The sequence below is a fragment of the Nicotiana sylvestris genome, chromosome 3, assembly GCF_000393655.2.
Source record: "Nicotiana sylvestris chromosome 3, ASM39365v2, whole genome shotgun sequence".
Lineage (NCBI taxonomy): Eukaryota > Viridiplantae > Streptophyta > Magnoliopsida > Solanales > Solanaceae > Nicotiana > Nicotiana sylvestris.
In genome coordinates this window covers 138,093,469-138,165,557 of record NC_091059.1, presented here as the reverse complement: position 1 = coordinate 138,165,557, position 72,089 = coordinate 138,093,469, and the positions used below count along the sequence as shown (strand labels likewise).

Sequence of the window (72,089 nt, the reverse complement as noted above, 5' to 3'; positions counted from 1 at the left end):
TGGCGACTCTGAAAAGTCCTTTTGAACACAATTTTTGTCACTTTCTAATTGAATATCCTTTTGAGCTTCAAATCTTTTTATTTATTTTAAGCGAGGAGGTTAAAAAAGAGGTGTGACAGAAAATATGACATTCATAGCCTGCCGTTATACATTCTTCAGTGGCCCTCATAATTGTCACTGAAAAGGGGCTTGATCCTAGGACCATGTTCTCTAGGTGCAACTATAAATAGTAAGTCTAAAATCTATTGTAAGGGAACGAATTTTCTGATAAACTTATGTTATATACTATTTAAAATCTCAATCATATTTATTTTTTGCTTATTAAAATTGCTATTACCGTCTTTGGAAGATCCGCTCCGGAATTAGGCTATTTACCGTCTTATCTCGATTTCAATGCTAAGTCTTGTATTTTTATTTAATTTATTTATCATTTTCGAATCAAATCGATTCTCTTGTCTATAAACTATGTATAAATTCAACTGTATTATTTTACGGGTAAACAGATTCACTGAAAACTTATTTTGGATCACCGATTTAAATTGGTGAGTTATTTTATTATCATACCAACTTCCGATTATTTAACGTATATAATTAAAATTAAACATTTTAAAATCACGTTCACTCAATTATTTGTGTTTCTCTTCAATATTAATACAATATAATTAATTTTAATTTATTTCACCTAAGAAGCGGATTGCATTAGAATGTCTCGTATATTATGTAAAATAATAATAAGATTTAATAACACATAAAGAATAGATTATATGTATTATATATTCTATGAGTGTGATTTTTATTACAAGAGCTTGTATATATGCAATTCTTTTTTAAACTTTAATTACATACGGGGTAGGAGAAAGGAAAAATGGGAGAGGAGACTACAAGTTGGGGAATCAAATCTTTACTAACAAGGTAAAAGTTAAGATAGCTAACCAACTAAGCTAATAAGATTTTCATATACAGTCAAACCTCTTTATAACAACATCGTTTGTTCCAATATTTTTTTTCTTTTATAGTGAATGGTTGTTGTACACCTATAACAACATTTTATTAAATATTGTTTTTGCTGTTATAGAAAAAATTATTCAAAATTTAAATTTTTTTAATATTACATATTAAAGACAAAAAAAAATTCAAATTAAAATCTCAAAAGATATACATATTGCACTAATTAAATATTTAAAAAAGTTAATATATTATTAATAAATTCATAACGAAACGTACAAAGATTTAAACTCCAAGACACACATTTTAAAGCTACTAAAATAATGAATTCTTTTAAGATTGATGGAGGAACTTTGTTGTACTAGCTTGTTTCGTAGATTTCATTCTTTTACTAACGATATAACGATTGAAATAGCAAAGAAATAGTCGATAGCTTTCCCTTGAAGGTAATCTAAGAACCTAACTGTTGAGTCTTCTATCAAAATATTTGTTGACATTTGTCCAATAGAAAAGATATCATGTGCAAAATCTTTAAATCTTATGTATTATGCAAGATGGAAACTTTGTTCAATAGAAAATATTTGGTGCAGATTTTTAGAATTATTATTAGTTATCTTAAAGATTTTATATGGCTGTTATATAGGAGTAATTTTACAATGATTGTTCTGATGTAGCTATGGTTGTTGCTTTTATAGGTAAAAAGCTGTTATAGAGAGGTAAAATATAACTTAAAAATTCGGTTCCATACAAAAATTAACTTTTATAGTGAATGACTGTTATATGAGTATGTTGTTATAGAGAGTTCTGACTTACCGTTCTCAAACAAGAACTTAGATTTAAATGGAAAAAGAAACAATAACACAAGTTGTACTCCTAACATGCTCTTTACCAAAAATAGTACTCCTCTTCGAACGGTTGCTAAATTGTTAATAAAAAATTTGTTGTTCACTAGTTGGAAAAATAACAGGTAGCATCACTAGACGTTTTGAAAAAGAAAAAATACAGCCTTTTAGGAAGAATTTCATAAGTTTGGGTTTAAGTGCATTTCAGTGTTATTAATGTCTGTTTGGGATTCCGAGTCTGGGAATAGCTTTGTATGGTAATTCTGGTGTTGGGAGCGCGATCGGAAGTAAATTCGGAGGTCAGTAGGTCATTCTGGAGTCATTTGGCTTAAGCTAGGAATTTGAAGGTTTTTGAGAAGTTTGACCGAAGGTGGACTTTTTGATATCAGGGTTGGATTCTGATTCCGGAAGTTGGAGTAGGTCTGTAATGAAAAATATGACTGTGTGAAAAATTTGAGGTCCACCGAAAGTGATTTGATAGTTTTCGGCATCGAATGAAGAAGTTTGAAGTTAGAAAGTTCATCGAATTTGAATTGGAATGTGATTCGTGATTTTTGTGTTGCTTGATGTGATTTGAGGCCTCGAGCAACCCCGTAATGTATTTTGGGACATATTGGTATAATTGGCTGAGGTCCTGAGGGCCTCGGGTGGATTACGGATGGCTAACAGATAGATTTGGACTTGAAGGAGGAGCTGAAGGGGGGTTGCTGGGGTAACCGCTTCTGCGAAAGATTCACCGCAGAAGCGAGAAGGTGAACCGCAAAAGCGGTTGGAAATGAAGGGGTTAGTGGCTACAGGTGCGAAGGAATTCCCGCACCTGCATGATCGCAGATGCGGTCTGGGCGGTGCAAAAGCAGACTGGGGCAGCTGGAGGCTTTCCGCAGAAGTGGAATTGGGAACTGTACCTGCAAAACTGTAGAAGAGGTCAAGTGATCGCAGGTGCGAGAATTGGGCTGCGCAGTGTGTTCTTTTAAAAGTGAGGGTTTGGCTCATTTTCACCATATTTCCTCTATGGGGGTCGATTTTGGAGTAACTTAGGAGTGTCATTTTCACCACCAAGCTTGAGGTAAGTGATTTATGCTAGTTTTGAGTTAAATACATGATTATATATGGATTTGATCATGGAAATTAGTAGAAATTTGGGATTTTGAGGAAGACCTAGAAATTTGGTATTCTTGGATTTTGATCACGATTTTAGGCATGAAATTGAGAGTAAATTATATATTTGAGTTCGTAAAGCTGTGGGTAAACTTTATCTTCGAAAATTTTTGGAATCCGGGCAAGTGGGCACGAGGGCAATTTTGTCAACTTTTCGATCGGGGTTAAAAATTGTTATAAATTGGATTATAATGAGTGTTTGAGCATATACTAATGGGTTTGCATAATTATTGGCTAGTTTTGGAGCGTTGTGCATCGATTTGAGAGTTCGAAAGGGTGTGGAATGCCGATTATGGAACTTCGGAGCGAGGTGAGTCTCCTTTCTAACCTTGTAAGAGGGAATTATCTCCATAGGTGAAATAATTAACTATGTGCTACTATTGTGGGGGCTACATATGCACGAGATGACGAGAGTCCGTGCATAGCTACTATTATGCTTAATTTAGGGTAGTCTAAGAACCAAGCATGCCTTACTTGTAAATATTTGCATTCACATTTTGCGGTCCACATTGCAGATATGTGATCGCATTTCGTATTGCATTTTCAACCTTCAGCAACTTTCATAACAAGTTTGCGGTCCATTATGCAGCCCGCAAACCTATTATGCGATTGCAGACTGGACCGCATTTCTTGCACTGGACTTTGGCCAACAAACTGTTGCGGTTTGCGATCCCTTTGAGTATTATGCGGACCGCATGTTGGATTTGTGGTCCGCATCTCCATATTTGTGATGCATTTTGCTATTTTATTATCTTTTTGTGGCTTTTTGATTTCATTTCCATGCTCTTAAGTCCTTAAACCTCATACACTGCAAAAACACTAAAATTATATAAGTATAAAAGGTAATTGCATTTAAAACAAGCTAAAATCTAAGCAATTTGTATTAAATGTGCCGAAATTCTCCGGCACATCACCAATGTAGTGGCCGATGCTTTGAGCAGGAAGGAAGTGAGTATGGGCAGTCTTGCATTTATTCCTGTTGAGGAGAGACCTCTTATAGTTGATGTTCAGGCCTTGGCCAATCGATTTGTGAGGTTGGATATTTCGGAGCCCAGTCTAGCATTGGCTTGTGTGATTTATTGGTCTTCTTTATTTGATCGCATAAGGGAGCGCCAGTATGATGATCCTCATTTGCTTGTCCTTAAGGATAGAGTTCATCAAGACGATGCCAGAGATGTGACTATTGGTGATGATGGGATGTTGAGGATGCAGGACCGGATATGTGTGCCCAATATGGATAGGCTTCGGTAGTTGATTCTAGAGGAGGCCCATAGCTCGCGGTATTCCATTCATCCAGGTGTTGTAAAGATGTATCAGGATCTAAGACAACATTATTGGTGGAGGAAAATGAAAAAGGACATTGTGGGATTTGTAGCTCGGTGTCTCAATTGTCAGCAAGTGAAATATGAGCATCAGAGACCGGGTGGCTTGCTTCAATAGATGGATATTCCAGAGTGAAAGTGGGAGCGGATCACTATGGATTTTGTAGTTGGACTCCCACGGACTTTGAAGAAGTTCAATGCTATTTGGGTTATTGTGGATCTGCTGACCAATTCCGCGCACTTTATTCCTGTGTGTACTACCTATTTTTCAGAGCGGTTGGCAGAGATCTATATCAGGGAGATTGTTCTCTTGCATGGTGTCCCAGTTTCCATCATTTCAAATAGAGGTACTCAGTTTACTTTGTAGTTTTGGAGAGCCGTGCAGAGAGAGTTTGGTACTCAGGTTGAGTTGAGCATAGCTTTTCCCCCTCAGACGGATGGGCAGTCCGAGCGCACTATTCATATATTAGAGGACATGTTGCGTGTTTGTGTCATTGATTTTGGAGGGTCATGGGATCAGTTTCTACTACTCGCGGAGTTTGCTTATAATAACAGTTATTAGTCGAGTATTCAGATGGCTCTATATGAGGCTTTGTATGGGAGATGGTGTAGATCTCCAGTTGATTGGTTTGAGCTAGGTGAGCTAGGCTATTGGGTAGGACTTGGTGCAGGATGCTTTAGACAAGGTGAAGGTGATTCAGGAGCGGCTTCATACAGCGCAGTCGAGACAAAAGATTTATGCTGATAGGAAGGTCCGTGATGTGTCGTACAGGGTTGGGGGAGAAGGTTATACTGAAGGTTTCACCCATGAAGGGTGTTATGAGATTTGGGAAGAAGGGTAAATTGAGCCATCGGTTCATTAGGCCTTTTGAGGTGCTTCGGAGGATTGGGGAGGTGGCTTATGAGCTTGCTTTACCACCCAGCTTATCGAGTATGCATCCGGTATTTCATGTTTCTATGCTCCGAAATTATATTGGTGATCCGTCTCATGTTTTGGATTTCAGCATGGTTCAGATAGATGAAGATTTGACTTATGATGTGGAACCAGTAGCTATTTTGGAGCGTCAGATTCGAAAGTTGAGGTCAAAGGATATAGCTTCAGTGAAAGTGTAGTAGAGAGGTCGGCCAGTGGAGGAGGCTAAATGGGAGATCGATCGGGAGATGCGGAGCAGATATCCTCACCTATTTGAGGCTTCAGTTATGTTTCTTGACCTGTTCGAGGACAAACGTTTGTTTAAGAGGGGGAGGATGTAACGAGGTGGCCGGTCGTTTCATGAGTTACCGCTGTGTTTCACCCATTTCTGCTTCTTTATATGTTGTTCAGTTGTATTTCATCGCATCGTGTTGGTTAGTTTGGGTTTGGAGTGGTTTTGTAGAGAAATTAGACACTTAGTCTCTTAAGTTAGCCTTTTAGTTGGAAAAGTCAACCAGTAGTTGACTTGTGAGTGAATGATCTCAGAATTTGGTTTTTATGATTCGGATAGCTTCGGGAGTTGATTTGGGATTTAAGAGCATGATCGGAATGCATTTTGGAGGTCCGGGGTAGATATAGGCTTGAATTGGTGAAATTGGAATTTTAACGTTTTCCGATTGGTAGTGGAGATTTTGATATCGGGGTCGGAATGGAATTTTATAAGTTGGAGTAGGTCTGTTGTGTCATTTTTTACGTGTGTGCAAAATTTCAGTTCATTCGGACGGGGTTTGATAGACATTTTGATCGAAAGTGGAATTTGGAAGTTTTGGAATTTCTTAGGCTTGAATCCGAGGGTGATTTGGTGTTCCGGCATTGTTTTGAGTGTTCCGATGGTTGGAACAAGTTTGAATGATGTTATGGGATGTGTTGGCATGTTTGGTTGAGGTCCTGAGGGCCTCGGGTGAGTTTCGGGTGGTTAAACGGATAAAAAAATCCTTGTTTTGAAAGTTGCAGATTTTCTGCTGTTTATGTTGCAGAGTTTTGGCCTTCACGTTCGCGAGAAGGCTCTCGTGTTCGCGAAGGGATGTGAAGTGAGGCAGGAGATTTACCTTTCACATTTGTGATGTTGGTCCCGCGTTCGTGAAGGGTGAGGCTGAGTGTGCATCGCGAACACGATGTGGGTCCTGCGTTCACGTAGAGTAATTGGAGCAGTTGGGGCCCCTGGTCGTTTGTTCTTCGCGTTCGCGTTGTGTGTGTCGCATTTGAGATGGTCTGGGAAGCTGAAGATTCACGTTCGCGTTAAGGAGGTCGCGTTCCCATAAGAGGATTTTTGGTCAATGAGTTTTTGTGCTTTGCGAACGCGAGGCTTTGACCGCGTTCGCGAAGAAGGAAGTTTCACCTTGGCAGAATGTTTAAATAGCCATGTTCGCGATTTTTGGTCTAATTTCCACCATTTTTAGTGATTTTGGAGCTTTTTGAGAAGGATTGAAGAGGGAATCAAAGAGAAACACTTGGAGGTAAGATTTTTGGACTCAATACTCGATCCTATTGTGATTTCTACCTAATTAGACATGAAATTTATGGAATCTAAAGCCTAAAATTGGGGAGTTTGGGATTGAAATTAGAGACTTTGATTTGAGAATTTGAGGGGTCGTTTGTGGTCGGATTTTGATGTATTTGATAAGTATGAACTCGTGAGAGTGTAAGGATTCTAGTTTTGTGATTTTTATCAGAATCCGAGACGTGGGATCGGGGGTCGGGTTTGGCTAATTTTGGAATTTTTTATGTAAATTGGTTATTTTCGAGTGGGCTTTGATCCCTTAGTATAGTTTGATAGTATAAATCTATTTTTGGTTAGATTTGGAGCATACGGAGGCCGAGTTGAGAGGCAAAGACATTGCGGGCTAGAGTTTGGACCGGATTGAGGTAAGTAATGATTGTAAATGTTGTCCTGAGAGTATGAAACATCGGATTTCACATCGTTGTGCTATTTTGAGGTGACACACACGCTAGATGAAGAGCATGGGCTCATGCACCGTTTGGGATCGTGACTTAGTCCATCCCGTATGACTGTTAAGTCGCGTATTTGATTTAAAACTGCTTGATATCATTGTGTTTTGGAAAGTATTATCATGTTTTAGGCTGAATGCCATATTTGGGCCTCGTGCCCACTGTTTTGGACCCTTAGGGGCTTTTTTTACTGCTATTCCTCACTGTTTTTGACTTCATAATTGTACTCAGTCATGTTGTATTCTACTATTTTCATAACTCAGCCATATTTACTCCATTTTTGATATTTTAAATGATATTTTAGGCTGAGCATCATGTTTTACTGTTGCGCGAGGGGCTTGAGAGATTTCTGACTGAGTGAGGCCGAGGGCCTGTATTGTGAGGATATCATGGGATCGGGCTGTGCGCCGCAGCATGTGTACTGATTTTGATATATGATGTTACAACCCATATCCACACGCGTTAGTTTATGCCATATATTAGTTAATATAAATTCAAGAAGGAATTACCTTTGAGATGATAAGAAGTTAATCCTATTGGTCTTAAGTGATACAAGGGTGTATAAGGGTGATTAACACGTATTAGAAGTTAAACGAATCAAGGATGTTGTAACTCGTATTTTCAGGTAAACCTAGAGGTTCTTAATACACTCAAGGTCATGTATTAAGGTGTTTGAATCATATAATATCCGTATCATAAGTCTTGAAGTCAAACAAGTTATGAAACAAAAGTCGACAAACGTTGTCGCAACTTAGGTTCATAAGTTTACTTAAACATTAGGTTAAATGTTTCTAAGCATTTGTCCTAATTTACAAAAAATTACGGGGTGATCTACCCACCAAATTAAAGACCTACGAGTCTAGTTTCCAACGCATTAAACCATTTGTCAATACGATCTCGGAGTATAGAGATATTCATATTTTCGCAAGCCTGCGCAGATTGGTAGATGACAAGTAGGTGCATCACCTACTTGCCAAAATGATAGGACAAAATTAAAAGACCTAAGTCGGCCAAGAGAGGACTTTTAAGGGGTTATGAACTCAGTTATTTCATCCATATTTCAGACCCTCAAAACCAAAGTTAACCCCTGCAACTCCTCCCCAAAAATCCCACACAAACCCTAATCGATTTTCCCTCTCTTTCAAGTTCTATTTGAAGGTAAAACCTAGAGTTTGAAGAACCAAGGGAAGGGCTGAGTTATCCAACAAGTAAGGTAAGTTACTGCCATCTTTCATACATTTTTCTCTGCTGTGAATTCATGGTAATTCGTTCTATACATGTAAGAACTCACGGGACGGTGATCGGAAGCCGTGAGTTCGAGTTATTCACTTGTAGCGGACTGTTTTGTGGACTGTTTTGTGTTGCTATTGGGCTGCGTGTTTTACTACTATTTTGTAGAGTTTTGGAGGTGGAAGGGTGTGGAGGAACACCATATATATGTAGGGTTGTGGGCTGATAGTGATTCATAATATTTCCGGGTCGTTTGACATGACTACGGTGGTCGTCGTATGTATGATGTAATTAGGTTGTGTGTGGACTGTTTTGGGAGGCTCAATATATTTATTATTGATGTTGTTTGGGATGTTTGGTGATTGTTTTGAATGGTGTGAAGTCATATATATAGGGGAGGTACTGTCCATTTCAACGTAAAATAGGTTGTGATCGATACATAATAGTTATGACGCTTAAATGATAACGATAGTATCGTTTCTCTTATTGTAGACTAAGGAGTTGTGACAATTGCATAGCTTTTGATTGGGGAAGTATATACAAGGTATGTGAGGCTATCCCTTTTCTTCTTTTGCACGACTCCGATTGTACATAATGTAATGAACGAGCTTCCAAAGATACTCTACTCTTAGAAGCTAGCAGTACTTACATTGCTTTCCCTCTTATGGAACGATTGATGTTAATGTTGCTTCTCTTATTCTTATGTTATCAATGTTGTTGGTACTTCCTGATTCTTATAAGGTTCGTAATGAAGAGTTGGTCCTAATAACGTGTACAGAGGATACCGACCTTACGTCACTCCGAAAGGTTTAGAATGTGATTCCATGAGTCGAGCATGCATTATATATATGTATCTATTTTACTCTACCGAGCCGCGCTATAGTCGGCTGGGTACGGCATATATTGTGCAACCACTGATCAGTTGGGTTTTGCCGAGCTCCACGTGGCCGGGTACGATTCTACCGAGCCTTACAACGGCCGGGGTATGTTTTTACCAAGCCTACTATGGCTGGGTACGATATGATGATGATGATGCCCACAGAGGCGTATGTTTTAAAAGTTTATGTATACATACATATGTATCATGCATTTCATGTCAGTAGCCCTCAAAGGTATTCAGATGTTCCAGGTTGTATATTCTCTATCCCTGCTTACATTACTGTTCGTATTTATGGTTCCCTGCCTTACATACTCAGTACTTTATTCGTACTGACGTCCTTTTGTTTGTGGACATTGCATGTCGTGCTACAAGCCCTAATAGATAGGCAGGTGCAGCTCCCCCACCACAGTAGGTTTTCCAGTTCAGCAGTGATTGGCGAGATCCCTTCTCCGGACTTGTCGTGGTCTTGGTATGCATTTTTGTTATAGACATTATGGGTATGTCGGGGCCCTGTTCCGGCTATGTTGCAGCAGTTATGTTCATTTATAGCTCATAGACAAGTGTCGATTCATGTATAGTTTGGTATGCCTTGTCGGCTGGTTTTTGTTGTATAGTCTTTCATGGTAGTGTGGTAGCTCATACCTTATATGTAGTTTCTTGATTGTCTGGTCATCCCCTGCTATGTATGTTTATGTCATCATATTTTATTGCTGGTTGTCCATGATCCAGGTCTACCATTTATATTGATCTCGTCAACCCTAAAAGATAATAAAAAAAAGGTTAGATAAAATGTATGTTGGTGCTCGGCAACTATGGTCGGGTGCTAGTCATGGCCCTCCAATTTGGGTCGTGACAAACTTGGTATCAGAGCAAGTCTATTCTAGGGATTGTCTATGAGCCATATCTAATAGAGTTTTGATTATAGATGTGTAGCGCGCCATATTTATAATCAGGAGGCTACATGACATCTAGGGTTGTTACCTTCTTCCTGAATCTAGATCGTGCGAAGAGTTGAGTCGTAAGTGTTTGTCTCTAATATTCACCTTTTTTTTTCAGCGATGCCTTCGACTAGGAAGCAAACAATTAGTAGACGGCTTGATACAGCTACGGGAGAAGGTACCAGTCGGGTGCCCCAGCAGGCCAAAGTGAGGCTCAGAGTGAGATGTCGTCTCACACCTCATCTACCCCGTCTCCTCCAGAGGATATTAGGAGGCACCCAGCACCTCCAGTTCCTTCGTCTGGCACTACAGACCAGAATATGCAGAGTGCTTTGCAGTTATTGACTAACTTGGTAGCTGCTCAGGCTCAGAGGCAGAATACAGGTGCTGCTGAGAAACTAGTTAGTACGAGAGTTCGTGATTTTATTAATTTAGACCCTTCAGTGTTTACCGGATCAGACGCCAAGAAGGACCCACAGACTTTTATTGGCCAGGTTCATCGTACACTTCAGTTTATGCATGTTAGTGATACAGAGGCAGTAGAGTTGGCTTCTTATAGGCTACGGGATTTAGCGGTTCTCTGGTGTGATAGTTGGGAGAGATCCAGGGGTTCGAACGCTCCTCCAGCTGTGTGGAAGGAATTTTCTGAGGCCTTTCTTCGTCACTACTTGCCAGTTGAGATACGACGAGCTAGAGCTGATAAGTTCTTGAACCTTAGACAAGGTAATATGAGTGTGCGAGAGTACAGTATGCAGTTCGATTCTTTAGCAAGGTATGCTCCCCATATAGTGGCCGAGATGAGTGATAGAGTGCATTTGTTCGTGAACGAATTGGGACCACATCTAATAAATGAGTGCACGACAGCCTCCTTGGTGGAGGGCATGGATATTTCCCATATTCAGGCTTATGCCCAGACCCTAGAGGATCGTAAGCGCCAGCAGAGGGCATATAGGGAGCAGAATAGGGGCCAGCATAAGAGGGCTAGATTTGCAAGGTATTCTAATGACTTCAGAGGCAGCGTCAGGCCCCAGTCTTCGAGGAGTTTGGCGCCACCTGTAGCTAGTGATCCCCCACAGTTTCAGAGGCCTCAATATGATCGATTTACCCATTCTGGTCCAGGTCAGAGTTCGCAGGCATCAGGCTCACAACATCAAAGGGATACTAGTCAGACGAGACCCACAACACCACGTTATGATCATTGCGGCAAGGCCCACTTTGGACTGTGTCGTCGAGGTTCTGATGCATGCTATTCGTGCGGGCAGCCTGGCCATATGATGCGGGATTGTCCTAATAGAGGAGGTGATGGTATGGCTCAGCCGACTGGATCTGTGTCTGGTTCTTCCTCATCAGTTCGACCTCCAGCACGGGGTTTTCAGCAGTCGACAGGTCGTGGTAGGGGTAGAGGTGCAGTGCCGAGTTCGAGTGGTGCTCAAAATCGAACCTATGCTCTAGTAGGTCGACAGGATCTCGAGTCGTCTCCAGATGTTGTTACAGGTATTATATCTGTGTTTTCTTATGATGTATATGCGCTGATTGATCCGGGATCTACATTATCATATGTTACACCCTTTGTGGCTAATAAGTTTGGCATTGAACCTGAATTGATAAGTAAACCCCTTGCGGTATCTACTCCGATAGGAGATTCTGTGATTGCTAGAAGGGTATATAGAGGTTGCACTGTGATGATTTGTAGTCGTCAAACCTCGGCAAATTTATTTGAGTTAGAAATGGTTGATTTTGATGTGATAATGGGAATGGACTGGTTGGCCTCATGCTATGCAAATGTTGACTGTCGTACGAAGATGGTTAGGTTTCAATTTCCTGGTGAACCCATCATTGAATGGAAAGGGAATATTGCTACACCAAAAGGTAGGTTTATTTCCTATCTTAAGGCAAGGAAAATGATCTCAAAAGGTTACATTTATCATTTCGTTCGCGTTAGCGATGTAGATGAGAAACCACCTACTTTACAATCAATCCCCGTGGCCAACGAATTCCCAGATGTTTTCCCAGAGAACTCTCAGGCCTTCCTCCTGAAAGGGAGATTGAGTTTAGCATTGATGTGTTGCCTAACACTCAACCGATCTCTATCCCTCCATACAGAATGGCCCCGGCAGAGTTGCGAGAGTTGAAGGTGCAGTTGAAGGACTTGCTGGATAAGGGCTTCATTAGACCTAGCACTTCACCTTGGGGTGCACCAGTCCTATTCGTGCAGAAGAAAGATGGGTCGTTACAGATGTGTATCGACTATCGACAGCTGAATAAGTCTACTATAAAGAACAAGTATCCACTTCAAAGAATTGATGACCTGTTTGACCAACTCCAGGGTGCCAAGTATTTCTCCAGGATTGATTTACGTTCAGGGTATCATCAGGTGAGGGTTAAAGAGAAGGATATTTCAAAGACGGCCTTCCGGACAAGATACAAGCACTTTGAGTTCTTGGTGATGTCGTTCGGGCTAACGAATGCCCCAGCAGCTTTTATGGATCTCATGAATACTATATTTAGGCCCTATCTTGATGTGTTCATGATTGTATTCATTGATGACATTCTAGTATATTCTCGTTCGGAGGCGGAACATGCGGGCCACTTCTGGATAGTATTACAGACGCTTCAGGATCGTAAGTTATATGCTAAGCTCTCCAAATGTGAATTTTGGCTGAACTCAGTAGCGTTCCTTGGCCATGTGATATCTGACGAGGGTATTAGTGTCGACACTCAGAAGATCGATGCAGTAAAGAATTGGCCGAGACCTACAACACCATCAGAAGTCCGCAGCTTCCTAGGGCTAGCAGGATATTATAGGCGGTTTGTGGAAGGGTTTTCCTCTATATCATCACCATTGACTAAGTTAACACAGAAAGCTACCAAGTTCCAGTGGTCTGACACTTGTGAACGTAGTTTTCAGGAGCTGAAGAATCGATTGACATCCGCACCAGTGCTCACTCTTCCTGAAGGAACAGAAGGTTATGTGGTATATTGTGATGCCTCAGGTATAGGTTTGGGGTGCGTATTGATGCAGCGTGGGAAGGTGATTGCTTATGCATCAAGACAATTGAAGAAGCATGAAAAGAATTATCCAACCCATGATTTGGAATTGGCTGCAGTAATATATGCTTTGAAGATATGGCGGCACTACTTATACGGCGTCCATGTTGACATCTACACAGATCACAAGAGTTTACAATACATCTTCAAGCAGAAAGAGTTGAATTTGAGGCAGCGTAGGTGGCTTGAATTATTGAAAGACTACGACGTCGAGATATTGTATCATCCCGGTAAAGCCAATGTTGTGGCAGACGCTCTCAGCCGTAAATCAATGGGAAGCTTAGTACATATTGAGGCAGGTAGATGGGGGTTGATTAAAGAGCTTCATCAGCTAGCCAATATGAGAATCAGATTGTTAGACTCTGATGACGGAGGTGTTACTGTACAGAATACATCAGAATCATCTTTGGTAGCCGAGGTAAAAGCACGACAATATGAAGATCCTATCTTAGTACGATTAAGAGAAAGCATTCAACAGTGTAAAAGTATGGCTTTTGGGATCGGAAAAGATGGGGCACTGAGATACCAGAGCCGATTGTGTGTGCCTAATGTGGCAGGGTTGCGAGAGAAGATTATGAATGAGATTCATCAATCCCGATATTCCATCCATCCCGGCTCGACAAAGATGTATCATGATGTCAAGGAGCAGTATTGGTGGGATAATATGAAGAAGTCTATTGCAGAATTTGTAGCCCAGTGTCCCAATTGTCAACAAGTAAAGATAGAACATCAGAAACCCGGTGGATTGCTTCAAAATATAGAGATTCCGACCTGGAAGTGGGAGGTGATTAATATGGACTTCATTATTGGATTACCTCGCTCTTATCATAAGTTTGACTCCATCTGGGTGATAATTGATCGACTTACAAAATGTGCCCATTTTCTGCCAGTGAAGACAACTTACACGGCTGAAGATTATGCGAAGTTGTATATCAAGGAGATTGTTAGGCTTCATGGTGTGCCCATATCTATTATATCAGACCGAGGAGCTCAATTTACGGCTAACTTTTGGAGGTCTTTCCAGAAGGGTTTAGGCACACAAGTAAATCTCAGCACTGCATTTCATCCGCAGACTGACGGACAGGCTGAACGTACCATTCAGACACTGGAAGATATGCTACGAGCATGTGTTCTAGATTTTAAGGGGAATTGGGATGATCATCTTCCACTCATAGAATTCGCCTATAACAATAGCTACCATTCCAGTATTAAAATGGCCCCATACGAGGCACTATACGGGAGGAGATGTAGATCACCAGTTGGATGGTTCGAAGTCGGTGAAACAGAATTATATGGGCCAGATTTGATTCACCAAGCTATTGAGAAGGTGAAAGTGATACAGGAGCGATTGAGGACGGCACAAAGCAGGCAAAAATCTTATTCTGATGTCCGACGTCGTGATCTAGAGTTTGAGGTTGGTGATTGGGTTTTCCTGAGGATCTCACCAATGAAGGGTATTATGCGTTTTGGGAAGAAAGGTAAGATGAGTCCAAGGTATATCGGGCCGTATAAAATTCTTCAACAGATTGGACAGGTTGTTTATGAGTTAGAATTTCCATACGAATTGGAATTTGTCCAGCCGGTATTCCATGTATCTATGTTGAGGAAATGTATCGGAGACCCTTCTCGAGTCATCCATATCAAAGATGTACAGGTTACAGAGGACCTATCATATGAAGAAGTGTCAGTGGCTATATTAGATCGACAAGTCCACAAGCTAAGAACAAAAGATGTAGCTTCCATCAAAGTATTGTAAAGGAACAAGAATATAGAAGAAATAACATGGGAAGCAGAAGAGGAGATGAAGTCTAAATACCCTTTACCTATTCCAGAATGAAGATAACAAGGATGCTGGTGGAGCATATGATACATTGGAAGGTGAAATGGCTCTATGAGATTATCAATAACTTGAGAATACTCTTTCTTAATACAAAATGGCGATATGCAGATAATGTACATGTCCGTAATGCTTTGCATACTCTTGTAAGGCCATACGTTGAGTTAACCGCTTGCAAGTTTGTCCTCTATTTATGGGAGAAACTTGACTGGAATCCACGATGATTTAAACTCCCCATGAATCCTTACATTCGAGGACGAATGTTCCTAAGGGGGGAAGGATGTTACGACCCATATCCACACGCGTTAGTTCATTCCATATATTAGTTAACATAAATTCAAGAAGGAATTACCTTTGAGATGAAAAGAAGTTAATCCTATTGGTCTTAAGTGATACAAGGGTGTATAAGGGTGATTAACAAGTATTAGAAGTTAAACGAATCAAGGATGTTGTAACTCATATTTTCAGGTAAACCTATAGGTTCTTAATACACTTAAGGTCATGTATTATGGTGTTTGAATCATATAATATCCGTATCATAAGTCTTGAAGTCAAACGAGTTATGAAACAAAAGTAGACAAACGTTCTCGCAACTTAGGTTCATAATTTTACTTAAACATTAGGTTAAATGTTACTAAGCTTTTCTCCTAATTTACAAGGAATTACGGGGTGATCTACCCACAAAATTAAATATCTACAAGTCTAGTTTCCAACGCATTAAACCATTTGTCAATACGATCTTGGAGTATAGAGATATTCATATTTTCGCAAGCATGCGCAGATTGGTAGATGACAAGTAGGTGCATCACCTACTTGCCAAAATGATAGGACAAAATTAAAAGACCTAAGTCGGCCAAGAGAGGACTTTTAAGGGGTTATGAACTCAGTTATTTCATCCATATTTCAGACCCTCAAAACCAAAGTTAACCCCTGCAACTCCTCCCCAAAAATCCCACACAAACCCTAATCGATTTTCCCTCTCTTTCAAGTTCTATTTGAAGGTAAAACCTAGAGTTTGAAGAACCAAGGGAAGGGCTGAGTTATCCAACAAGTAAGGTAAGTTACTGCCATCTTTCATACATTTTTCTCTGCTGTGAATTCATGGTAATTCGTTCTATACATGTAAGAACTCACGGGACGGTGATCGGAAGTCGTGAGTTCGAGTTATTCACTTGTAGCGGACTGTTTTGTGGACTGTTTTGTGTTGCTATTGGGCTGCGTGTTTTACTACTATTTTGTGGAGTTTTGGAGGTGTAAGGGTGTGGAGGAACACCATATATATGTAGGGTTGTGTGCTGATAGTGATTCGTAACATTTCCGGGTCATTTGACACGACTACGGTGGTCGTCGTATGTATGATGTAATTAGGTTGTGCGTGGACTATTTTGGGAGGCTCAATATGTTTATTATTGATGTTGTTTGGGCTGTTTGGTGATTGTTTGGAATGGTGTGAAGTCATATATATAGGGGAGGTGTTGTCCGTTTCAACGTAAAATAGGTTGTGGTCGATACATAATAGTTATGACGCTTAAATGATAACGATAGTATCGTTTCTCTTATTGTAGACTAAGGAGTTGTGACAATTGCATAGCTTGCGATTGGGGAAGTATATACAAGGTATGTGAGGCTATCCCTTTTCTTCTTTTGCACGACTCCGATGGTACATAATGTAATGAACGAGCTTCCAAAGATACTCTACTCTTAGAAGCTAGCAGTACTTACATTGCTTTCCCTCTTATGGAACGATTGATGTTAATGTTGCTTCTCTTATTCTTAAATGTTGTTGGTACTTTCTGATTCTTATAAGGTTCGTAATGAAGAGTTGGTCCTAATAACGTGTACAGAGGATACCGACCTTACGTCACTCCGAAAGGTTTAGAATGTGATTCCATGAGTCGAGCATGCATTATATATATGTATCTATTTTACTCTACCGAGCCGCGCTATAGTCGGCCGGGTACGGCACATATTGTGGAACCACTGATCAGTTGCGTTTTGCCGAGCTCCACATGACCGGGTACGATTCTACCGAGCCTTATAACGGCCGGGTATGTTTTTACCAAGCCTACTATGGCTGGGTACGATATGATGATGATGATGCCCACAGAGGCATATGTTTTAAAAGTTTATGTATACATACATATGTATCATGCATTTCATGTCAGTAGCCCTTAGAGGTACTCAGATGTTCCAGGTTGTATATTCTTTATCCCTACTTACATTACTGTTCGTATTTATGGTTCCCTGCCTTACATACTCAGTACTTTATTCGTACTGATGTCCTTTTTTTGTGGACACTGCATGTCGTGCTACAAGCCCTAATAGATAGGCAGGTGCAGCTCCCCCACCACAGTAGGTTTTCCAGTTCAGCAGTGATTGGCGAGATCCCTTCTCCGGACTTGCCGTGGTCTTGGTATGCATTTTTGTTATAGACATTATGGGTATGTCGGGGACCTGTTCCGGCTATGTTGCAGCACTTATGTTCATTTAGAGGCTCATAGACAAGTGTCGACTCATGTATAGTTTGGTATGCCTTGTCGGCTAGTTTTTGTTATATAGTCTTTCATGGTAGTGTGGTAGCTCATACATTATATGTAGTTTCTTGATTGTCTGGTCATTCCCTGCTATGTATGTTCATGCCATCATATTTTATTGTTGGTTGTCCATGATCCAGGTCTACCATTTATATTGATCTCGTCATCCCTAAAAGATAATTAAAAAAAGGTTAGATAAAATGTACGTTGGTGCTCGGCAAGTATGGTCGGGTGCTAGTCATGGCCCTCCAGTTTGGGTCGTGACAAACTTGGTATCAGAGCAAGTCTATCCTAGGGATTGTCTATGAGCCATGTCTAGTAGAGTCTTGATTATAGATGTGTAGCGCGCCATATTTATAATCAGGAGGCTACATGACATCTAGGGTTGTTACCTTCTTCCTGAATCTAGATCGTGCGTAGAGTTGAGTCGTAAGTGTTTGTCTCTAATATTCACCTTGTTTTCTTTCAGCGATACCTTCGACTAGGAAGCAAACAATTAGTAGACGGCTTGATACAGCTGCGGGAGAGGGTACCAGTCAGGTGCCCCAAGTCAGAGCAGGACAAAGTGAGGCTCAAAGTGAGATGCCCTCTCATACCTCATCTACTCCATCTCCTCCAGAGGATATTAGAAGGCACCCAGCGCCTCCAGTTCCTCCGTCTGGCACTCCAGACCAGGATATGCAGAGTGCTTTGCAGTTATTGACTAGCTTGGTAGCTGCTCAGGCTCAGAGGCAGAATACAGGTGCTGCTGAGAAACCAGTTAGTACAAGAGTTCGTGATTTTATTAATTTAGACCCTCCAGTGTTTACCGGATCAGACCCCAAGGAGGACCCACAGACTTTTATTGACCAGGTTCATCGTACACTTCGGGTTATGCATGTTAGTGATACAGAGGCAGTAGAGTTGGCTTCTTATCGGCTACGGGATTTAGCGGTTCTCTGGTATGATAGTTGGGAGAGATCCAGGGGTCCGAACCCTCCTCCAGCTGTGTGGAAGGAATTTTCTGAGGCCTTTCTTCGTCACTACTTGCCAGTTGAGATACGACGAGCTAGAGCTGATAAGTTCTTGAACCTTAGACAAGGTAATATGAGTGTGCGAGAGTACAGTATGCAGTTTGATTCTTTGGCAAGGTATGCTCCCCATATGGTGGCCGAGATGAGTGATAGGGTGCATATGTTCGTGAATGGGTTGGGACCACATCTGATAAATGAGTGTACGACAGCCTCCTTGGTGGAGGGCATGGATATTTCCCGTATTCAAGCTTATGCCCAGACCCTAGAGGATCGTAAGCGCCAGCAGAGGGCAGTTAGGGAGCAGGATAGGGGCCAGCATAAGAGGGCGAGATTTGCAGGGTATTCTGATGACTTCAGAGGCCGCATCAGGCCACAGTTTTCGAGGAGTTCGGCGCCACCTGTAGCTAGTGCTCCTCCACAGTTTCAGAGGCCTCGATATGATCGATCCTATTCTGGTCCAGGTCAGAGTTCGCGGGCATCTGGCTCGCAACATCACAGGGATACTAGTCAGATGAGACCCCCAACACCACATTGTGATCAGTGCGGCAAGGCCCACTTTGGACTGTGTCGTCGAGGTTCTGATGCATGCTATTCGTGCGGGCAGCCTGGCCATATGATGCGGGATTGTCCTAATAGAGGAGGTGATGGTATGGCTCAGCCGACTGGATCTGTGTCTGGTTCTTCCTCATCAGTTCGACCTCCAGCACGGGGTTTTCAGCAGTCGACAGGTCGTGGTAGGGGTAGAGGTGCAGTGCCGAGTTCGAGTGGTGCTCAAAATCGAACCTATGCTCTAGTAGGTCGACAGGATCTCGAGTCGTCTCCAGATGTTGTTACAGGTATTATATCTGTGTTTTCTTATGATGTATATGCGTTGATTGATCCGGGATCTACATTATCATATGTTACACCCTTTGTGGCTAATAAGTTTGGCATTGAACCTGAATTGATAAGTAAACCCCTCGCGGTATCTACTCCGATAGGAGATTCTGTGATTGCTAGAAGGGTATATAAAGGTTGCACTGTGATGATTTGTAGTCGTCAAACCTCGGCAAATTTATTTGAGTTAGAAATGGTTGATTTTGATGTGATAATGGGAATGGACTGGTTGGCCTCATGCTATGCAAATGTTGACTGTCGTACGAAGATGGTTAGGTTTCAATTTCCTGGCGAACCCATCATTGAATGGAAAAGGAATATTGCTACACCAAAAGGTAGGTTTATTTCCTATCTTAAGGCAAGGAAAATGATCTCAAAAGGTTACATTTATCATTTCGTTCGCATTAGGGATGCGGAGGAGAAACCGCCTACTTTACAATCAATCCCCGTGGCCAACGAATTCCCAGATGTTTTCCCAGATGAACTCTCAGGCCTTCCTCCTGAAAGGGAGATTGAGTTTAGCATTGATATGTTTCCTGACACTTAACTAATCTTTATCCCTCCATACAGAATGGCCCCGGCAGAGTTGCGAGAGTTGAAGGTGCAGTTGAAGGACTTGTTGGATAAGGGCTTCATCAGACCTAACACTTCAACTTGGGGTGCACCAGTCCTATTCATGCGAAAGAAAGACGGGTCATTACGGATGTGTATCGACTATCGACAGTTGAATAAATCTACTATAAAGAACAAATATCCACTTCCAAGAATTGATGACCTGTTTGACCAACTCGAGGGTGCCAAGTATTTCTCCAAGATTGATTTACGTTCAGGGTATCATCAGGTGAGGGTTAAAGAGAAGGATATTCCAAAGACGGCCTTCCGGACAAGATACAAGCACTTTGAGTTCTTGGTGATGTCGTACGGGCTAACAAATTCCCCAGCAGCTTTTATGGATCTCATGAATACTATATTTAGGCCCTATCTTGATGTGTTCGTGATTATATTCATTAATGACATTCTAGTATATTCTCGTTAGGAGGTGGAACATGCGGGCCACTTGCGGATAGTATTACAGACGCTTCAGGATCGTAAGTTATATGTTAATCTCTCCAAATGTGAATTTTGGCTGAACTCAGTAGTGTTCCTTGGCCATGTGATATCTGACGAGGGTATTAGTGTCGACACACAGAAGATCGATGTAGTAAAGAATTGGCCGAGACCTACAATACCATCAGAAGTCCGCAGCTTCCTAGGGCTAGCAAGATATCATAGGCGGTTTGTGGAAGGGTTTTCCTCTATATCATCATCATTGACTAAGTTAACACAGAAAGCTACCAAGTTCCAGTGGTCTGACACTTATGAACGTAGTTTTCAGGAGCTGAAGAATCGATTGACATCCGCACCAGTGCTCACTCTTCTTGAAAGAACAGAAGGTTATGTGGTATATTGTGATGCCTCTGGTATTGGTTTGGGGTGCGTATTGATGCAGCGTGAGAAGGTGATTGCTTATGCATCAAGACAATTGAAGAAGCATGAAAAGAATTATCCAACCCATGATTTGGAATTGGCTACAGTAATATATGCTTTGAAGATATGGCGGCACTACTTATACAGCGTCCATGTTGACATCTACATAGATCACAAGAGTTTTTAATACATCTTCAAGCAGAAAGAGTTGAATTTGAGGCAGCGTAGGTGGCTTGAATTATTGAAAGACTACGACGTCTAGATATTGTATCATCCCGGTAAAGCCAATGTTGTGGAAGATGCTCTCAGCCGTAAATCAATGGGAAGCTTAGTACATATTGAGGCAGGTAGATGGGGGTTGACTAAAGAGCTTCATCAGCTAGCCAATATGAGAATCAGATTGTTAGACTCTGATGACGGAGGTGTTACTGTACATAATACATCAGAATCATCGTTGGTAGCCGAGGTAAAAGCACGGCAATATGAAGATCCTATCTTAGTATGATTAAGAGAGAGCATTCAGCAGTGTAAAAGTATGGCTTTTGAGATCGGAAGAGATAGGGCACTGAGATACCAGGGCCGATTATGTGTGCCTAATGTGGCAGGGTTACGAGAGAAGATTATGAATGACATTCATCAATCCCGATATTCCATCCATACCGGCTCAACAAAGATGTATCATGATGTCAAGGAGGAGTATTGGTGGGATAACATGAAGAAGTCTATTGCAGAATTTGTAGCCCAGTGTCCCAATTGTCAACAAGTAAAGATAGAACATCAGAAACCCGATGGATTGCTTCAGAATATAGAGATTCCGACCTGGAAATGGGAGGTGATTAATATGGACTTCATTATTGGATTACCTCGCTCTTATCATAAGTTTGACTCCATCTGGGTGATAATTGATCGACTTACAAAATGTGCCCATTTTCTGCCAGTTAAGACAACTTACACGGCTGAAGATTATGCGAAGTTGTATATCAAGGAGATTGTTAGGCTTCATGGTGTGCCGGTATCTATTATATCAGACCGAGGAGCTCAATTTACAGCTAACTTTTGGAGGTCTTTTCAGAAGGGTTTAGGCACACAAGTGAATCTCAGCACTGCATTTCATCCGCAGACTGACGGACAGGCTGAACGTACCATTCAGACACTAGAAGATATGCTACGAGCATGTGTTCTAGATTTTAAGGGAAATTGGTATGACCATCTTCCACTCATAGAATTCGCCTATAACAATAGCTACCATTCCAGTATTAAAATGGCCCCATACGAGGCACTATACGGGAGGAGATGTAGATCACCAGTTGGATGGTTCGAAGTCGGTGAAACAGAATTATATGGGCCAGATTTGATTCACCAAGCTATTGAGAAGGTGAAAGTGATACAGGAGCGATTGAGGACGGCACAAAGCAGGCAAAAATCTTATTCTGATGTCCGACGTCGTGATCTAGAGTTTGAGGTTGGTGATTGGGTTTTCCTGAGGATCTCACCAATGAAGGGTATTATGCGTTTTGGGAAGAAAGGTAAGCTGAGTCCAAGGTATATCGGGCCGTATAAAATTCTTCGACGGATTGGACAGGTTGCTTATGAGTTAGAATTGCCATCCGAATTGGAATTTGTCCACCCGGTATTCCATGTATCTATGTTGAGGAAATGTATTGGAGACCCTTCTCGAGTCATCCCTATCAAAGATGTACAGGTTACAGAGGACCTATCATATGAAGAAGTGTCAGTGGCTATATTAGATCGACAAGTCCGCAAGCTAAGAACAAAAGATGTAGCTTCCATCAAAGTATTGTAAAGGAACAAGAATATAGAAGAAATAACATGGGAAGCAGAAGAGGAGATGAAGTCTAAATACCCGTACCTATTCCAGAATGAAGATAACAAGGATGCTGGTGGAGCATATGATACATTGGAAGGTGAAATGGCTCTATGAGGTTATCAATAACTTGAGAATACTCTTTCTTAATACAAAATGGCGATATGCAGATAATGTACATGTCCGTAATGCTTTGCATACTCTTGTAAGGCCATACGTTGAGTTAACCGCTTGCAAGTTTGTCCTCTATTTATGGGAGAAACTTGACTGGAATCCACGATGATTTAAACTCCCCATGAACCCTTACATTCGAGGACGAATGTTCCTAAGGGGGAAGGGTGTTACGACCCATATCCACACGCGTTAGTTCATGCCATATATTAGTTAACATAAATTCAAGAAGGAATTACCTTTGAGATGATAAGAGGTTAATCATATTGGTCTTAAGTGATACAAGGGTGTATAAGGGTGATTAACAAGTATTAGAAGTTAAACGAATCAAGGATGTTGTAACTCGTATTTTCAGGTAAACCTATAGGTTCTTAATACACTCAAGGTCATGTATTAAGGTGTTTGAATCATATAATATCCGTATCATAAGTCTTGAAGTCAAACGAGTTATGAAACAAAAGTAGACAAACGTTCTCGCAACTTAGGTTCATAATTTTACTTAAACATTAGGTTAAATGTTACTAAGCTTTTCTCCTAATTTACAAGGAATTACGGGGTGATCTACCCACAAAATTAAATATCTACAAGTCTAGTTTCCAACGCATTAAACCATTTGTCAATACGATCTTGGAGTATAGAGATATTCATATTTTCGCAAGCATGCGCAGATTGGTAGATGACAAGTAGGTGCATCACCTACTTGCCAAAATGATAGGACAAAATTAAAAGACCTAAGTCGGCCAAGAGAGGACTTTTAAGGGGTTATGAACTCAGTTATTTCATCCATATTTCAGACCCTCAAAACCAAAGTTAACCCCTGCAACTCCTCCCCAAAAATCCCACACAAACCCTAATCGATTTTCCCTCTCTTTCAAGTTCTATTTGAAGGTAAAACCTAGAGTTTGAAGAACCAAGGGAAGGGCTGAGTTATCCAACAAGTAAGGTAAGTTACTGCCATCTTTCATACATTTTTCTCTGCTGTGAATTCATGGTAATTCATTCTATACATTTAAGAACTTACGGGACGGTGATCGGAAGTCGTGAGTTCGAGTTATTCACTTGTAGCGGACTGTTTTGTGGACTGTTTTGTGTTGCTATTGGGCTGCGTGTTTTACTACTATTTTGTGGAGTTTTGGAGGTGTAAGGGTGTGGAGGAACACCATATATATGTAGGGTTGTGTGCTGATAGTGATTCGTAACATTTCCGGGTCATTTGACACGACTACGGTGGTCGTCGTATGTATGATGTAATTAGGTTGTGCGTGGACTATTTTGGGAGGCTCAATATGTTTATTATTGATGTTGTTTGGGCTGTTTGGTGATTGTTTGGAATGGTGTGAAGTCATATATATAGGGGAGGTGTTGTCCGTTTTAACGTAAAATAGGTTGTGGTCGATACATAATAGTTATGACGCTTAAATGATAACGATAGTATCGTTTCTCTTATTGTAGACTAAGGAGTTGTGACAATTGCATAGCTTGCGATTGGGGAAGTATATACAAGGTATGTGAGGCTATCCCTTTTCTTCTTTTGCACGACTCCGATGGTACATAATGTAATGAACGAGCTTCCAAAGATACTCTACTCTTAGAAGCTAGCAGTACTTACATTGCTTTCCCTCTTATGGAACGATTGATGTTAATGTTGCTTCTCTTATTCTTAAATGTTGTTGGTACTTTCTGATTCTTATAAGATTCGTAATGAAGAGTTGGTCCTAATAACGTGTATAGAGGATACCGACCTTACGTCACTCCGAAAGGTTTAGAATGTGATTCCATGAGTCGAGCATGCATTATATATATGTATCTATTTTACTCTACCGAGCCGCTCTATAGTCGGCCGGGTACGGCACATATTGTGGAACCACTGATCAGTTGCGTTTTGCCGAGCTCCACGTGACCGGGTACGATTCTACCGAGCCTTATAACGGCCGGGTATGTTTTTACCAAGCCTACTATGGCTGGGTACGATATGATGATGATGATGCCCACAGAGGCATATGTTTTAAAAGTTTATGTATACATACATATGTATCATGCATTTCATGTCAGTAGCCCTCAGAGGTACTCAGATGTTCCAGGTTGTATATTCTTTATCCCTGCTTACATTACTGTTCGTATTTATGGTTCCCTGCCTTACATACTCAGTACTTTATTCGTACTGACATCCTTTTGTTTGTGGACACTGCATGTCGTGCTACAAGCCCTAATAGATAGGCAGGTGCAGCTCCCCCACCACAGTAGGTTTTCCAGTTCAGCAGTGATTGGCGAGATCCCTTCTCCGGACTTGCCGTGGTCTTGGTATGCATTTTTGTTATAGACATTATGGGTATGTCGGGGCCCTGTTCCGGCTATATTGCAGCACTTATGTTCATTTAGAGGCTCATAGACAAGTGTCGACCCATGTATAGTTTGGTATGCCTTGTCGGCTGGTTTTTGTTGTATAGTCTTTCATGGTAGCGTGGTAGTTCATACCTTATATGTAATTTTTTGATTGTCTGGTCATCCCCTGCTATGTATGTTCATGCCATAATATTTTATTGTTGGTTGTCCATGATCCAGGTCTACCATTTATATTGATCTCGTCAACCCTAAAAGATAATAAAAAAGGTTAGATAAAATGTATGTTGGTGCTCGGCAAGTATGGTTGGGTGCTAGTCATGGCCCTACAGTTTGGGTCGTGACATATGAGAGGTCGGGGGCCTGATTTTGTTATGCCACGAGATGACTTGTAATAGCGCTTGGGCTGTAGGAGCCCCTCCAAAGTCTAAACACCCCCAGTGAGCATGAGTACCCAGTGTGAGATGTGATATTGCCCGAGGGGCTATTATTGTTTTATGTTATTGCCCGAGGGGCTGATTACGAATGATTGTGAGGTAGCCCGAGGGGCTGGATCTATTGATATTTTGCCCGAGGGCGGTTGTGGTACTTGTTTTGCTGAGGGGTTATTTTATGTTTCTATCCTTTTACTCACTGTTTTCATCACTCGTTTGAAACTATTGAAAAATATTTTAAAAGGTTTTACTGAACCAAGTTGTTTTTACGAGTTTTACTACTTTACTGCATTATTCTGGACTTATACTGTTGTGTTGTGGCGTTATGCGGTGGTTTACGTGTTTTCTTACTGCTCAGCTGCCTTTACTTTTATTACTTACTAAGTTAGTATACTCACATACTCCCTGCACCCTATGTGCAGATCCAAGACTCTCGGGTCGCGATAGCGAGTGTCGATTAGCTTTCCAGCAGGTCTCCGGAGTTGACTAGGTAGTTGTTTGGCGTTCGCAACCCAGTGCTTCTCCTTCCTATCTTATTCAACTTTGTATTAGTATTTGTTTTCAGACTATGTTGTCTTTTCTAATTCCCAGATGAGTTGTAGTTGCTCATGATTGGTGACACCCCGATGTTGGGCTGTGTTGTGTTTCCGCACTATTCATTTTACTTATACTATGGGATTTTAGCTAATTACTAGTTTTAAATGACTTATTATGCATTTCTGGTTGGTGTTGGGGTTTGTGTCGGCTGGCCTAGTTTCACGATAGGCGTCATCATGATCGAGTCAATTTTAGGGCCGTGACAGAGCATATATTAATGGGTTTGCATAATTATTGGCTAGTTTTGGAGCGTTGTGCATCGATTTGAGCCTTCGGAAGAGCGTGGAATGCCGGTTATGGAACTTCGGAGCGAGGTGAGTCTTCTTTCTAACCTTGTAAGAGGGAATTGTCCTCATAAGTAAAATAATTAACTATGTGCTACTATTATGGGGGTTACGTACGCATGAGGTGACGAGAGTCTGTCCATAGCTACTATTATGCTTAATACCGGGTAGTCTAGGAACCAAACATGCCTTACTTGTAAATATTTGCAATCTTATTGTCAATTTAAATGCTTAAAAAATATCGAACTTTGTAGATAAATTTCTAAAAGGCTATACATCATTTTCTGAACTTTAAAAGAGAAATTGCTTTTCCTTGAATAATTGCTCTGTGATGGATTCTTGATTGACTATTTGTTGTGTTTATTTATATTTGACCGCGTTGCATGTATGATTCGCGAGCGGGGTAATATATGCATCTATGGTTCGCGTCATTCGACCCTCTGGCAGTGCACAGTTTAAATATTTGTTGGATCGGGCCGTACGACTTCGGCATGATTTGCACATGCTTGTATTGCTTGACTTGTGAACTTATAAATGATAATATTGTCTCCCTGGCTTGAGATAAATGTATAAGTGAAGAAAAAAATGAATTTGGAAATTTCCTATTAATGAAAGAATTATTTACTTACTTCATTATATTGAGTTACAGTCGTTTATATAAAAATTCTTGATTTACTATATTATTGGTACATTATTGGACCACAAGTATGCGTCAAAGTCGACCTCTCGTCTCTTCTTCTTCCAGATTAGACGGGATACTTACTGGGTATACGTTTTTTTCGTACTCATGCTACACTTGCTGTGCATTTTTGAAGCACATGCACATGTACGTCTAGTGGCCTCACCGGGCGCAGCGGCATGGTTGACACGGGGACTTAGGTGAGTTGCATCTCTCGAGAAGACCCGCAGCCAGCAGAGTCTCTTTCAGAGTATAGTAGTTCTTTTCTGTTCAATTGTATTCCAGACAGTTATCGTATTGTACTTTAGTTCCTAGAAATTGCTCATACACCTGTGACACCGGGTTCTAGGATGATTATGAGATTATTCAATATTAAGTTTGTTAAAGACATCATTATTATTTTAGTGAATTTCATTATTTGTTGTTCAATATATAAAAGAAATAATTTCAATAAATGCTAAAATGGGAATTTAATTAACTTCTTGGTGTTGGCTTACCTGATAGTGGTGCCCGGCCATCACGACCCTTAGTAGATTTTGGGTCGTGACAACCATGTTTAGTTTTAAGAGAAAAAGGCCATTATTACCCTACAATAGTACACGTTTGTCCTCCGTTTCTCTTTACGTCCAAAACCCACCCTATCGTTAATAAACTTGATGGAAATGCCCCTAACCCTAACGGATGGCTAATATGGCAGATCACCCACTCTATTTTTCCATGTCAGCTGCCAAGTCACTTATTTACTCAATTAAAAAAAATTAAAACATGAGTAGGAAGGCATATAGCGAAATTAAACCAGAATTTAATATCACTAGGATAATACTCAGATGTATTAAATAATGTAAAGTTTAGTACTCCATATCTCATTATTGCTTTATTGGGTGTTGATAGCTAATGGTAGAAGGAGGCCCTTCATTTGGTGAGTCTAGCATAGAGTCATTGGAGTTGTTGGTGCTTTACTGGTGGAGATATGGTGTTTGTGAAAATGGGTAAATGGAGAAATTTTTTGTTAAGTGTTTTCCGTGAGAAAAGGTTCTTTCATTGGAAGGAAGTGCTCATAATGGTGTATTTCAACGGAGAAGATGGTGATTGAGGTAGAAAGCTAAGAAGGTGAGCTGAACAACTATGGGGCGAATTCAGTGTATTCGTATTGTGCAGTGTGTTTTTGTGTGTGTGAGTGAAGGATTGAGTGAATTTCTTGCATAGTGTGTGTGAATTGGTATTAACCTCCAAGATCTGAACTTTTTGTGGTCAAACTAAACCATATTTCATGGATCTAAACTTACCGTTGGGTTCACTAGGAGATAGGGAAGCATTTGGTTCGGACTTTACATAGAAGTTAAGAAAACAAAAGGTTTAGCAACAAGAATTTGAAATTCTTGCTTGTCTCCTACTGAAATCAAGTGAAAAAAAATAAAAGTTGAAGCTTGAAACGGGAAGAATAACATTGATGTTTATAGATTTGAAAAAAAAAAATTACCATTGAAGGATTTGTAAGAATGCTTAAGAACATAAAATAGGTATTCTAATTTGCTGAAGTTTAAGCAAAGTGTTAGCTGAAATTTGTTGAGAAGTTATGGTTGCAACTTCAGTTAGTTTGATGAAAAACTTTGCCTAATTTGAATTGAAATTTGAAGCGAAAATGAAGAACTCATAGAGGAAGAAGAAGTAGGGAGCCCGGAAGGGGTGGGGTTGGGGGGATATTTTTTAATTTTTTTAAATTGAGTAAATAAGTGACCTGGCAGCTGACATGGAAAAAATAGAGTAGGTCAGCTGCCACATTGGCGGTCCGTTAGAGTTAGGGGCATTTCCATCAAGTTTGTTAACGGTAAAGTGGGTTTTGGACGTAAAGTGAAACGGAGGACAAACATGTACTATTTACAATAGTACAAGGATAATAATAGCCTTTTTCCCTAGTTTTAATTAGAGGTGACAAAGGCGTGGGCCGGGCTGATCCGGGTTGACTAAAAAAAGTGACCGGTCGGTCACCAATTCGGGCCGATTACCGATTTTTTCAAATCGGGTTTAACGGATTCGGGCACATCCAGTGAAATATTAAACCGGAACAGTTCCGGGCCTAAGGGGCCAGGCCGGGTTTATTTAACTTTTTTTATTATATTTTGTATAACTATCATAATTTATATTAATATAAAGTAAAAATATAAAATGAAAAAAACAATCTTATAAAAAGAGTGTTTGAATAAATTTCAAAGGCTTTAAAACCCTTATATTTGAAAAATTCATTACGAATTTAAGATAACACAATGAACATGAAAAATATAACTTATAATATAAATCTTATACTGGACACTAGAGTGTTATAATAACTTGATATATATGGATCAAACTTCAAAGGCTTTTATAGTTTCATTTCAAATTTTCATTGCATAATAGTACTTCAAATTAATCTAACAAACTAAAACATTAAGCATAAATACGTCTAATAATTTTAAAATAATACAAATTATCTCAAATCAACTTAAATACGAATTTCTGGAGGACATTCAAGACAACTCTTCATATGTCTCCTTAAACAGCCTGTGCCATCCCACTTTCGACGATGATTTAAGACCACAGTTCTTGCAGTTTACTTGTGAACTTCTTCATTTTCTTTTACCACCTCAAAGTGTTCCCAAACATATGAGCGCACTCTAGAAGTACGGGGCATGATTTAACTTGCATTGAGAATTTAAGTTTGAGAAATGAGAGATAGGTGATGAAATGAAAAAGAGAGGGGGTGTATTTATAGTTTTTCAAAGGGTTAGTAATTACTAAAAGTGTTATTTTGAAAATAATTGCCCAAAAAAGGACTGTTCTTGCAAAATATCTGTTGGGCAACGGTCAAATTGAAAGCTGATCATTGCCAACGGTCAAATGAACTTTTTAAAAATAAATTAGAAAATAGCAACGGTAAACTGGCTCAACAGTGATTTTCCTTAGGGATGGCAATAGGGCAGTGCGGGTTTAAACATATTTGGGTGCGGGGCGGGGCAGGGCGGGATGAGTCAAAATAAAAATAATTTAAATCTATGTGGGTGCGGTACAGGTGTAGGTTTAAAAACTTCATCAAAAAAGGAAACTCAATTTTTTTTTGACTTTCTAAAGATGAAATTGGTTCCACGTAATATATTGAAGTATAATGAATGAAAATATTTCTTAGTTATCGTACTAACTTACCTAATGAATGTCATGACACGGTTCGCCCTCCGTGAACCGTCGTGACGGCACCTAGTCCCTACGACTAGGTAAGCCTAAATTGCGGAAAATAAATCAATTTGTGGAAGTAAAACAATTTTAAACAAAATTAGAGTAATAAGACAGTGTTTAAAAGTGTCGCTCGGCATACACAATATTTAACTCTCAGAAACCGATACATATCTCCATGACTCGGAAACCCATGAATCACATGCTAAGGATCACTACATAGTGCTCTAACTCCAAAATAGTCTAAAACAAAAGAAATACAGAAGGGCGGTAACTATAAGAGAGAGTGGAGAGAGACTCCTCGGTCTCTGGACCGGCAGATATACCTCGAAGTCTCTGAACGGTCGCCTAACCTCAAGGATGGTAAGTTTGAGTCAAGGTACCTAGATCTGTACATGAAAAACATACGCAAAAAGGGCAAGAGTACACCACAGCAGTACTCAGTAAGTGTCAAGCCTAACCTCGGTCGGGTAGTGACGAGGAAGGTCAGTGTTACAACCCATATCCACATGTGTTAGTTCATGCCATATATTAGTTAATATAAATCCAATAAGGAATTATCTTTTAGATGATAAGAAGTCAATCCTATTGGTCTTAAGTGATACAAGAGTGTATAAGGGTGATAAACCAGTATTAGAAGTTAAACGAATCAAGGATGTTGTAACTCGTATTTTCAGATAATCTAGCGGTGCTTAATACACTCAAGAGGTCATTTATTAAGGTATTTTAATCATATAATATCCGTATCATAAGTCTTGAAGTCAAACGAGTTATGAAACAAAAGTCGACAAAAGTTGTCGCAACTTAGGTTCATAATTTTACTTAAACATTAGGTCAAATGTTTCTAATCTTTTCTCATAATTTACAAGGAATTACGGGGTGATCTACCAACCAAATTAAAGATCTATGAGTCTAGTTTCCAACGCATTAAACCGTTCATCGATACGATCTCGGAGTAGAGAGATATTCGCATTTTCGCGAGACTGCGCCAAGCACCTCTCTATGGGGCCCACTAAGGCGGTTTAAGATATTTGGACCTATATAGGATGCCTCCAACCCGTTTTAAGTCATTTATTCTCACTATTTTCAGACCTTAGAACCCTAGGAACATCCTCTCAAGGTTCTCTCAAGATTCAAGACCCAAAAAAGGGCAAACAACACAAATCAAGTGTCGGGAATTCCGTGGCGCTAGTAAGTCTCTTGTTCTTCTTGTTGTTGCTCATTTTTGTGTCGTTCCAGCTCGTGTGGGAGGTTGTTTTAAAGGGTTTATGTTCTGTAAAATACTCCCTCATGTTCTTAATATCAATCCTAGGTGATTTCAAGCCTTCTAAAGTGATTCTAGTGCCGAAAAACACTAATTGATCGCTAGTTTCGCTTTTTTGTTGTTGTGGCAGCATTGGAGGGATATTTCATGGAAATTTAAGGTCAAATTGGAGTTGTTCTTTCTGTATAAAGGTAAGGAACCTCTTACTCTATATGTATTTAAGATTATCCAAGTTGCGGCTAAGCCATTGAAGCTAGAACTTGTGAAATATATATCGAAAGGCTTGGTAGTAATGTTATTGTTTTGTGGACTGTTTTGCGTTGTTGTTGGGCTGCGTATTTTACTACTATCTTGTGGAGTTTTGGAGGAGGAAGGGTGTGGAGAAACACCATATATATGTAGGGTTATGGGCTGATAGTTATTCGTAACATTTCCAGGTTGTTTGACACGACTACGGTGGTCGTCGTATGTATGGAGTGATTAGGCTGTGTGTGGACTATTTTGGGAGGCTCAATATGTTTATTATTGATGTTGTTTGGGCTGTTTGGTGACTGTTTTGAATGGTGTGAGGTCATATATATAGGGGAGGTGTTGTCCGTTTCATCGTAAAATAGGTTGTGGTCGATACATAATAGTTATGACGCTTAAATGATAACGATAGTATCGTTTCTCTTATTGTAGACTAAGGAGTTTTGACAATTGCATAGCTTGAGATTGGGGCAGTATATACAAGGTATGTGAGGCTATCCCTTTCCTTCTTTTGCACGACTCCGATTGTACATAATGTAATGAACGAGCTTCCAAAGATACTCTACTCTTAGAAGCTAGCAGTACTTACATTGTTTTCCCTCTTATGGAACGATTGATGTTAATGTTGCTTCTCTTATTCTTATGTTATCAATGTTGTTGGTACTTCCTGATTCTTATAAGGTTCATAGTGAAGAGTTAGTCCTAATAACGTGTACAGAGGATACCGACCTTACGTCACTCCGAAAGGTTTAGAATGTGATTCCATGAGTCGAGCATGCATTATATATATGTATCTATTTTACTCTACCGAGCCACGCTATAGTTGTCCGGGTACGGCACCTATTGTGCAACAACTGATCAGTTGGGTTTTACCGAGCTCCACGTGGCCGGGTACGATTCTACCGAGCCTTATGATGGCTGGGTACGTTTTTTTACCGAGCCTATTATGGCCGGGTACGATATGATGATGATGATGCCCACAGAGGCGAATGTTTTAAGGGTTTATGTATTTATACATATGTATCATGCATTTCATGTAAGTAGCCCTCAGAGGTACTAAGATGTTACAGGTTGTATATTCTCTATCCTTGCTTACATTACTGATCGTATTTATGGTTCCCTGCCTTACATACTCAGTACTTTATTCGTACTGACGTCCTTTTATTTGTGGACGCTGCATGTCGTGCTGCAGGTCCTGATAGACAGGCAGGTGCAGCTCCCCCACCACAGTAGGCTGTCCAGTTCAGCGGTGATTGGCGAGATCCCTTCTCCGGACTTGCCTTGGTCTTGGTATGCATTTTTGTTATAGACATTATGGGTATGTCGGGGCCCTGTTCCGGCTATGTTGCAGCACTTATGTTCCTTTAGAGGCTCATAGACAGGTGTCGACTCATGTATAGTTTGGTATGCCTTGTCGGCTAGTTTTTGTTGTATAGTCTTTCATAGTAGCGTGGTAGCTCATACCTTATATGTAGTTTCTTGATTGTCTGGTCATCCCCTGCTATGTATGTTCATGCCGTCATATTTTATTGTTGGTTGTCCATGATCCAGGTCTACCATTTATATTGATCTTCGTCAGCCCTAAAAGATAATAATGAAGGTTAGATGAAATGTACGTTGGTGCTCGGCAAGTGTGGTCGGGTGCTAGTCATGGCCCTCCAGTTTGGGTCGTGACAAACTTGGTATCAGAGCAAGTCTGTCCTAGGGGTTGTCTATGAGCCGTGTCTAGTAGATTCTTGATTATGGATGTGTAGCGCGCCACATTTATAATCAGGAGGCTACATGACATCTAGGGTTGTTACCTTCTTCCTGAATCTAGATCGTGCGTAGAGTTGAGTCGTAAGTGTTCGTCTCTAATATTCACCTTGTTTTTTTCAGTGATGCCTTCGACTAGGAAGCAAACGATTAGTAGACGGCTTGATACAGCAGCGGGAGAGGGTACCAGTCAGGTGCCCCAAGTCAGAGCAGGACAAAGTGAGGCTCAAAGTGAGATGCCCTCTCATACCTCATCTACTCCATCTCCTCCAGAGGATATTAGAAGGCACCCAGCGCCTCCAGTTCCTCCGTCTGGCACTCCAGACCAGGATATGCGGAGTGCTTTGCAGTTATTGACTAGCTTGGTAGCTGCTCAGGCTCAGAGGCAGAATACAGGTGCTGCTGAGAAACCAGTTAGTACAAGAGTTCGTGATTTTATTAATTTAGACCCTCCAGTGTTTACCGGATCAGACCCCAAGGAGGACCCACAGACTTTTATTGACCAGGTTCATCGTACACTTCGGGTTATGCATGTTAGTGATACAGAGGCAGTAGAGTTGGCTTCTTATCGGCTACGGGATTTAGCGGTTCTCTGGTATGATAGTTGGGAGAGATCCAGGGGTCCGAACCCTCCTCCAGCTGTGTGGAAGGAATTTTCTGAGGCCTTTCTTCGTCACTACTTGCCAGTTGAGATACGACGAGCTAGAGCTGATAAGTTCTTGAACGTTAGACAAGGTAATATGAGTGTGCGAGAGTACAGTATGCAGTTTGATTCTTTGGCAAGGTATGCTCCCCATATGGTGGCCCAGATGAGTGATAGGGTGCATATGTTCGTGAATGGGTTAGGACCACATCTGATAAATGAGTGTACGACAGCCTCCTTGGTGGAGGGCATGGATATTTCCCGTATTCAAGCTTATGCCCAGACCCTAGAGGATCGTAAGCGCCAGCAGAAGGCAGTTAGGGAGCAGGATATAGGCCAGCGTAAGAGGGCGAGATTTGCAGGGTATTCTGATGACTTCAGAGGCCGCATCAGGCCACAATTTTCGAGGAGTTCGGCGCCACCTGTAGCTAGTGCTCCTCCACAGTTTTAGAGGCCTCGATATGATCGATCCTATTCTGGTCCAGGTCAGAGTTCGCGGGCATCTGGCTCGCAACATCACAGGGATACTAGTCAGATGAGACCCCCAATACCACATTGTGATCAGTGCGGCAAGGCCCACTTTGGACTGTGTCGTCGAGGTTCTGATGCATGCTATTCGTGCGGGCAGCCTGGCCATATGATGCGGGATTGTCCTAATAGAGGAGGTGATGGTATGGCTCAGCCGACTGGATCTGTGTCTGGTTCTTCCTCATCAGTTCGACCTCCAGCACGGGGTTTTCAGCAGTCGACAGGTCGTGGTAGGGGTAGAGGTGCAGTGCCGAGTTCGAGTGGTGCTCAAAATCGAACCTATGCTCTAGTAGGTCGACAGGATCTCGAGTCGTCTCCAGATGTTGTTACAGGTATTATATCTGTGTTTTCTTATGATGTATATGCGTTGATTGATCCGGGATCTACATTATCATATGTTACACCCTTTGTGGCTAATAAGTTTGGCATTGAACCTGAATTGATAAGTAAACCCCTCGCGGTATCTACTCCGATAGGAGATTCTGTGATTGCTAGAAGGGTATATAGAGGTTGCACTGTGATGATTTGTAGTCGTCAAACCTCGGCAAATTTATTTGAGTTAGAAATGGTTGATTTTGATGTGATAATGGGAATGGACTGGTTGGCCTCATGCTATGCAAATGTTGACTGTCGTACGAAGATGGTTAGGTTCCAATTTCCGGGTGAACCCGTCATTGAATGGAAAGGGAACATTGCTACACCGAAAGGTAGGTTTATTTCCTATCTTAAGGCAAGGAAAATGATCTCAAAAGGTTACATTTATCATCTCGTTCGCGTTAGGGATGCGGAGGCGAAACCGCCTACTTTACAATCAATCCCTGTGGTCAACGAATTCCCAGATGTTTTCCCAGATGAACTCCCAGGCCTTCCTCCTGAAAGGGAGATTGAGTTTAGCATTGATGTGTTGCCTGACACTCAACCGATCTCTATTCCTCCATACAGAATGGCCCCGGCAGAGTTGCGAGAGTTGAAGGTGCAGTTGAAGGACTTGCTGGATAAGGGCTTTATTAGGCCTAGCACTTCACCTTGGGGTGCACCAGTCCTATTCGTGCGGAAGAAAGACGGGTCGTTACGGATGTGTATCGACTATCGACAGTTGAATAAGTCTACTATAAAGAACAAGTATCCACTTCCAAGAATTGATGACCTGTTTGACCAACTCCAGGGTGCCAAGTATTTCTCTAAGATTGATTTACGTTCAGGGTATCATCAGGTGAGGGTTAGGGAGAAGGATATTCCAAAGACGGCCTTCCGGACAAGATATGGGCACTTTGAGTTCTTGGTGATGTCGTTCGGGCTAACAAATGCCCCAGCAGCTTTTATGGATCTCATGAATACTATATTCAGGCCCTATCTTGATGTGTTCGTGATTGTATTCATTGATGACATTCTAGTGTATTCTCGTTCGGAGGTGGAACATGCGGGCCACTTGCGGATAGTATTACAGACGCTTCAGGATCGTAAGTTATATGCTAAGCTCTCCAAATGTGAATTCTGGCTGAACTCAGTAGCATTCCTTGGCCATGTGATATCTGATGAGGGTATTAGTGTCGACACTCAGAAGATCGATGCAGTAAAGAATTGGCCGAGACCTACAACACCATCAGAAGTCCGCAGCTTCCTAGGGCTAGCAAGATATTATAGGCGGTTTGTAGAAGGATTTTCCTCTATATCATCACCATTGACTAAGTTAACACAAAAAGCTACCAAATTCCAGTGGTCTGACACTTGTGAACGTAGTTTTCAGGAGCTGAAGAATCGATTGACATCTGCACTAGTGCTCACTCTTCCTGAAGGAACAGAAGGTTATGTGGTATATTGTGATGCCTCAGGTATAGGTTTGGGGTGCGTATTGATGCAGCGTGGGAATGTGATTGCTTATGCATCAAGACAATTGAAGAAGCATGAAAAGAATTATCCAACCCATGATTTGGAATTGGCTGCAGTAATATATGCTTTGAAGATATGGCGGCACTACTTATACGGCGTCCATGTTGACATCTACACAGATCACAAGAGTTTACAATACATCTTCAAGCAGAAAGAGTTGAATTTGAGGCAGCGTAGGTGGCTTGAATTATTGAAAGACTACGACGTCGAGATATTGTATCATCCCGGTAAAGCCAATGTTGTGGCAGACGCTCTCAGCCGTAAATCAATGGGAAGCTTAGTACATATTGAGGCAGGTAGATGGGGGTTGATTAAAGAGCTTCATCAGCTAGCCAATATGAGAATCAGATTGTTAGACTCTGATGATGGAGGTGTTACTGTACAGAATACATCAGAATCATCTTTGGTAGCCGAGGTAAAAGCACGACAATATGAAGATCCTATCTTAGTACGATTAAGAGAAAGCATTCAACAGTGTAAAAGTATGGCTTTTGGGATCGGAAAAGACGGGGCACTGAGATACCAGAGCCGATTGTGTGTGCCTAATGTGGCAGGGTTGCGAGAGAAGATTATGAATGAGATTCATCAATCCCGATATTCCATCCATCCCGGCTCGACAAAGATGTATCATGATGTCAAGGAGCAGTATTGGTGGGATAATATGAAGAAGTCTATTGCAGAATTTGTAGCCCAGTGTCCCAATTGTCAACAAGTAAAGATAGAACATCAGAAACCCGGTGGATTGCTTCAAAATATAGAGATTCCGACCTGGAAGTGGGAGGTGATTAATATGGACTTCATTATTGGATTACCTCGCTCTTATCATAAGTTTGACTCCATCTGGGTGATAATTGATCGACTTACAAAATGTGCCCATTTTCTGCCAGTGAAGACAACTTACACGGCTGAAGATTATGCGAAGTTGTATATCAAGGAGATTGTTAGGCTTCATGGTGTGCCCATATCTATTATATCAGACCGAGGAGCTCAATTTACGGCTAACTTTTGGAGGTCTTTCCAGAAGGGTTTAGGCACACAGGTAAATCTCAGCACTGCATTTCATCCGCAGACTGACGGACAGGCTGAACGTACCATTCAGACACTGGAAGATATGCTACGAGCATGTGTTCTAGATTTTAAGGGGAATTGGGATGATCATCTTCCACTCATAGAATTCGCCTATAACAATAGCTACCATTCCAGTATTAAAATGGCCCCATACGAGGCACTATACGGGAGGAGATGTAGATCACCAGTTGGATGGTTCGAAGTCGGTGAAACAGAATTATATGGGCCAGATTTGATTCACCAAGCTATTGAGAAGGTGAAAGTGATACAGGAGCGATTGAGGACGGCACAAAGCAGGCAAAAATCTTATTCTGATGTCCGACGTCGTGATCTAGAGTTTGAGGTTGGTGATTGGGTTTTCCTGAGGATCTCACCAATGAAGGGTATTATGCATTTTGGGAAGAAAGGTAAGCTGAGTCCAAGGTATATCGGGCCGTATAAAATTCTTCGACGGATTGGACAGGTTGCTTATGAGTTAGAATTGCCATCCGAATTGGAATTTGTCCACCCGGTATTCCATGTATCTATGTTGAGAAAATGTATTGGAGACCCTTCTCGAGTCGTCCCTATCAAAGATGTACAAGTTACAGAGGACCTATCATATGAAGAAGTGCCAGTGGCGATATTAGATCGGCAAGTCCGCAAGCTGAGAACAAAAGATGTAGCTTCCGTCAAAGTATTGTGGAGGAACAAAAATATGGAAGAAATGACATGGGAAGCAGAAGAGGAGATGAAGTCTAAATACCCTTACTTATTCCAGAATGAAGATAACAAGGATGCTGGTGGAAGACAGGATACATTGGAAGGTGAAACGGCTCTATGAGGTAAGCAATAATTTGAGAATACTCCTCCTTAATACAAAATGGTGATATGTAGATAATGTAAATACGCATAATGCTTTGTGTAACCTTGTGAAGCCATATGTTGGGCTTAATTACTTGCAAGTTTTGCTAGTGACCATTTTATAGGGGAAAATTGATCGGAAATTTCCATTGGAATCCACGATGATTTAAACTCCCCATAAACCCTTACATTCGAGGACGAATGTTCCTAAGGGGGGAGGGTGTTACAACCCATATCCACATGTGTTAGTTCATGCCATATATTAGTTAACATAAATCCAAGAAGGAATTATCTTTGAGATGATAAGAAGTCAATCCTATTGGTCTTAAGTGATACAAGAGTGTATAAGGGTGATTAACCAGTATTAGAAGTTAAACGAATCAAGGATGTTGTAACTCGTATTTTCAGGTAATCTAGCGGTGCTTAATACACTCAATAGGTCATTTATTAAGGTATTTTAATCATATAATATCCGTATCATAAGTCTTGAAGTCAAACGAGTTATGAAACAAAAGTCGACAAAAGTTGTCGCAACTTAGGTTCATAATTTTACTTAAACATTAGGTCAAATGTTTCTAATCTTTTCTCATAATTTACAAGGAATTACGGGGTGATATACCAACCAAATTAAATATCTATGAGTCTAGTTTCCAACGCATTAAACCGTTCATCGATACGATCTCGGAGTAGAGAGATATTCGCATTTTCGCGAGACTGCGCCAAGCACCTCTCTATGGGGCCCACTAAGGCGGTTTAAGATATTTGGACCTATATAGGATGCCTCCAACCCGTTTTAAGTCATTTCTTCTCACTATTTTCAGACCTTAGAACCCTAGGAACATCCTCTCAAGGTTCTCTCAAGATTCAAGACCCAAAAAAGGGCAAACAACACAAATCAAGTGTCGGGAATTCCGTGGCGCTAGTAAGTCTCTTGTTCTTCTTGTTGTTGCTCATTTTTGTGTCGTTCCAGCTCGTGTGGGAGGTTGTTTTAAAGGGTTTATGTTCTGTAAATACTCCCTCATGTTCTTAATATCAATCCTAGGTGATTTCAAGCCTTCTAAAGTGATTCTAGTGCCGAAAAACACTAATTGATCGCTAGTTTCACTTTTTTGTTGTTGTGGCAGCATTGGAGGGATATTTCATGGAAATATAAGGTCAAATTAGAGTTATTCTTTCTTTATAAAGGTAAGGAACCTCTTACTCTATATGTATTTAAGATTATCCAAGTTGCGGCTAAGACATTGAAGCTAGAACTTGTGAGATATATATCGAAAGGCTTGGTAGTAATGTTATTGTTTTGTGGACTGTTTTGCGTTGTTGTTGGGCTGCGTATTTTACTACTATCTTGTGGAGTTTTGGAGGAGGAAGGGTGTGGAGAAACACCATATATATGTAGGGTTATGGGCTGATAGTTATTCGTAACATTTCCAGGTTGTTTGACACGACTACGGTGGTCGTCGTATGTATGGAGTGATTAGGCTGTGTGTGGACTATTTTGGGAGGCTCAATATGTTTATTATTGATGTTGTTTGGGCTGTTTGGTGACTGTTTTGAATGGTGTGAGGTCATATATATAGGGGAGGTGCTGTCCGTTTCATCGTAAAATAGGTTGTGGTCGATACATAATAGTTATGACGCTTAAATGATAACGATAGTATCGTTTCTCTTATTGTAGACTAAGGAGTTTTGACAATTGCATAGCTTGAGATTGGGGCAGTATATACAAGGTATGTGAGGCTATCCCTTTCCTTCTTTTGCACGACTCCGATTGTACATAATGTAATGAACGAGCTTCCAAGATACTCTACTCTTAGAAGCTAGCAGTACTTACATTGTTTTCCCTCTTATGGAACGATTGATGTTAATGTTGCTTCTCTTATTCTTATGTTATCAATGTTGTTGGTACTTCCTGATTCTTATAAGGTTCATAGTGAAGAGTTAGTCCTAATAACGTGTACAGAGGATACCGACCTTACGTCACTCCGAAAGGTTTAGAATGTGATTCCATGAGTCGAGCATGCATTATATATATGTATCTATTTTACTCTACCGAGCCACGCTATAGTTGGCCGGGTACGGCACCTATTGTGCAACCACTGATCAGTTGGGTTTTACCGAGCTCCACGTGGCCGGGTACGATTCTACCGAGCCTTATGATGGCCGGGTACGTTTTTTTATCGAGCCTATTATGGCCGGGTAAGATATGATGATGATGATGCCCATAGAGGCGAATGTTTTAAGGGTTTATGTATTTATACATATGTATCATGCATTTCATGTAAGTAGCCCTCAGAGGTACTAAGATGTTACAGGTTGTATATTCTCTATCCTTGCTTACATTACTGATCGTATTTATGGTTCCCTGCCTTACATACTCAGTACTTTATTCGTACTGACGTCCTTTTATTTGTGGACGCTGCATGTCGTGCTGCAGGTCCTGATAGACAGGCAGGTGCAGCTCCCCCACCACAGTAGGCTGTCCAGTTCAGCGGTGATTGGCGAGATCCCTTCTCCGGACTTGCCTTGGTCTTGGTATGCATTTTTGTTATAGACATTATGGGTATGTCGGGGCCCTGTTCCGGCTATGTTGCAGCACTTATGTTCCTTTAGAGGCTCATAGACAGGTGTCGACTCATGTATAGTTTGGTATGCCTTGTCGGCTAGTTTTTGTTGTATAGTCTTTCATAGTAGCGTGGTAGCTCATACCTTATATGCAGTTTCTTGATTGTCTGGTCATCCCCTGCTATGTATGTTCATGCCGTCATATTTTATTGTTGGTTGTCCATGATCCAGGTCTACCATTTATATTGATCTCGTCAGTCCTAAAAGATAATAATGAAGGTTAGATGAAATGTACGTTGGTGCTCGGCAAGTGTGGTCGGGTGCTAGTCATGGCCCTCCAGTTTGGGTCGTGACAGTCAGGGCCCTACTGAGGTTAAATAAAATACAAAGTATAACCGTGTAGAACAAGACAATATAATTAGGTGCAACTATGAAATAACAGCGAATAGAAAGAGCAACAACAACTAGAACAGAGGCAAAATAATTACGGAAGGTAATACAACTCAACACAGAGATAACAATCGGGGTACCTTCCAGGATACCGTCCTGTAGTCCCAATTACATCTATCCAGTGGATCTCCCGTGATCCCGTCCCGTAGTCCAACTATCAGTGCGCGGGGATCTACCGAAATCCTGATCCGTAGTCCCAAATATAAATACCCAGTACTGGGGAAATCTACCGGGTGCAGTCCCGTAGTTTCATATAACTGTGCAGCGGGATCTACCGGAATCCCACATCCGTAGTCCCAAATAAATAGACAAGGGGGGGTCTACCGGAATCCCACATCCGTAGTCCCAAATAAACAGACAAGGGGGGTCTACCGAAATCTCACATCCGTAGTCCCAATGTAAATACACAGCAGCAACAGGAAAATATTCAGAAATGGCAAATTTCATATTAAGGCAACAACTAATTCTAGCCTAGCATGCTGCACAAAATTCAAGTAAGGCAGTTTGAGCAAATAAAACAATTAAATCACTTAGACATGTTTTCCTAAGCTACAACAGGCTTAATAGTGCGAGTAATAAAAACAGGAAAGGAAACATACTAGTAATTACTTAATGAAAACCGGATTTCCAACAATTAGCACAAGTACGCACTCGTCACTTCACGTACAAGGCATTTCAATTACCAAATATACCAAATCCTAAGGGGAAAGGTCCCCCACACAAGATTAGGCAAGCCACTTACCTCGAACCGGCTCAAAATCAACTCGAAACCATGTTCTTGCCACGAGTACTCGACTCCAAATGGCCCAAATCTATTCAATTCAATTTCATAATGTAAATAACACTTTAAGTAACTGATTCTACAAAGAAATTCTAAGCTAATACGCGAAATTAGGTAAAATGACCAAAATTCCCCTCGGGCCCACGTCTGAGAATCGGGTAAAATTTATATTTTCAGAATTCTCATACCCTCACGAGTTCATGCATACCAAAATTATCCAAATCTAAGGTCAAATTTCCGATCAAAAGTCGAATTTTAGGTCTAAGAACTTTCTTCCAATTTTTCCCCAATTTTCATCTCAAATACGAAATTAAATGATGAAACTAACTATAGATTGATGGAATATAACTAGAAAGAGTTAAAGAATTGTTACCCACTGATCTCCTCTTCAATCTCCTCTCAAAATCGCCCTCTCCCGAGCTTCAAATTGAATTTCCAACTTTTAAAACTAAACCCTCGAAATTTCATATTTCTGCCCAGCTATTACCGCATCTGCGATAAAGGGACCACATCTACGGTCCCGCTTTTGCAAAACACTTGTCGCATCTGCGACTTCTCACTTAAACCCATCTTCTGCATCTACGACTCCTCTTCCGTAGATGTGGTACCGCTCCTGCGGAAACTCTACCACTTCTGTGGTCTCTGCTGAACTCCCCCAATTCCACTTCTGCGGCTCCTCACCTGCGGTCTCACACTTGCAGGTGTGGTTATGACAGAAGAACAGCTGAAGCTGCAACTCCAACTCCAAAAATCTTTCCGTCAAACATCCGAAATTATCCCGAGGCCCCCGGGACTCAACCAAACCTACCAACATATCCCATAACTTCATTCAAACTTGTTCCAACCTTCGGAACGCCCAAAACAACATCAAAACACCTATTTTTCATCGGATTCAAGCCTAAGAGTTCCAAAAACTCTAAAAAATACGCTTCCGATCAAAAAGTCTATCAAACCTCGTCCGAATGACCCAAAATTTTGCACACACGTCACATTAAACACTACGGAGCTACTTCAACTTCCGTAATTCCATTCCGATCCTCGGATCAAAATCTCACTATCGAACGGGAAACTTCAAAAATTCAACTTTCGGCATTTCAAGCCTAAATTAGCTACGGACCTCCAAGACACAATCCGAACACGCACTAAGCCCAAAATCACCCAATGGAGCTAATGGAACTATCGGATTTTCATTCCGAGGCCGTCTTCACATTGTTCCGACTACAGTCAATTTTCCAACACTTAAGCTCTCATTTAGGGACTAAGTGTCCCAAAACTCTCCGAAACTCAAAATCGAACATCCCGGCAAATCAAAATAGCAGAAATAATCTCGGGGAAAGCAGTTAATGGAGGATCGGGGCCTAAATTCTTAAAACGACCAGCCGGGTCATCATAATGAACATCTTTGTTGTATAATAAATATAATTAGACTTCTAGTGACAATTTTAAAATTGTGTGGTCCTATGCCTAAAGCAAACACATTACAGGCAGATTGGGTTATCACAATATAGGTTATCATATATGTTGTCATTGTTATTACTATTATTATTGAGGGAAAATTATAAAAGAAGGACCAAAAGATTAAAATAAGATTGTGGGCTCAACTCTCCCAAATCGCCTCTACGATGTTCTTCTATTGTTCAAGAAGCAACAACAATGTTATTGTGTAGAGGGATATTATTGACCAAAAATTATTTACTACTAATTAAGTAAATAATTCTGTTTTAAATAGTTATATCATATAGCCTATAACTATACAATATGTTTAATTGGTCAATTATTTCATATGACCCCATAGATGGCAGATCTTAATTTTTGCATTTTGGCCTCAAAGAAAATATAATATAAAGTATTTAAAAAGCAAAAATAAAAAGAGAACATATAAAACTAAAAAAAAATGAAGAAAAAAATAGCTACGCAGGGCGGGGGGAGGGGGTAGGCGCTGGTGTGAATGCAGGGCAGGTGAACGCGGGTGCAACTCTTATGCGGGGCGGGACGGGGCGGGACGGGTTGGAATTTGTTAAGAGAAAACCCGCCTCGCACCCCCACCGCCCCGCACCGCTTACCATCCCTAATTTTTCTTGACCGGATTTGACCGGTCCGGTTAACCGGTAAGAAAAATGTAAACATCCCAACCCCTTACCCTCGCCCCCCCCCCCAAAACCAAGCCTTACCCGACCCCTACCACCGATTCGGGCCAGTCTGGTTTAATATTGGTCTGGGCCAGTCCGGAGCCGGGTTAACCCGGCCCGCTAAACATGTATAGTTTTAATTGTAGTAGAGTAAGACTGGGTGCTACTTGTAGCTATTCCAAGGCCCAATCTTAAAATTTTTAATGTTCATTATTGTTAAACTTAAAATATAAATATATTTTATATCTATAAATTTATTCATTTTCGTTGGATGCCTGATTTCTTGTATAAAATTTAAAACTTACAATTATAATTTTTTATTGAAAACTTAAGATTTTATTTAAAAAATCTACTCCTAATAATTGATACGGTAAAGATCGATGGAACCCCCCCCCCCCCCCAAACTCAATCACAGCCCGTAGGAGTTTACTATTTTGGACTTGATGACAAAGGAGTAATGAGCCCGGCCCACAGGCTGTCTTGGGAGTTCAAAATTTGAATTACTAAACATGGGGTGACGACTTTGCTTTGAGCCGCGAAGTATCGCCACGTCTCCTAAACCATGAAAAAATGGAACCGCCGGCGGTAAAATCACCGTTGAATTACCCGGCAAAATGTTTCAGTTATTCTCCAGCTATTATGCTCACAAATCGCGGCCAAATGCTTCTTCGGCGTCGCAAATTAAATTATGTTCGAACAGCTTCCCTTGCTTTGAAATTCCCTGCAGTGATCAAGGAATGCGAAAATTGTGAAGCGATTGATGCAAGCGAGCGGAAAAAGAAGGAGTGGATACACTTTGTCGGAGTCGGAGGTTGTGGTTTGTCCGCTCTCGCCATGCTTGCTCTAAAACAAGTACTCTCTCTCTCTCTCTCTCTCTCACTATTTATATATTTGGTGACAAGCTGCTTTTACGAAAATTTTATAGAGCACTTTTTAAATGTTTGTAAGTAGAAAAAAGTTGAAATGTTACCTGCTATGGAGTTTCGGAAGTGTTAATTGTGAAATCATGTTTGAATTGGATAATTTAACTATGGTACTACAAAACCCTGTCTTATTTTTGGTCGGATGAAGTAACATTTTCATTTGCACAAATAGCTGGTCACACCTCCCTAAATTCTTAGGGATCACTTCGTTGGCTGCAGGAATAGAAATAATCTCGGCGTAAAATTGCTCATGATTCATAACTAATAGTCTAATACAACATTTGATTTACGACATACATTATTCTTCAACAAATAACAATCCTTACATTACTATTCACCGCATGACAATATATGTACTAGTAGAGTTCCAGCGTAGCTACTATGTGAATCAAACTATCCTTTGTTATTTAGACGGCTGAATTAGTGAGCTGGGTGTTAGTATAATACAATTACTTTTCTTTGTTTCTTCCATTTTCACCTAATGTTCTGGTAGGTATAATAAAACTAAGCTAAATTTGAAATGCATTAGGGTTACGAGGTCAGCGGTTCTGATATAATGTGGAATAAAGCCATGGACGCATTGCGAGAAGCCGGTGCCCGAGTGTATACAGGCCATTCTGAGCTTAGTTTGAGAAAGCATAACGGTTCGATGCCTGATGCCCTTGTTGTGTCGAGCGCGATTTGTGAAGACAATGTCGAGATTTTATATGCCGAGTCTGTTGGAGTACCTGTGTGAGTACAGTGATCTTAATTATTTGATTGTACTTCCATTATCCAAGTTACACATAAATTCAGATAGTAGACATGGTGCTCTGTTCTTGTAGGTACGAGCGAGGAGCTTGGTTGGGCAGGATCACTGAAAGCTACAACCTCATTGCTGTCAGTGGGAGCCATGGTAATCGTATTTCTTTGGTGTTTGCTGAGATATTAATACGTGACAAAGTCTTTTCTATGTCTGAGCTTTGTTAAACGTGGCCAAGTTCTGAGATCGTGAAAATATTCTCAATATTTGCTTGCATTACACGGAAGCCTAAAAAAATGTGGAAAGTTTGCTGAGGTTTGATATACACTGTACTAGCCATTTCTCTTGGGTGAATCAGTTGCTCTAAAAGCATGAGGATTTTGTAATTATGTACAATGTGAACGTCCTTATTTACCAAACTGATCCTTTTATGAGATGTTGACTATAATCGCGATGTAATCTTGTATTTCTGAAGAAGCCTGAAATATGACGAACTTCACTAGTTCGCTTGTAGCACAAACCATTTTGCTTGTGTTAATCAGCTCTGCCAAACCTTGAAACTTTTCTGCTTTATTGGCTTAGCGATATGATCTGTGGAAACTGCATACACAAGTGTCTTGCACAAGCATTAGGTGTGAAGAAGGATTCAAGGCAGAGAGTATCCGGAAGGGGGGAACAGCAACACCACCGATTGGGGGTTTTTCTGAGAAAGAAAGGAGAAGACGACAAGGATTAGGCAACATTTGGAAGAGGAGAGTTCTAGGCACCTATACTGTAGGTTGCTAATATCTGGAGGTCATGCCTGCTCTCTATATTATGTAATTAGCAAAAACATTTGTTACTAACGAAAAATATGTTATTAGCAAAAACATATTCAAATAATAGGTAAACATTCATGTTGTGAGTGCATGGATAGGACTTGTAATGCCAGATCAATGTTTGGCTCTGAATATATGATATTTATCAGCTGAGACCGATTGTTCAAGGCCTTTGGACCATTAATATTTTCTGTTATTTAGTCTGGTCAGAATGACTTTGACCTACTCTGATCATGTGATATTTACCACCAATATTTACTTCTCCTGCTTTCTGCTAATATGTTGACCAATGCAGGGAAGAGTACCACAGCTAGTATGCTTGCTTATGTCTTAAATGCAATGGGCAATGATCTTACAGCTGTAATTGGGGCTTGGGTGCCACAGGTAGGTTTACTCTGTCTCTTCCTCTTAGAAGTGAATTTGTACTACTATGCTTTCTGTGCAAAGTTTCTCCAGATATGCCCATTAGAAGCAACAATAAAGTTGTCTCCGTGTGACCGATAGAGTCACGGGTTCGAGCTGTGGAAGCAGCCACTAATGTTTGCTTTAGGATAAGCTGTCTACATCACACCCCTTTTGGTGCGGCCCTACCCCGCATATGAACGCGGGAAGCTTTGTGCAGCGGGCTGCCTTTTTTTTTTTTATGCTCGTTGGGAGTTTGTCAATGGTGTTTGCAAAACTGTTTTTTGTTCACATTAGAGCATATGTATCCCACTCTGATATTTTTCATTTACATGCAAAACTTACTTTTGACATAACTGTCTTCTGCAGCTTGCTGAAAGAAACATCATCTGTGGAACTGGTGGCAACTTTGTATTGGAGGTATCCAATACTGTTACTCCTCTATTCTTGTGTCTTTTAATCTGCATGAGTTGGTTTTAGTTTGTAAAATTATAGGAGTCACTCAAGATTATCATAGTTTGTTATTCCTGTAAGTCGGATCTTTGGGCTTTTCAATGTAGGCTGATGAGTATGACTGTTGCTTCCTTGGAGTAACACCTCGGATAGCTGTGGTAACAAATATAGATTGGGAGCATGTAGACATTTTCCAAGATGAGGTCGGTGATTCACTTGTTATAGTATTAACCAAGTATTTTAAATTTAAATTATTGTCTCCGGAAAATCACCTGATTTTTTCTATATCAGGAAGCAGTTAAAACTATTTTCCGGAAGTTCATAGGGCAGATAAAGGTCGGAGGACATTTAATTTTATGCGGTGATAGGTATGTAGTGCTAACTTTGTCCCACAGTTGATATATTTCATGGATTGAATGGATTTAGCAACAAAGTTTTCTTGCTTAAACAGAAATTTGTTGAAGATTTTTCCACAAATGTTTTACTCACTCTTCATAGGAAACATATCCTGAAGGAGGACAATCACTATGCCATATTTCTTTTTAAGCACCTGCTACTACTTCGTTGGTCATTGGCCTGTAAAATCACTATTATGAAGATATTAAGGGTCCTCATGTTCTAAGCAGTGTTCGCTGACTATGGTTCTTATAGAATCATATGTCCCAACCAACTTGTGGTTGCTGCATCATGAGGATATGGAACATTAACCCACGACCAGAAAAGTGAACTCATTATGTTTTTCCTCTGATACATTGATCGTTCTATTACTGATATATGGTTGTGGAACATTAACCCACGACCATATATTTTTTATGAACTATTATTTGGTGGCTTCTATTATCTTTAGTTATAGAATGTGCAAATAGATCTAATTCTGAGGCTAAAGAAGGAAATATTGAATTTCCCTGTCCAATGTAGTTGCCAATAATACTTTTCTGATTGAGTGATTACAGTCTAGGTGCATGCTCTTTGGTCAACAAAATGGACTCAGACTCTGATCCTAGTTCAATTCTTCGGAATGATGCATTCCAGATTTCAACTTATGGAATTTCTAGTTGTAACGATTGGCATCCCTTATCAATATCCCCAAACTGTTGTGGAGGTAGTGACTATAAGCTGGTGAGTACATTTGTTCTTAGCTCTGCCCTTCCAGAAGCACTCGTTTTAGGCCATTTTCGCTCTATCTCTAATTTTGTTGTCAGATTCTAGAGTTGATTCCTTTATCACGTCCAGAGATGAAACATACTAGTTTCATGTAAAACTGAAATACATTCATAAGTTTTCGATGTATCATTTGACAATAACATACAGGGAACTTGTGGATAGCTTATGACTAAGGAGGTGAAAATGCTTCACATATTCTACTCCTGCTTTGTACTTGAGTTGGCAACTCTTGCTGCATGATCCATAAATTCACTTTTCAAGAAAGTGAAAGAACAATTTACAGAAGCTTAACATAAAGTGCATATCATAACTTCTGTCTTCCTCTCTGAAACTAACTGGAGAGTCCAATTCAAAACAATTCCTGATTTCTGTTTCTGTTTCTGTTTCTTCAAAAGATTATGAGAGAATGCATCACCTCACAAAATAAAGTGAACATTTGGGAAATAAGCTCCTTTCTTGCTCCTTCCATACCGAAAAACCTATGCAATTTGGAATACAGTAAAGTAGGATTGAAGAGTTAAATTTTCTACTGTCCGACCAAACACCGAACACCAGAAAACATTTTCCAGAAAAAACAGAAAATAAGTCATTTCCTGGAAGGGGAAAGAAATGTTTTCTGTCATACCAAATGCTCCCTTAAATTTTGAAAAGATATTGTATATTTAGAAACTATATGGGAAATATTGTCAGTTGTGAACTGGAACTTTTTAGATCAAATATATTAAAGAATCTCAGTCATAGAAAATTAGACTGTGTCCTGAATTTTGCAGCACTGTCACATCAACTGAAAGAGCAATTATACTTTCTCGATTTGATTTTGGGCAATTCAGATTTGCATGTAGGTTAATTTAAAAGTCTATATATTAACATGAATATTACCAAACAAATAGATTCTTGGTCTTGTGCATAAATTTTGTTTTATGGGGTAATTTTCAATTTAACTTTATTTCTGTTGACGAAGTTGAAGTCTTGCAACTTCTGTATGTTGCACAATATTATTGCAGATAAATACCAAAATATAACGGTATGGAGAATAAAGTTTTTGCTGTCTTCTATTTATACCTACCCCCTGTAGTTATTTGAAGTTACTGGCATATGGAATACCTCTTATATTTGTGCATGGATGGTTGCTTAAAGATCTTATTTCATTATTCAGTTTCACAAGCGACATCATATTGCGGACATCAGCCTACAGATTCCTGGAGTCCACAATGTTCTTAATTCATTAGCAGTAAGCAAACATTTTTATCTTTTTATTTTTTTAGTGTAAGTCGACATTTAAAAGTTGCAGAACTCTTTTCCTTCTTTTCTTTTTATTTTACTTTATGACCTTTACTCAAATATTTTTGGCTATAAACAATGCCAGTACAGCTAATCAATTTTGATTTAATTCGAACTTAGATGGTCCCCAAAATGGAGAATAATTTGTTGGCTGCTCAAGATTATCTTATAGTTTAGGCATCTGTATTAGAAGAAAACATGTTGTAGCATGCAAATTCATTCGTTCGTCCACTCCAAGTGAAGTTAATGTTTGATTTGTTCTGTTGCTGCTGTGGACATTCCAACCTGCAGGTCATTGCAACTATCCATGCTCTTTTTGCGGATCAGAAAAAATTTCTTAGTTCCATGGCTTATTTGAAGCTTCACATGCAAATATTTAGAGGTGTTTCCAGACGTTTTGAGAAGATAGGTACTGTACGCGGGTGCCATATTTATGATGACTACGCTCACCATCCCACCGAGATTCAAGCTGTTCTTCAGGCAGCACGCCAGATATTTCCATTTCAAGAACTTATAGTAATATTTCAGCCTCATACTTACAGGTATGTACCTGAAAGTATTCTCCTTCCAAATTACAATTACATTGATTGCACAATGCTTGAAATTTTCATAATTTGCAGTCGCCTAGCAGCATTGAAAGATGACTTTGCTACTGCATTCACTAATGCGAATAGGGTTGTGATTACAGAGGTATAATCCCACTTTGAGTTGTAAAGCTACTTAAGTGATAATGTTTCTATATTCCCCTTTCCTTTTCTCTTGGCAAAGGAGATATAATTTTTGTTTCTGCTGCTAGATTTATGCAGCTAGAGAAAGAAATCTTTGGAAGATCAGTGGAAGGGATCTTGCAATGTCTATAGTTGGCCCACCATCTGAGTTTATCCCTACCCTGGTACGGAACTCTCTGCAACTAAGAAAACTTCCTCACGGTTGTAAATGTTGTAGTTACCTCAAAAAATTTGTTGTCCTCTCCTTGTAGTCACTAATTATTTGGATATGAGAACAAGTCAGTCTTCCAGTAAGTACTTGAGTTCCTACTTTAAAAAAGGACAGCCTGATGAACAAAATATCCCGCATTCACGCGGGGTCTGGGAAGGGCCACACCCAAGGGGTGTGATGTAGACTGCCTACTCTAATGCATGCATTACTGGCTGCTTCTACAGCTCGAACCCGTGACCGACAATTTTACCATTGCTCCAAGGCTCCCCTTCAAAATTCTCTTTGGTCTAATTAATAAATGGAAAATTCTTTTCATGATAACCAATATTTACAATGTTTTCTGGACTAGTCAGCTTGAATTGTCAGTGGCAGCTTATGGTTCATCTTGGTTAAGTTAACCTTTCTTCTAATTTCCCCTTTTTTATGCTGTGAACATACCAGATACAAGTGCTGGAAAAGCTGGTTGATCAGATATCCAAGGATCCCGATCATGAAACTGTTATCTTGACTTTAGGAGCAGGTGAACATTCTGTTTTATACGACTCTGAAAGCCCTTGTATAACAGTAGTCCGTTGTCTAGGGAGGCCATTCTTAGCCGAGATGGAAAAGGAAAAGAAAAGAAATAAGCAATAGAAAAAGGCACAAGAATCTTTGGCTTCTTATTATGAGACTGATTTTGATATCTTCTTTCAGGAGACATAACTTCGGTGGGTCATAAACTACTACCTGAATTGCAGCAGAGATTGCTATAATATGCTGCTTTGCAAGACGACAGCAAATATTTCCGTTTTTGGGACATGACAACGCTTTTCACAGCCTCAAATTAAAACAGCTAAAGAAGCAGAGTGTCCTAGCACCGTGCACATTCATCTGCACTAAATAGATGGTGCCAAGCGTGACCTCGGTGATGGAAGATGTCGTCATGCAGATATGACGATAATGTTTAACTGCTTGAGATCATATGCATCCAATGATTGCTTTCTCTGCTGCAGCAAACACACCAATCAAAAGGAAAAGACCTAGGCAATGGTATAGAAGGGATGGAGTAAGAAAGTACCGCACTGCACCCCCAGTAGCAATGAATCTTCTCGGCTGTTACGTCCCGGTAATTGATTGTTGAGTATGTATGTCGGCAACAATGTGGTTTCTCACTCTGTGACTGTAGACATGTGATTTTTTGACCCTCCCAAGATTTTTTATATTTTAGCGTAAAATATTTAATTTAGGCATAATACAACTATTTTGATTAATTTTACTCTTTTACTTTATTTTATTACAAGAAAAATGAAAATTACAAAAATTATTCCATTAATGTTTTGTAGTCATTTTTAATATTGAAAAATACCAAAAAAAATAATAATTTATTTTAAAGGCCAGTCTTATTTTAACAGCTATTTTACTTAAGTAGGACTAATTAATAATTGAGATCGTATTTTTAGTCTTGTTCGCGGGGAAAGGATAGAACTTGGGTTCGAGCAATCCATTTTTAGGCCTAATTTTGAACTTAGCCCATAATTCCTAGACTCATACCCCTTAACCTAAAAACCCTACCAAAACCTAGACTCTATATAAAGAAGATACCTCAAAAAAAATCTAATAAGGAGGGCGCCTAAGAATCAACTGATAGCCGCAGAGACTAAGGAGACTCCCCCCTCGATCTGGTTCTTGATCTCACCATCAACCCCAGATAACAGAACCCCCATTTTGCCCAACCTAGAGCACCTTAATTCTTTCCTTTTCCAGGAGCGAACAAATGGCGAAAGAGAGTCCCTCCAAAAATTAATCAGCGCCGTTACTCCTCTCCCTCACCTTCATCATCTTCTTTCCATCAAATTAAAAAAAAACACATACAAGAGAAATGGACAGATTCAAAAGAAAAATGAATGAAAAAGCAGAAAATAAAGGGTTTGAAGGCTATTCGAATTTCTGCTCTTTTGCTTCAGTTTTTTTTTTTTTTTTTTGGAATTTCGAGTGACATTTGGGTTGAAGAAGTTTTGTTTGGTCGCTGGAACTGTCGTTGATGTTCTGCTGAGTCCGCGTAGCTGAACTTTCTAGTTTCTTCTTCACCTTTGTTTGATTCTATTTTGCCTGTTTCGCTACTGTCCAGGTATTGTTACTTTCGAACCTGTATTTTAGCCTAATAGGCGAATTTTTGGAATTATTGGGATTGACTACTAGATCTTCTTCATTTAATTGCTTTGCTAAGTGTTTAAATCTGAATATTTGAGTTTGAATTCTAGCTTGGATCTGTCTGGTTTTATGGTTAATGATTGGAGTTGTATTGACTTTATGTTTGATGTTTGAGTTTAATGAGGCCGGCGCTACTCGTCGCATTGACACTGTGGGTTGGAGCATGAAAGAAAATGGAGTCATGGTCAATTTCAAAAGAACCACAGGACTAAATAATGATAGTGTAAAGAGATTGAGTGTTATTTAATTAACTATAAAAAGTTATTAAAGGTATCAGTAGAGTGGAAGGTAATTTCTCGTGCATTATTCTGAAGGATTTGAGTTTACGACATTTTTCTCTTTCCAATGACACATAAATTATGTTATATACAAAAGTGCACAGACATTTCTATTACTTGTTTAGAAATTGGTTCTACTTATATACCCATGATCACCTCATGTATGCATCTAAAATTTAAGTTTGGAATTACTAATAGCCAAGTCCCTTGTTGCTTTTGGGCTCTTGCTGGAGCTTTCCTTGAAATCTAGATAACTTCACAAAGAAGAGGGACAAGGTATTAATTATGTTAAAGTAATTGGTTTAGAGTGAATAAGTTTGTTAAATGCAATATGAGCTCTATTTGATACATGATGCTTCCTGCTTTGTTTTGGGATATATTTGAAGAAATTGATTCTTTGCTTCTGATTCTTGATTGATTTGATTACTTTATTATCTTTAGAATATTACTTAGATTTCTTATGAACTGTTGTTCGTAAATAGGTCATGGGTTACGATCTCAAGAGGAGAATTGTATTTGACATTAAACTAAGAGTTCCATTTGCGAAGCTCCATAACTTTAGTATATACTTCAATAAGCTATACCACCTTTCCACAATTAATTTACTTTATTTCTTCCATACTTTCCATAGCTCAAGGCCTTACAATAATCTTAAACTTAGGAAAAATAATTGTTGAACTTTTGTAGCTTTGTTTTAGGCGCGATTAATGAACCATCGTGATTATGGGTACGATTCCCGTAACATAGTTACGATGCCTAATTTCCAAAATTCGGGTGTGCATTTCGTGTGATCCAATTTTAATTCTTAACAGCGTTAAATAAAATGTGTCTCGGACTGCGGGTGCATTTCATTTGGCGTGGTCCAAGGACGTGTTTTAGATGACGTTGAAATCTTCCTTAAAACAATTAAAAGCGGTTTAAAGCTAAAATGCATATAGGTCTAAAAGTGTTTTTAAAATCAAATAATTGAGCCAAAAATAACATTTGAGCGACCGTTCTAGAACAACGGAATTCGGGAATGCCTAACACCTTCTCCCGGGTTAACATAATTCCTTACCCGAATTTTTGTGTACGCGGACTGTAATACAGAGTCAAGCTTTTTCTCGATTCGGGATTCTAAACTGGTGACTTGGGACACCATAAATTATCCCAAGTGACGACTCTGAATTTTTAATAAATAAATCTCATTTCGATTGTCCTTTAATTGGAAAAACTCCCTATATATACATCCCTTTACGGGGGTTTAGGTAAAAAGGAAGGTGTGACAGCTCTGGCGACTCTGCTGGGGATAAAACCTAGAATCTCTAGTTCAGGGTTCAAGAATTCGAGCTTAGAATAATTGTTATAGTTGGCTTTATCCATTATCTGATTTTGTTACATGATTTGGGCCTAATGTGCTAATTGATTGTTTTTAGCGCTTTGATATTCCGTGAACCGTATATAAATTTTTGCGAAATCCCTCTTCTCTCTGAGTCTTCTAAATCGTTAAGAAGTGTGCACTTCGTGTGACTTCTTTTTTGTTAGACTCATATTCTAAATTTAGATCGAGGTTCGGACAAGGTGCAAAGCCGGTGAAGCTTCTGTATTCCCGGTACGCTGCCCCCCTCAGCTCGAGCTGTCTGCTCGGGTAAGCCAAGTCCAGAACAATAAACCCAGGTTTTGAACCTAGAATAACTCAGCTTCATGACGGATCCCTAGTAGGAACGCTTGTTTGCGTCATGTGCACTTGACTTAGGGGACTCAACACAGGGGTTGGGTCCGTCTAGGACAGGTATACCTCAAAAAATAAAAGACCATCCTGATGCATCTTATGTGCTGCATGTTGCATTTATTCAAGGGTAAAAGGGTCATTTGGCGGACCAATGATAGCTGAGGGTAAATGAAAAAATGAAAAAAAAAATAATGAAAAAAGAAAGAAAAAAAAAGAGAGGGTGAAGTGTGAAGATAAAACGAGTGGTACCTAATTATGTTTTCTGTTACATTTTGTTAAGAAAAAAAAAAGCTTGAAAAATTCAAATATTTTTGTACTTTTTCATCATTTTTCAAAAATCAAAAATCAAAAAAAAAAGGGGGGGGGAATAAAAAAAAGAGTTTACATGTTTCATCATTTTTCAAAAAAAAAAAAGAAACGAAAGAAAAGACAAAAAAAAATATTTTCTCTAAATTAGTTGTTATTTTTATTTCTTGCCCGTATCCGATCTGCCCGAACTACGCGAATCTGATTCTCGTCTCTCGGGGCGGGATACGTAGGCAACCCACATAGGGTCCGATCTTCCTAGTAAATCTTAAGTTCTTGGCTTTGCGGGGTCTTAGCCAAATTTTGCACTTCTAGCCACCTTTTAGCCAAATAAGTCATTTTGCAAAAATAGCCTCAATTATGTCTTGCATGTGTCTAATAGGGAGTGTTATTATCTCACAAAGTGTTGGTTAAAGTTTTCTCATACAGGTGTGGGTCTACTTACTGGAGTCTAAGCATGGCATACACCCCGGGACCATTCAGTCAGGATCACTGCATTCAGCAGCTGCTCGAGGAGCCATTTTATGTTTTTGAGTCAATTGTTTTTGTTTTATTTTCTAGTCCTGTATAGTAGTATTTAGTCTTTTAGGTGATGTTAGAGTTTATATTGTCTAGTTAAGTTTGCATAGTCTTTTGTTATTGCATTTCTTATTTTGCATCTGGAATGTGTTACAAGTCAAAAATCCAAAAAAAAAAAAAGGAATTCTGCGTTTTTATATTTTCGTTATAAGTTTTTTTTAGAATACTAATTCTAGAAATAAAAAAAAGATTCCTTTGAGATTGTTTTTCCTTTAGGCAATTAATATCAAAATAAAAATTATTTTTATATTTCCTTTACTATATTGGGACCAAAATTCAAAAAAGAAAAAGAGAATTTTCTTTTAGTACCTCTTTAAAAGTTTTCTTTAAGGTATTAATTCTAAAATCCAAAAAGATTTTCTTTGAGGCGTTTCTTTGGGAAATTAGTGAAAAATGGAAAAAAAATTCTTTTTATTTTCATTAGAACTTTAGAATATTGTACATAAAAAAACATACTTTGTCTTTTGTCTATCATTAGAATTTTTCCTTTAGGCAATCAAAATTGAAATCTAAAAATATTTTATTTTATTTTGTTTATTGCTTGTTTCGAAATCTTGCGTCAGGATATCAAATGAAAATTCAAATACTTTTCTGTGGTTTGTTCTTTAGATTTTCTTCATAAAAAAATGAATAAAAAAGGAGGGTTTTCTCTTCTAGGATTTTCCTTAATAGAGTATTTGTTTAAAAAAAACATGCTCATTAAGCTTGAGTTTAAAATAGGTTATAGAGCATTCAGTCTAGAAAATTAAAAAAAAAAGAGATTTGTTTCTTTTATTTCCCTTTTCTCGTCAGAGTAGTCATTAAGGTAAAAAAAATATTAGTTTGTTTCCTTTATTCTCGATATTCCAGAGCTACGCAAAAATCTGATTCATGCGGGGTCATGATACGTAGGCAACCTACATTGGGTTCGATCAAATCATTTTTTTTACTTAAAGAAAAAAAGGAAAAAAGAAAAGAAAAAAAATAGGTGGAATTGTGGGATGTGAGATATGAGAGAAGAAAGGGTGATGAAAAAAAAAGAAATGAAGGAAAATGGGCAAGCTAGCAAGTGCTAGAAAAGCAAAGAAAAGAGAGGTTGAAATGAACAATTTGGGATGATGCCAACTGACCTTTGTACCCTCGAAGTCATTTTAGAACCGATAACTGTGGCTAGGTGCATTGCACATAAAGTGAGATTATCTTGTGTTAAATGCCCTAACGCTAACGTGAATGACTTCATTTTGTTATATTCATAGCAGAAGGGTAGTTGGTTTGTGGTTTTAAAGTGGTAACTCTTCTATGCAACATAAAGTCAAAAGGCAATGGCAGACAACAACAGAACTGAGTTGGTTGATACCGGTGCTCGAAAGCAGTTGGTTGAATAGGACAATGGGTTGGTTGAAGAGGTAAAGATGTTAAAACAACATATGGCTGACATGTATCAGGCTTCGATGACTGGGAAGGCACCACCCCGCCACCACCTAGCTTCCTAAATGCTACCCTTACCCAAACACCGGTCACAGTGCCAGATGATCCCCCATACTCTCCAGATCCACCCGCTTATCATGGCTTTCCCAACCACCCTAGTAGCTCCATCACTCATCTTCCAATTACCATTCCCAAAAATTGCCCTCCGGTCTTATCCACCATCCCCAGCAATAAACACTCACTCAAAGCTCATGATGCCTAATATTACCCCTCAGAGGTTGCCCACAAGGTTCCCAACTCATACAAGCAGGGTTCGCGGGATGGGCCTCATGTTGTAAATGAAGAGTTCACAGGAATAAAAGGGCGAGATGGGATACCCAGGAGGTTGAAAGGCATAGAACAACCCTTAAAGAACAAACAAGGAAGGGGAAACCAGGGTAGCATGGCTTACAAAGAACAATCTGTGTCCCCTGATGTTCGCCTGCCCGCGAGGTTCAAAGTGACAAGATTTAACTTGTATGATGGGTGTGGAGATCCGATAGCCCATTTGAGGGATTATTGCAATGAAATGAGAAGTGTTGGCGAGAAAGATGATTTGTTGATGGCGTATTTTGGTGAGAGCTTGACTAGGGCAGCTTTGGAATGGCATAATCGTCAAGATGTTGGTAAGTGGCCTACATTGGGTGACATGGCTCAAGATTTTGTTCGATACTTTCAATACAAATCAGGCGTTACCCCAGACCGCTCTTCCCTATATAGAATGGAAAAGAAGCCAGAGGAAAGCTTTAGGGAGTTTGGGCTCGGGTGGAGGGAGCAAGCTGCTCGAGTCAATACCCTGATTGGTGAAGAAGAAATGGTTGAGCTTTTCCTACAAGCCCAGGGGCCCACCTACTTCAGTCATTTGATCCCAGCCTTAGGAAAGCCTTTCAAAGATGTGTTAAAATGGGGGAGCTAGTAGAAGAGGGAATTAAGTCAGGCAAAATCATGAGTTGTTCGAAAGACATTCAGAACACCCCAGTAAGCTTGGGTGGAAGAAAGAGAAATAGAAAAGATGATCCGATGGGCTTTCCCGATCAACACTTCCAGCATCGACATCATCCCCGTGGATATCCTTGTGCACCAGATGATCCTCCCCAATGCCACTACTCTCCACAGAACTCCCAAAATCGTACATCACTTTCCCAGTACCCAGCTCCACAAAATGTCTATCCACCCCCACGAGCCTACCGAAAACCCATTGGATCAGGTTTCCAGCCCAATCAAGCATTTAAGAATGAGAGGTTGCTGAAAAAAAAAGGCTTTCACACCTATTGGAGAATCATATTCCAGTTTGTTCCAAAAGTTGAAGCAATTGGACATGTTGAAGCCAATTCATATAAAAATGTCAAACCCTCTTCCAAAGAAATTTGATTTTTCTCAAAGGTGCGCATATTGCTCATATACCCCGGGGCATAACATAGAGAAGTGTTGGAATCTGAAGAAAGCAATTCAAAAGCTTATTGATGCATGTGACATTGTCGTGCAAAATCCAGATGCAGCAGACACTAGCCAAAGTCCATCGCTTGTTTGTAATGAGATGCATATGGTGAGTATGATTTGTTTTGAAAAGGAATATGAGAATTCTTCTGAGATCCTCGAAGGTCCACGCACTGCAAAGTTTTTAGTGCTATCAGAGGTTGATCTTAAGAAAGAGCCAGCAAAGGGAACCCAAAAGCAATTTGTTAAGAACAATGTAATGGAAGTTTGTGAAGGTCCTAGTAATATTGATGCGGAATTCAGTGGCTAAGATGTCGAGCTTGGCAATTGGAAAGACGCTCCTTTCTTGGTTAGCCAGGGAGGAGTTTTGGTGGTTTATTTTGTTGTCATTTCTGTTGTCCAGGTTATTTCAGGGTTGTAATCCAGACATTGTCTTGTGGCTCAAACCCTTCTATCCTTTTATTTTGCCTAGTTTGTTTAGTCATAGTAGCCCGTCTAGTGTTATTCTAGGTTTGTGTCCCCAGTTTAGTTTGTTTTCTTTGTTGTTCAAACCCTTTCACCATCTGTCTAATGCAATTTTCTGTTTTCTGTAATTTCTAGTCATTTTCATTTAGTTCTCTTTTCTTTTTATAGTTCTTTTCCTGATTGACTCTAGTGACATGACATGCACGTGTAATTCTCAACCTAGTTTTAAAAATCAGTTAAGTCACGAAGCAACGAAACATTGTTGAAGATGTAGGGACATTTGAGGGAGATAAGCGAAGGCATTTTGAGATCACTTCAAGCCTGAATTGTGTGAAACTGGGGCAGATAGAACATAAAAATACACTACTGAAGTGCATCATGCTGCATCGGGTGAAGATAATGGCAAGTTTTCCCCAAATTTATAGGGGTCCGTTCGTGGTAATGAGAGTGAGAGTGTTGTCCAATGGTGCTTTGTATGTAACAGATGTAGAAGGCGAATGTGTGGATATGGTCATCAAGTTTGGCGCAATCAAAAGATGTTACGAATGTTTTCCTTGGTTTGTTTAATTGTGCCGTTTGCATCTGGCATGCTTTGAAGATTGGAATGACGAAGGCGTTTTGTTTTGCTATCTAAACACTTTATCCTTTGTTACCCCCTTTGAGCCTTACTTACTTCCTTTCGTACCCCTCTTTTGGAATCAGTAGCAAAGATCATAAACGCAAGCGCGAAAGATAAGTAAAGAAAAAGAGAGAAAAGAAAAGATGAAAATTGAAAAAAAAAGGGAAAAATAAAAAAAAAACAAAACAACAAAAAGAGAAAAAGAGTAAAGAAAAGAAAAGAAAAAAAAAGAGAAAAGAAAGAGAAATAGAAGAAGAAAAGAAGAGAGAGAAAAATACAAAAACGAAGCAATTTCTATATTATGAACTATGTTTGACCTGATTCCTTTTAAGGATACGTAGGCAGCCTCACGGTTCGGTCCCATCAAAATAAAATCCAAAAGTCCCCAAGCAAAGAAACTGGGGCAGAAGTTGTAGTTCTTGTAAGAAATCTGATTCCGAAAGTTGTAATCTTGAACCTAAATGAGTTGTTTTGAGCCTTTTGATACCCTTTCTTTCTAACCCCATCCAAAAGCCCACATTACAATCCAAAAAAAGACCTTCCGATTAGTCTTCGAGAGATGCCAAGACGAGCAAATAGAGGTGAATCATATCAGGGGAAACACTCCGATCCAAACAAGGGAAATGAAAAACGAGAGAATCTTATTGATGAAAACCCTCACGGGTACCGCAAGGTGTTGGAAGCTGAGAAAATCAAAATGAGAGAGTCTTATGGGTGAAAACCTTCACGGGCACCTTGAGGCGACTGTAAGTTGAGAGAAAGAACAAAATGAGAGAGGCTTGATGGTGAAAACCCTTCGGGTACTGCAAGTCGAATAAGGATTGTGAGTCAGATTGGATAATAGAAGCGTTGTAGCCCAGTTTCACGGTTTAAGGGTACAACAAGAGTTGAACATCATGCTTACTTGATAGAATAGGCCACAGGTGCATGTCATGGTCATTAGAGTTGGTATCCACATCTGATAGGTTTCTACTTTGTAGTTTTCTTCTTAGGAATCACCTCTTTCCTTTGTCCTTTACTCTGTTCCTTTTGTCTTGTTTACTTTCTCTTCCTGAGTCTGTTGGTCAGAACAAATGAGAAATGACTTCAAAATTTGCCACCGGCTTTCCAATTTCACAAAACGGGATCTGGCCAGCACATCAAAGTGGCATAAGTTAGGAAAGAACAACAAGCGCATTGAGCTAGTAATAATCAACATGCTTTGGGATACTTGTGAAATACAAAGGTTTGGTACATATCAATTCATCAACAATGCAATAGATGGAGGGTGTAGGGTGAATGGATCCAAGGTATTTTCCGTGGTAAGATTAACAAAGAAAGTGGTTGACCAGTGACAAGCAAGGTCTTCCAAGCATAAATCAAAGTTATCGTGGCAAGTGAAGGAGTAATAGACCTCAAGGCCAATGCCAGTGAGTTAAGTCAGGAAAGAACAACATGCACATTGAGTGGACGGTGATTGACGTGCTTTGGGGTTCATGTGAAATACAAAGGTTTGGTACATATCAATTCAGGAACAATGCAACAAGATGGAGGGTGTTAGGTGAACGAATCAAATGTATTTCTGGTGAAACACAAAAGTTGGTAAATGTCAGTTCATGAGCAATGCAAAAGATAGAGGGAATTGGGTCTGAACGGAGAAGGGGTATTTTCTGTGATAAGGACGACAGAGAAAGTGGTTAGTCCATAAACAAGCAAGGTCCTCGAGTGGAAATCAGTTATCATGGGAAGTGAAGGAGCAATCGCCCTCAAAGTCAAGGCCACAAACCAACCACCACATTTTAAAATGACAAGATTTTTCTTTGATTGAAATAGGGGCAGGAAATTTCGGTTGTTTCGGAGAAACCCTCCGTGGAGAAAGGCCATCACCAAAGAAGTTTGATTTTTGATTTTTAGTACCCTCCTGGAAAATGGGACCTAGTTCAAAAATAGCGTAATCTAGCATAAATGTATCCCAAAGGAATATAAGCTGGTTTAGAAGTTTGCATGTTCGAGATAAGATTCAACTAGGAGTTTTCAGGACCTTCCTGAATAATGGGACTTAGCTTTAAGATTTCGATTAGATAACAACATTTAGCGTAAATTCTGTTGTAGGGTAGTATAATTCAGCCATAAAAGTTGACACTCTTAAGATAAAATTTGACCGTTGATTTTCAGGACCCTCCTGGATAATAGGGAGTAGTTTAAAGATCCTCTTAGATAACAAGATTTAGCAGAAGTCACACCTTTAGAAGATATAACTTAGATTTAAAATTGTCGTTTAGTTAAGAATTGTCAGGACCCTCTTGAATAATGGGACCTAGCTTTAAAATTTCCATTGGATAACAAAATCTAGCGTAAGTTCTGGTGTAGGGTAATATAAGTTAGCCGTAAAATTGTCACTTTTAAGATAATACTTGATTTTTGATTTTCAGGACCCTCCTGGATAATGGGATTTGGTTTTAAGACCTCTATAGATAACGAGATTTAGCAGAAGTCACACCTTTAGGAAATATAATTTAGCTTTAAAACTGTCATTTCACTAGGAGTTTTTAGGACCCTCCTGGATAATGGGATCTAGATTTCAAATTCTTAGAATACTTGGTGACATGATTCAGTTAACACTCACGTATGCGCCCAACTACCAAACTGGGGCAGAAAAATTTTCTTTGTTTTTGTCTATTTTGTTGAAGTCAGGAGCCCGCCTGGAGAGTAGGGAATACATTTCAAGTCAGCAGTCAGAAGCCCGCCTGGAGGGCAGGGAATACATTTCAAATCAGCAGTCAGGAGCCCGCCTTGAGAGCAGGGAATACATTCAAGTTCAGCAGTCAGGAACCCGCCTGGAGAGAAGGGAATACATTTCAAATCAGCAGTCAGGAACCCGCCTGGAGAGTAGGGAATACATTTCAAATCAGCAGTCAGGAGCCCGCCTGAAGAGTAGGGAATACATTCAAGTGAGCAGTCAGGAGCCCGCCTGGAGAGCAGGGAATACATTTCAAATCAGCAGTCAGGAGCCCGCCTGGAGAGCAGGAAATACATTTCAAATCAGCAGTTAGGAGCCCGCCTGGAGAGCAGGGAATACATTTCAAATCAGCCGTCAGGAGCCCGCCTGGATAGCAGGGAATACATTCAAGTCAGCAGTCAGGAGCCCGCCTGGAGACTAGGGAATACATTTCAAATCAACAGTCAGGAGCCCGCCTGGAGAGCAGGGAATACATTTCAAGTCAGCAATCAGGAGCCCACCTGGAGAACAAGGGAGTACAATGCAAGTTTTAGCTTTCAAGTTCTTATTGATATTTGGTAATGTGGTTCGTTTTACACTTACATATGTGTCCAGATACCCAAACTGGGGCAGGAAAAGTTTCTTTGTTTTGTCTATTTTGTTGAAGTCAGGCGCCCACCTGGAGAGCAAGGGAATACAATTCAAGTTCATGCAATCAGGCACCCACCTGGAGAGCAAGGGAATACGTTCAAGTTCAGCAGTTATGAGCCCACCTGGAGAGCATGGGAATATAGTTCAACTTCAGCAGTCAGGCGTCCACTTGGAGAAAAGGAAAGCATCTCAAAGTACAATTCTAGTTCAGCAATCAGGTATCCACCTGGAGAAAGGGAAAGCAGCTCAAATTACAATTCAAGTCAGCAACAAAAGGAGCTCGCGGCAAAAATGTGAGTCAACAATCCGAGGTGATCAACAAAAGTTAGCCACAATAAAGAAAAAGGAGAAGGGCAAGAAGTTAATCCAAATGCATAAGTTGATGGAGGATGTGAACTGCTTAAGACATGGTGGAAGTCACAAGCACTACAGGTCCGGTCTTGATCCAAAAGCTGAAGAAGAACGAGCTAGCACCTACAACTAATAAGCGTCAATGTTCAAATCTAAAGTCTGCATGAAGAACCATTCAAGACTCAAGATCAAGCTTCAGAAGACTTATACATAGGAATCTTGTAACTCATAGTTGACATGCTTAGTTAGTCTTTTTTCATTTTGATTTTTGATGTAATAACATGACCGCGGACCGGAACCTCGGCGGAACGGCACCTCGACTGGCTCTCCACCTCAGTACTCCATTATCTCACTCACCTCTGAACTACACGTGACCTGATTCCTTTATAGCCAAGGATATGTAGGCAGCTCAGATACCAGGGCTCGATCACATTCCCCTTTTCTTAGTTTTAGTCCCTCCAAATAAGGGTCGGGTCAAAAAACCTGTCTAGTCATTCTTTGTCTGAAAACTCTTCACGTTTCCAGTCAAAGAGAGGCAGCTGTAGACATGTGATTTTTGACCCTCCCCAAGAATTTTTATATTTTAGCGTAAAATATTTAATTTAGGCCTAATATAACTATTTTGATTAATTTTGACTCTTTTACTTTATTTTATTACAAGAAAAATGAAAATTACAAAAATTATTTCATTAATGTTTTGTAGTCATTTTTAATATTGAAAAATACCAAATAATAATAATAATTTATTTTAAAGGTCAGTCTTATTTTAACAGCTATTTTACTTAAGTAGGACTAATTAATAATTGAGATCGTATTTTTAGTCTTGTTCGCGGGGAAAGGATAGAACTTGGGCTCGAGCAACCCATTTTTAGGCCTAATTTTGGACCTAGCCCATAATTTCCAAGCCCATAATTCCTAGGCCCATACCCCTTAACCTAAAAACCCTACCAAAACCTAGACTCTACATAAAGAAGACACCTAAAAAAAATCTAATAAGGAGGGCACCTAAGAATCAGCTGATAACCTCAGAGACTAAGGAGACTCCCCCCTCGATCTGGTTCTTGATCTCACCATCAACACCAGATAACAGAACCCCCATTTTGGCCAACCTAGAGCACCTTAATTCTTTCCTTTTCCAGGAGCGAACAAATGGCGAAAGAGAGTCCCTCCAAAAATTAATCAGCGTCGTTACTCCTCTCCCCCACCTTCATCATCTTCTTTCCATCTAATTAAAAAAAAAGAAACACATACAAGAGAAATGGACAGATTCAAAAGAAAAATGAATGAAAAAAACAGAAAATAAAGGATTTGAAGGCTATTCGAATTTCTGCTCTTTTGCTTTAGTTTCTTTTTGGAATTTTGAGTGACATTTAGATTGAAGAAGTTTTGTTTGGTCGCTGGAACTATCGTTGATGTTCTGCTGAGTCCGCGTAGCTGAGCTTTCTAGTTTCTTCTTCACCTTTGTTTGATTCTACTTTGCCTGTTTCGCTACTATCCAGGTATTGTTACTTTCGAACCTATATTTCAGCCTAATAGGCGAATTTTTGGAATTATTGGGATTGACTACTAGATCTTCTTCATTTAATTGCTTTGTAAAGTGTTTAAATTTGAATATTTGAGTTTGAATTCTAGCTTGGATCTGTCTGGTTTTAAGGTGAATGATTGGAGTTGTATTGACTTTATGTTTGATGTTTGAGTTTAGTGAGGCCGGCGCTACTCGTCGCATTGACACTGTGGGTTGGAGCATGAAAGAAAATGGAGTCATGGTCAATCTCAAAAGAACCACAGGACTAAATATTGATAATGTAAAGATATTGAGTGTTATTTAATTAACTATAAAAAGTTATTAAATGTACCAGTAGAGTGGAAGGTAATTTCTCATGCATTATTCTGAAGGATTTGAGTTTACGACATTTTTCTCTTTGCAATGACACATGAATTATGTTATATACAAAAGTGCAGAGACATTTCTATTACTTGTTTAGAAATTGGTTCTACTTATATACCCATGATCACCTCATGTATGCATCCAAAATTTAAGTTTGGAATTACTGATAGCCAAGTCCCCTGTTGCTTACGGGCTCTTGCTGGAGCTTTCCTTGAAATCTAGATAACTTCACAAAGAAGAGGGGCGAGGTATTAATTGTGTTAAAGTAATTGGTTTAGAGTGAATAAGTTTGTTAAATGCTATATGAGCTCTATTTGATATATGATGCTTCCTGCTTTGTTTTGGGATATATTTGAAGAAATTGATTCTTTGCTTCTGATTCTTGATTGATTTGATTACTTTATTATCTTTAGAATATTACTTAGATTTCTTACGAACTGTTGTTCGTAAATAGGTCATGGGTTACGATCTCAAGAGGAGAATTGTATTTGACATTAAACTAAGAGTTCAATTTGCGAAGCTCCATAACTTTAGTATATACTTCAATAAGCTTACCACCTTTCCACAATTAATTTACTTTATTTCTTGTGAGCACGTGATTTTTGTTTTGCGCGACAGTCGCTCCAAAAGAATAAAAATTGGTCCTGCTGTACAATTTTTGGATTTCTGTACGGCACTTTGTTGATTTATTTGTGACTTTGGCCCATTTTTATTTATTTACTTTATTAAAACAAAAATTCTAAATTTTTTTTTTGTACGTGTCATGCATAATCTGAACCGTAACATGGTTTAAATAGAAAGGCATAAACAGACATCTTTGTCCGTGATTTTGTTTTGTTTGATTTTACCTGTTTTGAAATATCTTTAGTGTGTGTGCAAATAATTGTATTGAGTGTGTATTTAATCTTAATTTGATTTTTGGCTTAGTTTTGTTTTTAAAATAAATAAGAAAAGAAATAAAAATAATAAAAAAAGAGAGAAAAAGACCCTTTCTTCTTCCGGATTGGGCCAATTTATTAAAATTGGCCCAAAACAAACAACGTCCAAACCAGGCCTGCCCGGTCCAACACCAGCTGATACCCAGGGTGTCCAAACGACGTCGTATTGATCCAGGTTGATCTGGGCCGTTGATCTCAGATTGATCAACGGCCAAGATCACATTTCTCATACCCACGAACAGAACCCGACCCGTTTCCACCCGGACCAACCCAAACCCCCATTAGTTGAAACGACACCGTTTCCCCTAAACCCTTAGATCCAAGCCATCGATTTCGGTTGATCCAACGGTTGAGATCCGCCCACCCACTAACTATATAAGTCTCTAATCGTACCCTACCCCCTATCCAATACCCCAGCCTCGTCGTCTTCACCAGACCCCCCAAACCCTAGAGCCGCCCCTGTACTCTTCACCATGAAAACCGGCGGCACGGACGCCGGTGACCTCCACCTGAACACCATAGACTCCCCAGACCCCCCCCGTGACCAAACCATACTTGGTTTGGTCCGAATCTGATCAGGGAAGCATGAATCCCAGATCTGAGTTTTGGAACTGGTTGATTCCTCATCACTGGTCCGTGTCCGTCCGAGCCGAAGAGATTAAGGTCTAATGGACCTTAATCGAAGTGTTTCTCATCGATTAAAGTCCATTCAGCCTTAAGAAAGGTCTGTCCGAGTCCGAGTTAAGGCTTTGATCTTTTGCGGTTTAAGGTGAGTTTCTTTCTTTTCTTAGTTGTTTTGGTTCATTTGATTGTTGTAAGGGTATGTTCATGTTCTGTTTGTGTCCTTGACTTCTATCAACTGTGCCTTAACCACTTTGCCTGAACCTATGTTGTTTGATTAAGCCCCTCCATTTGTTCTGATAATGTGTATGTAAGTGTTGTGCAAGTAGCTGATTTTCAAGTTTGGACTGACTAGTTGACTCCTCGAGTGCATTTCTGTTTAGTCAATATAATTCGAACCATGTATCGATACTGTTTAAATGTCTGATTTTCGGCTACGATTGTATGTGTTATAACTAATATAGTCGAGTCGACATGTGTCGTCAAATAGTTTCAACTGTCTGAACAAAATGAATCGATTTGCTTCTGTTGAACATTGCCTGAATCAATTAAGAACTAAGTTCATTTACTTATAGTTGTTAATGTGATTTCAGAAACCTAATGTTTAGGCTGTAATGGTAATCTGAACTGGAGGGCATGTGCACAACATGGGCATAAAGGCCCTTTTTGAATTAAATAGTTTGACAGCATGTGCTGTCAGACTACATCCTACTGCCCATGCTTGCTTTTAGTTAATAAAATGGGAAAGACAAGTCTGCCAGGGAATGTTGATGGGGTTTAATACTTAATTAGCTAAAATGGAACTGAAAATGGAAGACATATGTGAGGGGTATGGTGATATTCTAAACAGGCTGTTAAAAGGGGTAGTGTTAAGGCTTATAAATGGGGGGAGGACATCTATAGGGAGATAGACACACAGATCCTAAGATTAGAAAAAAAAAACACACACATAATAGAGGGAGGCACACTGTGAGGAATATTTTTGAAAGAAAGAGAGGGTGATACACATTGAGGGATACATGCACACACACGACACACAAAAGAGACAGAACTCAGATTGAATATTTGAGAACTGAAAATTCTGGAAAAAAAAACCCAGAAAAACTGGAAAGGATTTCTTTCTGATAACTCAAGCATATTTTCAAAACTGAAGATTGACATTGGATTTTGAAAAGAAAGGAGACAGGGAGAGGGATATCACAAAAATCAGAAGTTGTTTTCTTCCTGTTGTTTGTTCGATTCCCAGTTTGTTTACCCTGTTTCAAATAAGTGCTGATTTCTTCAAGTATCAGCTAGGATTCTGCTGTCTGGTTCTTATTGGTTGTTTTCTTTTGGAGTTAGACTGTTTGATTCCTGAGCCCACTCCCCTGCTTTGTTGCTGTCATTTTGTTACCTCTTCCCATTGGCTATAACTACATCTTGCATTGGGATTTTGTTATCTGCTGTTACTGCTGCTGCACTTGTTGTCATTGTTACTCTGCTGACTGCCCTCTTCTTCAATTGTCAAATATTTCCAGGTACACAACCTCTGAAACCATGTATTGTTGAGAGTTTGAGTTTGAAGCAGAAATAAGAAAATGAACATCTGTTTATGTTATAATACTGTTGGTCAAAATAGTTTAAATGCTAGTTCAGCCTGTATTTGTTTAACTGCAAACTGCAAACATTCTGTATAAACTAACATACATTCTGTTTGAGATGAACTATTAGATAGCATTGTTTAATAGTAATGACAGTATGACATAGACAGTATGTTGATTTAGTATACATTCAGTTCAGTATAACATTCTGTTTAATTTAGTTATGGCAGTATAACATAGAGTCATGGCAAGCACCTGTATGTATTTTGTCTAGACCACTGAATTGACAAATCTATGGTACTGGGTCCGGGATAAATGTATCCCAAACCAACTCTCATGCAGTCACATTAAGAGTCTGGCTATGAATGTCAGCTCTCCTATCAGATTATTTGTTCCGATATAGGTTCGGTATCGGATCTCGGTATAGATTCCTTGTTTCGAAATAATGCGATGACTGTTGAGGAAAACTAATAGGCGTTTTGAGTTCAATTAGTAGTAATTTTCCTAATAAACAGCCAATTTCGTTTATCAAGTTCAAATGGGTTAGAGTTTAAAAAATAAAACTTGGAGGTCGTTAAATATAACTCAGTATATGTTGTTAGTTTGCTTGCAATCTCACTTAGCAAATTAATAAGCGTATTCACTCGATGAAGACAAAGCATGAGGTAACTTTCACCTCATAAACAATCAATCAGGTAATCAAACAAATTTAGGTTCGGCAAACATAATAAAGATTCAGTCTGTATTTGTTCAAATAAGTAAGTTCGGTATCATCTTTTTTTTTTTTAAGAGACAAACGTAGTAGAAATGTAGTCACTGTAGGATACCCTTCTAAAATAATGAGACGAGCCTCGCCAAATAGAATGCAAATTGCGGGGCCCTCAATAAATAATCATAATAAATATTTAGAATTCAGGCTAGGCCGTTTAGTGGATCTCATGGCCTTCCCAAAAAATAATAAACGCGTTAGACTCTTTAGGCGCGGCTTGATTAAATCATATTCTTAAGTTCGGCTGCACATTGATGTGACCCAAATCCAAATCTCAACGAAGTCAAAATGTGTTGACGATCACGGGCGCATTGATTGTGACGTGGTTCGAGATGCATTTTCACGACGTTGCAATTCTATAAAAATAAGTGATAATGATAAAAGCGGTTTTAAGTTTAATAAAAGCACGTAAGTCATAACATGTATTTAAATCAGATATTTAGCCATTATAACAGTTTAAGCGACCGTGCTAGAACCACCGGATCCGAGGGTGCCTAACACCTTCCCTCGGGTCAAAAGAATTCCTTACTTAGAATTTCTGGTTCGCAGACTTCATTTGGAAAAGTCGAAAATTTCCTCGATTCGGGATTTAAGATAAACCGGTGGCTTGGGACACCAAAAGCCAAACCTTTCCCAAGTGGCGACTCTGAATTAAATAAATAATCCCATTTCGAATATTGTCACTTAAATTGGAAAAACTCCACCCGCGCATTTCTACCCTTCGGGGCGGGGCGCGCAAAAAGGAGGTGTGACAGCTCTGGCGACTCTGCTGGGGACTTAACCCAGAACCACTGGTTCAGGGTTCAAGAATTTGAGCTTAGAATAATTGTTATATTTGGCTTTATTATCTGATCTTTATTACATGGTTTTTGCATAACGTGCTAAATGTCGTCTTTTACCGCTTTGATATTATCTGAACTGTATATAAACTGTGCCGAACCCTTTCTCTTCTTACCTCCGGGGAGAAGCTCGCTGGTCGAGACTTCCTATTCTGTTAGTGTCGATACCTTAAATAAGAAAGAGGTCGGACAAGTTACAAAGCCGGACGATCTCGCGGGTCCCCGGTACGTAGCCCCCTCCTCGACTCGAGTTGTCCGCTCGGGTACACAGTCTAGAACAAATACCCAGGTTACGAACCTAGAATAACTTGACTTCATGCCGGATCCCTAGTAGGAACGCTTATTTGCATCATGTTGCATTTGAACTTAGGGGACTCAACACAGGGGTTGGGTCCGTCTAGGACAGGCAACCTGAAATGAAAAGACCACCCTGCTGCATCCTATTTGTTTTGCGCATTTATTTGCTTCGGTTCCGCATGCTGACCGGTTTCTAAAAAAAAAGGAAAATAGCAGCGTAGGGAGATAATTACTTATTTTGGAAAAAATAAAATCAATGTCCAAGTAGTGTCAAAACCTCGCCGGAATTTTTTCTAAAAAAAAAAAGAATAAAAGCAAAACTTGTTTTCTTAGTTTGAATTAAAAAAAATATATATACAAAAATTTTCTTTTCGTCATTTCCAAAATCAAAAAAAAAAAGAAAAAAAAAAGAAGGTATTTATTTTAAAAAAAAAAAAACGGAAATTCATAATTCAAAAAAAAAATGTTGTTTCTTTTGTAGTACCCCTTTTATAAATTCAGACTAACAGTCCAAATATTTCCAAAAAAAAATTAGTAATAAATATTTTCTTTAATCTTTATCTCTTTTCAAAAAAATAATAAAAATACGTATTCTTGATTTCTAGGTTTATTTGATTTTCTCTATTCATGATAAGCCTGAACTACGCCGGTTTGATTCTCACCGGATGTGAGATACGTAGGCAACCCTCGCTGGGTTCAACCCCCATTTTTCTAAATAGCCAAAAATCAATAAATAAATAAATAAAAAATGTGTCAAATTTTTAAAGAGTCGTAAATAAATCGGGTGACGTTGTTTTGTCGTAAATAGCCGAATGTTCCCGAAAGGGACGTCGGAAGGCTGACTTTGCATAAATAGCCACCTTTGGGTCTTGTTTAGCATTTTTAGACCCACACAGCCTTAAAATCTTCGTCCCCGAAGTGCTTAAAGGCCGTGTTCAAAGCTTGGTCCCCTCTGTAAAATATTTTGAGTCAGTCATTTTTGTTAAAATCACCTT

At 39.7% G+C, this 72,089-nt stretch overlaps 1 protein-coding gene across 1 annotated transcript; it reads left to right on the top strand.

The window, feature by feature from the left end:
- Nucleotides 1-45,196: 45,196 nt before the first annotated feature.
- On the top strand, nucleotides 45,197-52,765 carry LOC104210141 (uncharacterized). Its single transcript, XM_009758956.2, has 14 exons — nucleotides 45,197-45,561; nucleotides 46,162-46,364; nucleotides 46,457-46,527; nucleotides 47,488-47,576; nucleotides 47,964-48,014; nucleotides 48,155-48,250; nucleotides 48,339-48,415; nucleotides 49,001-49,166; nucleotides 50,368-50,442; nucleotides 50,784-51,034; nucleotides 51,113-51,182; nucleotides 51,289-51,384; nucleotides 51,873-51,951; nucleotides 52,125-52,765. The coding sequence occupies exons 1-14, from the start codon at nucleotides 45,280-45,282 to the stop codon at nucleotides 52,181-52,183; spliced, it is 1,665 nt and encodes a 554-aa protein (XP_009757258.1). The 5' UTR covers nucleotides 45,197-45,279; the 3' UTR covers nucleotides 52,184-52,765.
- The last annotated feature ends 19,324 nt before the right edge of the window (nucleotides 52,766-72,089 follow it).

Excerpts from the sequence above, each read along its gene's own strand:
- LOC104210141 (XM_009758956.2), top strand. The coding sequence starts at position 45,280 with ATGGAACCGCCGGCGGTAAAATCACCGTTGAATTACCCGGCAAAATGT. Across the intron at positions 48,416-49,000 it reads TTAATTTTATGCGGTGATAG|TCTAGGTGCATGCTCTTTGG; the intron begins GTATGTAGTGCT and ends GAGTGATTACAG. Across the intron at positions 51,183-51,288 it reads ATAGGGTTGTGATTACAGAG|ATTTATGCAGCTAGAGAAAG; the intron begins GTATAATCCCAC and ends TTCTGCTGCTAG.